At 43.5% G+C, this 72,089-nt stretch overlaps 1 protein-coding gene across 1 annotated transcript; it reads right to left on the reverse strand.

Moving 5' to 3' along the window:
- Positions 1-24,447: 24,447 nt before the first annotated feature.
- Positions 24,448-30,499, reverse strand: LOC118366827 (syntaxin-19-like). The gene is made up of 5 exons (XM_035749568.2): positions 30,216-30,499; positions 26,297-26,681; positions 25,856-26,092; positions 25,452-25,664; positions 24,448-25,259 (listed from the first exon to the last, which is right to left on the reverse strand). The coding sequence occupies exons 2-5, from the start codon at positions 26,525-26,527 to the stop codon at positions 25,026-25,028; spliced, it is 915 nt and encodes a 304-aa protein (XP_035605461.1). The 5' UTR covers positions 26,528-26,681; positions 30,216-30,499; the 3' UTR covers positions 24,448-25,025.
- Positions 30,500-72,089: the final 41,590 nt, after the last annotated feature.

The following is a 72,089-nucleotide window of genomic DNA, read 5'->3' on the forward strand; positions in this document are numbered from 1 at the left end:
AAACAGGTACAGTATACCAGCTGAATTACACTACACCTATCAATTCATGGTTTTATCACCACATGATAAAGAAGTAAGGCTGTAAATGATTCTGTTTCCAGTATAATTTACAAAGAAATGAGGAGATATATGTATATGTAACTGTTACTGTAATAAACATACAGCACCCTGCCCAGATCTCTGTCTCTCTCTCCTCATCTATATATCTCTCTCTCTCTCTGCGTACAGTAGGCTACTAGCCCCAGCCTCCAGACTAGCCTTACGTGACTGAGGAGATATATGTATATGTAACTGTTACTGTAATAAACATACAGCACCCTGCCCAGATATCTGTCTCTCTCTCCTCATCTATATATCTCTCTCTCTCTGCGTACAGTAGGCTACTAGCCCCAGCCTCCAGACTAGCCTTACGTGACTGAAGCTCATATCTCGGAGAATCATTTATGGCCTTTATGAATTAATGATGTTGTGGAGTTAGAAAGATTCAGGTTTGATATGAAACAGTCTGAAATATTTGGACAGTAGAGGAGTGAGTGATCAGTGTTTGCCTGGGAGTTGTTGGCAAACAGATGTCACAGGAGCTGACTGTCAGAGACATCCAAAGGGATGGAGAGAGGGCCCAGGCCCTGAAGGAGAGGAGAGATCAGCCACTTGTGCATGGGAACTATATCTCTATCCCCCTATTTCCTTCGACTCCTTTCTATATCTCTCTCTTGGCATGAATGTCTGATGCAACATCTGTTTGAGGATGGCACAACACCAAACAAACCACACAAAGCAGACCAAAGTGGCATGGAAGCAGACAAAATCCTCATTAAAAAAAATACAAAAAATAAACGGACACAATCCTCTATCCTGACTTTCTCAAGCCCTGTTCTGTTTCACCTGTTCCTGTGATTGTCTCCACCCCCTCCAGGTGTCGTTTATTTCCCCCAATGTATTTATCCCCATGTTTCCTGTCTCTATGTGCCAGTTAGTCTTGTTTGTTTAGTCAACCAGCGTGTTTTTCCTGTATTCCTTTTGTTATTCTCTTTTTGTTAGTCCTCCCGGTTCTGACCCCTGCCTGACTCTGGACTACTTTCCCGCCTGCCTGATCATCCTGACTGCCCTGACCTTGATTCTGCCCTTTTGTACCTTTTAGACTCTGAACTGGTTTTGACCCTTTTGCCTGTCCACGACCCTTCTCTTGCCTTCCCCTATTGGATAAATACATATTTTAAGACTCCAACCATCTGCCTCCTGTGTCTGCATCTGGGACTCGCCTTGTGCCTGTATAGTACGAACTGGCCATGACAGACCCAGCAGACTTGGACCAGCACCGTCATGCTGTCTCCCAGCAGGGAGCCACCATTGGGAGACATCAGGAGTTGCTACTGGGCCTTTTTAACCATGGGTTAAAGGCTATTATGGAGCAAATTAGGGAGTTAGCTCAGAGACTGTCTGCTACCTCTGAAAAACCCCAATTACTCAGTCATTTTTTCCCCCTATCTGTGGTGAGTTTGTACAGCCTATCTTGACTCCACGTGAACCCCGTTTACCTCCTCCAGAGCGATATTCATGGAAGCCTAGTACCTGCTGGGGTTTTCTATCTCAGTGCTCACTTATTTTTGAGCTGCAGCCATCTTCGTTTGTGTCACGTTCTGACATTAGTTCCTTTGTTTTGTCTTTGTTTTAGTATGGTCAGGGCGTGAGTTGAGTTGGGGTGGGCAGTCTATGTTTGTTTTTCTATGTTGTATTTTGTGTTTGGCCTGGTATGGTTCTCAATCAGAGGCAGGTGTCGTTAGTTGTCTCTGATTGAGAATCATACTTAGGTAGCCTTTTCCCACCGGTGTTTGGTTGGTGATTGTTTTCTGTGTCTGTGGGTTCCACACGGAACTGTTTCGGGTTTTCGTTTCTGTCTTTCGATTTGTTATTTTGGATTTTCATGTTCAGTGATTTTGTTCATTAAAACATGACGAACACGTACCACGCTGCATATTGGTCCGATCTCTCATACTCCTCATCAGAGGAGGACGAATCCCGTTACAGTTTTATTCAGACCGATCGAAGATAGCGTATATAATTACGCTAATGTCGGGAAGGGCTCTCTCCTGGGCTACGGCAGTTTGGGAACAACAATCTCCCATTTGCGGTCATTTGGAGGAATTCATGGCAGAGGTGAGAAGTTTTTGAGTGTCCTGTATCCAGGAGAAAGGTGGCCAACAAACTGCTTGACTTATGTCAAAACTCCCATAGTGTGGCAGACTACACGGTGGACTTTTGCACGTTGGCCGCCGAGAGTGCCCGGAATCCGGAGTCTCTTTTCGATACTTTTCTTCACGGATTATCTGAGGTAAGGGATGAGCTAGCTGCTCGGGAACTGCCGGTGGACATTGACTCTCTTATCGCCTTAACCATTTAAAATTGATAGACGCCTAAGGGAACGCAAGAGTGAGAGGAGGTCTGGTCTCGGGCACACTTGTGCACCCGATATGGCACATTGACCTCCTATGGAATCCGGAAGTTTCCGAAGACAGCTCTTCCGAGAGGAGTTGGAGTCACCCAAGCTCTCTCATGAATCTACGACGGGTGAGTTGGATGCTCCTGAGCCTATGCAGTTGGGAAGAACTAGGCTATCAGTTTGGGAGCGCTCACGGAGGATGAATAATAACTGTTGTCTGTACTGTGGAGGGGCAGGACATTTTATAGCTAGCTACCTGTCCTATTAGGAAACCCTTGTCTCTAGTGGGTACCAGCACTATGGTGAGTCAGACTGGGAGTTCCCTGATTCCCATCACCCACACACCCCTTCTTGCACTTGTGCTGTGTGGAGACCAATCCAAGTCTCTCCGAGTGCTCATTGCCTGTGGGCTTATGGATGCCACTATTGCTTCGGAGCTTGGTACTCCCACTCAGCCTCTCTCTGTGCCCAAGGATGCTATGGCACTGGAAGGCCTCTCCATAGGGGAAGTCACCCATAGTACTGTGCTGTGCCCCATGTTGCGGTTGTTTTGGGATTTTCCAGGCTCCAAAAGCACAATCCTGTGATTGACTGGACCACAAGTTCCATCCTGGGTTGGAGTCCTTTTTGCCATTCCCACTGCATTCAAGCAGCACAGCCTTCCCCAAGTCGTACTCCTCAGGATGTTAGCAAGACTGTGGATGTCTCTGCCGTTCCCACTGAGTACCATGACCTCCTGGAAGTGGTCAGAAAGGCACGTGCTACTTCCCTTCCCCCGCACCGCCCTTATGATTGTGCCATTGAACTTCTCCCAGGCACTACACCACCTCGGGGTCGGTTGTATTCTCTGTCCGGACCAGAGACCAAAGCTATGGAGGAGTACATAGAGGAGTCTCTGGCCACTGGGGCTGGCTGTCCTTCTGCATCTCCTACCGGCATAGGGTTTTTCTTTGTGGAGAAGAAGGACAAGACCCTGTGCACGTGCATTGACTACCGGGACTTAACAATATCACTGTCAAAAAATTGTTACCCCCTACCTTTCCTCAGCATTTGAACCTCTCCAGGGGGCTACCATGTATTCCAAGTTGGACCTTCGGAATGCTTACCACCTGGTTCAGTTTTGTGAGGGGGGATGAGTGGAAGACAGCCTTCAACACAGCCAGTGGACATTATGAGTACCAGGTCATGCCATTTGGACTCACCAATGCCCCCTCTGTATTCCAGGCTTTGGTCAATGATATGCTTCGGGACATGCTAAACCGGTTTGTGTTTGTCTATCTGGATCACATCCTGTTTTTTTCCCGATCTGCCCAAGAACATGTACTCCATGTCAGACAGGTCCTTCAGTGTCTCCTGGAGAACCAATTGTTTTTGAAAGCCGAGAAGTGTGAGTTCCACCGCTCTTCTATCACCTTTCTGGGATATGTCATTGCTGAGGGCAATGTTCAGATGGATCCTGGAAAGGTGAAAGCAGTGGTGGATTGGCTTCAACCAACGTCCAGGGTGCAATTGCAACGGTTTCTCTCTTTTTGCAAACTTCTACCGCCGTTTTATTAGGGATTACAGCACCCTGGCAGCCCCCCTCTCGGCACTCACCTCTCACAAGGTACCGTTCAAATGGTCTCCAGCTGTCCACAAAGCCTATATGGACCTGAAACATCGGTTCATTACAGCACCCATCCTCATCCATCTGGACCCCTCGCATCAATTTGTGGTGAAAGTGGATGCTTCGGATGTTGGAGTGGGGGCCACCCTGTCTCAGCGATCCGCCCAGGATCAGAAGCTTCATCCCTGTGCCTTCCTGTCCCATTGTCTCAATCCTGCAGATAGGAACTACTACTACTACTGTCGACGTACCTGGAGAAGAGCCCGGGCAACTATTCTCAAGACCAACTCCATGTATCGTCGACAAGCGGACCATCGCTGGACCCCAGATCCCCGCTACCGCATTGGGCAGAGAGTATGGCTTTCCACTTTGATCTGCCCCGCAAGCTGTCTCCCAGGTTCATTGGTCCTTTTCCCGTCTCCAGAGTCCTGAGTTCCACTGCTGTCCATCTTGTGTTTCCCAATACCCTCTGTATTCACCCTACCTTCCATGTGTCTAGGATTAAGCCTGTGTCTCACTGTCCTATGTCTTCTGTCTCCAGGCCCACCCCTACCTCCTGAGTTATAGGTGGCCAGCCAGCGTTTACAGTGAGACGACCTTCTGAAGGTTCGACCACGGGCCATGGGTTTCCAGTACCTGGTTGAATGAGAGGGTTATGGCCCGGAGGAGAGGTGCTGGGTTCCTGCTAAAGACATCTTGGACCCGGCCCTCATCACCGATTTACTGTCACGCTCTGATCTGTTTCACCTGTTGCTGTTATTGTCTCCACCCCCTCCCGGTGTCGCTTATTGTCCTCAGTGTATTTATCCCTGTGTTTCCTGTCATTCTTTGCCAGTTCGTCTTGTATGTTAGTCAAGTCAACCAGAGTGTTTTTCCCGTACTCCTTTTGCTATTCTCTTGTTGATAGTCTTCCCGGTTCTTTCTGACCCCTGCCTGACTGGACTACTTTCCCACCTGCCTGCCCTGACCTGAATTCTGCCTGCCCTTCGTTCGGTACCTTTGGTTTTGACCCTTTTGCCTGTCCACGACCCTTCTCTTGCCTTACTCTATTGGATTTATAAATATTGTAAGACTCCAACCATCTGCCTCCTGTGTCTGCATCTGGGTCTCACCTTGTGTCATGATAGACTTAGCAATTCATCATTGTTGGCCATTCTAACAGTCTCAGGGGAATATGCCATTATAGTCTACACTGTAAAGGGGTTGCCATGAATTTGACAGTAACTCACAGGCAGCTCGGTGGCAAGTCTTTAATTTTACAGTACACCTACTGTAGTAAAAATACAGTATCAAAGTGGTGTGTAATGACATACAATACCAGTAAAATGTACTGTATTATACTCTAAAAAAGTAAATGCAACCGTAATCAGAATGAATGAAATTCATTGAGGGGAGACATTTCTATTTTACTGTAACTAAAAGGGATTGGTGCAAGCAGGTCGACTGCTAGGTAAAGTGTTTATACTTTTAAGCATATGAATGAATATTTTTGCTTTATATCACTTGCACTAGAGGGCTTAACAAATGCTTTAACACTAGCAGTGACTACAGGGCAAAACAGACCAAAATGACATGGTAAAATATTCAACCATTTAAGGTTTGCTGCTGCCTCAATCTATCCCATTTACATTTTAAATTGATGGGGCATTATAACCACAACAGCTAAATTGGTACAGCATTCTCACACACCGGCGCAAGAATATAGCCTCTTACAAGGCACACATCCAAATATGTTAATAAATCATAAACAACAATAACATGCACCCACTAGTGGTCAACATGTTTTTTGCGCTCTAAAGACAGTACTGAATTCAGTGTGGTGGAATTACAGTACCATTTCAAGTAAAGCAATTTGCCACAACGTACCCTAATTTGACAATATATTTTTTGTTTTTTTACTGTTGATAATACCTAATTACCATGCCTATAACAGTTTTCCATTACAGTGTACTCTGAACTGGTAATGAAAATGGTTAAAACCCTTTACTTACCTCTCAATCAATGATCTGTTACCCCTCTGTCGGTCATTCCCATCTGTCACCTGTGTGTCCCCAGGCCAGGAGTGAGTGTTGAAAGTAGGGGAGCAGGTGTGACTGTGTCCTCACATACCATTTAACAACAGCCAGACAACTCACACCTTAACCCACCCAACAACCCATCCCCCCCAACTGCACAGGTACTGGTTCTACTGTTGAAGGTGGCCAAAACTTCTACTGGTGAAATACTGGGTGTGCAGGTTTTTTCTCCAGCCCTGCTGGAACATGCATGATTCTAGTAATCAGCTGCTCAACAGAATTTAGCTGGTGAGTTAGAACAGCAAAGGAGCAGTAGTCTGTTCTATAAACCTAGCAAACAATTTGAATTCATTTTACATTGTAGATATGAGAGAGGAAATATAATCATATTATTTTAAAGAGCTTTTCATGACCACAAAGAGTACTGCCATACAGACACAATGCTCAGACAGACGCCATGCCTTTTTCCACATTGCAAGTCGCTTATGACACTGAGTGGAATTAGGCCAGTGATGTGCCACCCATCACCATGATATATGCTCAGCGTGAGCTTTCCAGCATCTCTGCTCTCTTCCCCGTTTGTCACCAGTAGTCTTCCTCAGACGGAACAACTAAAGACCCTAAAACCATTAGGTGAAGAATTTCCCTGCATGGGAAAACCAGCTGTCCCAATGTTCTAGTGTCCAGCCAGTATTTATGGCTGCTACTCCAGTACGAAACTTAAGAAGTACAACTGTGGCAGCTGTGACATCAAAATATCACACATTCACGCACATGCACGAATGCAGGCACACGCACATACACACACACACGCACGCACACACACACACACACACACACACACACACACACACACACACACACACACACACACACACACACACACACACACACACACACACACACACACACTGAGACATCAAAATGTCACAGCTCCGGTCATCCTCAGGCCACAGTGGAATCTGATGGTATTAGTTTCAGCCACGGAAGCCAGCTTCCATCAGCCTCCTGAACTTGGGCAGACACGTAGAACAGCACCCCTGTGCCTACTCTCTCTTTCTCTCTCTCTCACACACACACACACACACACACACACACACACACACACACACACACACACACACACACACACACACACACACACACACACACACACACACACACACACACACACACACACACACACACACACACACACACACACACACACACTCTGACATTTGACACATCCAGAAGAAAGAGGAGAACGGACACTTCGCCAGAGGAGGGCACGAGGTCGTCTCCAGGATGAGGAAGAGAATGAGGTGAGGGACAGAATGGACAGGAGGAGAGGAAGATGGAGGATGGATGATAAAACATGGTCTCAGAATAACACATATTCCAGGTCTCCCCCAAGTATCTCCCAACATAATGAACATCTACGGACATCAATGCCATACTTTAATAATCTTCCCCTCTTTGGAATTGTACATTTGCAGAGGATGAAAAGAGAATATCCAGGTCTTGGCATGTCTTTCTGGTGTCAGCCGCCAGCCCCCTCTAGACCCCCATATACTCATACCACAGACCCCTGTAGACTCACAGCCAGGATCCCATTGCCTCCAGCCCCTCAGCCTGTCACTGTTTGATGTACCAGGGCCCCTGGAGCCACCAGTATCCCTCCTGTCTTCTTTCCCTCCATCCTGTCCTCCATCCCGTCTTCGATGCCGTCCGAATCTGAACCTTAGGGGGGATTCTTCACAAAAGTAGAACAAAACAAGATCATGATTTTGTGGATTTTCACAAAATGTAATCCATAGAAGGGTCCTTTGGAGAAAGGATTGTTGACGTATATTTGAGATTTCTATCTTAAAGCATAATTGAGAAATTATTAATAGAAGTTGGAATATTTGTGACATTTTGGCCTTACCCGGGCCTCCTATAAAGGGGCAATCAGCAGCTTCTTAATCAATTGTTGAATTTATAGAGACAAAATAGATTTTTGAGTAGTATAAGTTATATATGCCTCATGAGCTGCCATCAAAACCAAAATACAAGCTTGTTCTAATCAAATGAAATGTATACTAACACTACATACTAGCTTCAAAACATGGTTTAAACCATAATGTTGATTTCATAGTTGGTCATTCCTTGCATCCTTACAGTAGCTCTGTCTATGAATTTGAAAGTGGTTACATTTCTCCAGCCCCATCCCTCAGCTTTTTACCAAAACGCTTTATTATTGTTTCTACTGCTGATTGCTGCTGACTCCATAATGTATCATCTGTAGGTGCTACAGTACAAACTAACATTGGTGTCATATGAAGCTTTACTGCTTTCTCCATAATATGTGTAGTATTTTGAATTCAACAACAAAATTCTTACATTAATATATTTGGCTCATTTGTCAGTATATTGTTTAAAATAATATACTCTATGGACATACCAAAGTTTCAGAGTGGGATCTTTGCTACTTTTAGAGTTATGATCTGATTTGTAATCATTACCAACAGAGTGAATGTGAAAATGGATTCAAAATGGTCACCCTCTGCTGGTAATTTACAGGATGTGCTATGATACAAGTAAGGAGGGCTGTGAGTGGTTACATTGCCTACTATGCCAAAATCTCTGTATAAAATGGCCTTAACTTTAAAACTAGCAGAGATCCCAATCTGGAACTTTAATATGCCCGTAGAGTATATTATGTTCAACAGTATGTACAGTGCCTTGCAAAAGTATTCATCCCCCTTGGCGTGTTTTGCTATTTTGTTGCATTACAACCTGTCATTTAAATATATTTTTATTTGGATTTCATGTAATGGACATACACAAAATAGTCCAAACTGGTGAAGTGAAATGAAAGAAATAACTTTTTTTTTGCACATTTAAATGGAAAAGTGGTGCGTGCATTCACCCCCTTTGCTGTGTAGCCCCTAAATAAGATCTGTGCAACCAATTACCTTCAGAAGTCACATAATTAGTTAAATAAAGTCCAATTGTGTGCAATCTAAGTGTCACATGATCTCAGTATATATGCTCCTGTTCTGAAAGGCCCCAGAGTCTGCAACACCACTAAGCAAGCGGCACCACCAAGCAAGCGGCACCATGAAGCCCAAGGAGCTCTCCAAACAGGTCAAGGACACATTTGTGAAGAAGTACAGATCAGGGTTGGGTTATAAAAAAATATCCGAAACTTTGAACATCCCACGGAGCATCATTAAATCCGTTATTAAAAGATTTAAAGAATATGGCACCATAACAAACCTGCCAAGAGAGGACCGCCCACCAGAACTCACGCACCAGGCAAGGAGGGCATTAATCAGAGAGGCAACAAAGAGACCAAAGATAACCCTGAAGGAGCTGCAAAGCTTGGAGTATCTGTCCATAGAACCACTTTAAGCCATACACTCTGCAGAGCTGGGCTTTACGGAAGAGTGGCGAGAAAAAAGCCATTGCTTAAAGAAAAAAATAAGCAAACTCGTTTGGTGTTCGCCAAGAGGCATGTGGGAGACTACCCAAATATATGGAAGAAGGTACTCTGGTCAGATGAGACTCAAATTGAGCTTTTTGGCCATCAAGAAAACACTATGTCTTGCGCAAACCCAACACCTCTCATCACCCTGAGAAAATCATCCCCACAGTGAAGCATGGTGGTGGCAGCATCATGTTGTGGGGATGTTTTTCATCGGCAGGGACTGGGAAACTGGTCAGAATTGAAGGAATGATGGTTGGCGCTAAATACAGGGAAATTCTTGAGGGAAACCTGCTTTAGTCTTCCAGAGATTCGAGACTGGGACGGAGGATCAACTTCCAGCAGGACAATGACCCAAAGCATACTGCTAAAGCAACACTCGAGTGGTTTAAGGGGAAACATTTAAATGTCTTGGAATGGTCTAGTCAATCCCCATATCTCAATCCAATTGAGAATCTGTGGTATGACTTAAAGATTGCTGTACACCAGCGGAACCCATCCAACTTGAAGGAGCTGGAGCAGTTTTGCTTTGAAGAATGGGCAAAAATCCCAGTGGCTAGATGTGCCAAACTTATAGAGACATACCCCAAGAGACGTGCAGCTGTAATTGCTGCAAAAGGTGGTTCTACAAAGTATTGACTTTGGGGGGGGTGAATAGTTACACATGCTCAAGTTTTCCGTTTTTTTTGTTTGTTTTATTTCTTGTTTGTTTCACAATAAAAAATAGTTTGCATCTTCAAAGTGGCAGGCATGTTTTATGAATCAAATGATACAAACCCCCCCAAAATCTATTTTAATTCCAGGTTGTAAGGCAACAAAATAGGAAAAATGCCAAGGGGGTGAATACTTTCGCAAGCCACTGAATATACAATACCAGTCCAAAGTTCGGACAGTTTTTCATTACTTTTTCAAAAACTATTTTCTACATTATAGAACAATAGTGAAGACATCAACACTATGAAATAACACATACTGTACGGAATCATGTAGTACCAAAAAAAGTGTAAAAAAAAGAACAATTATATTTTATATTTGAGATACTTCAAAGTTGCCACCATTTGCCTTGATGACAGATATGCACACTCTTGACAATCTCTCAACCAGCTTCATGAGGTAGTCACCTGGAATGCATTTCAATTAACAGGTGTGCCTTGTTAAAAGTAAACTTGTGGAATTTCTTTCCTTAATGCATTTCAGCAAGGTAGGGGTGGTATACAGAGGATAGCCCTATTTGGTAAAAGACCAAGTCCATATTATGGCAAGAACAGCTCAAATAAGCAAATAGAAACGACAGTCCATCATTACTTTAAGACATGAAGGTCAGTAAATCTGGACAATTGCAAGAACTTTGAATGTTTCTTCAAGTGCAGTTGCAAAAAACATCAAGTGCTATGATGAAACTGGATCTCATGAGAATCACCACAGGAAAGGAAGACCCAGAGTTACCTCTGCTGCAGAGGATAAGTTCATTATTGTTACCAGCCTCAGAAATTGCAGCCCAAATGTTTAATTTTAATTTTACCTTTATTCTACTAGGCAAGTCAGTTAAGAACAAATTCTTATTTTCAATGACGGCCTAGGAACAGTGGGTAAACTGCCTGTTCGGGGGCAGAACGACAGATTTGTCAGCTCGGGGATTTGAACTTGCAACCTTTCGGTTACTAGTCCAACACTCTAACCACGAGGCTACCATGTAACAGAGACATCATAACATCAACTGTTCAGAGGAGAATGCGTGAATCAGGCCTTCATGGTTGAATTGCTGCAAAAAATCGACTACTAAAGGACAACAATAAGAAGAGACTTGTTTGGTTAAAAAAAACACGACCAATGGACATTAGACCGGTGGAAATCTGTCCTTTGGTCTGATGAGTCCAAATTTGAGATTTTTGATTCGAACCGCCATGTCTTTGTGAGACGCAGACACAGGTCTAGTGCCGACCGTGAAGCATGGAGGAGGTGTGATGGTGTGGGGGTGCTTTGCTGGTGACAGTGTCAGTGATTTATTTAGAATTCAAGGCACACTTAACCAGCATGGCTACCAAAGCATTCTGCAGCGATACACCATCCCATCTGGTTTGTGCTTAGTGGGACTATCATTTGTTTTTCAAGTGCTATTTGATCAAGAAGGAGAGTGCTGCATCAGATGTGGTTTGGGATGAGTCGGACCGCAGAGTGAAGGAAAAGCAGCAAGTGCTCAGCATATGTGGGAACTCCTTCAAGGCTGTTGGAAAAGCATTCCAGGTGAAGCTGGTTGAGAGAATACCAAAACTGTGCAAAGTTGTCATTGAGGCAAATTGTCTACTTTGGCTATTAAGAATCTAATCTAAAATATATTTTGGTTTGTTTAACACTTTTTTGGTTACTACATGATTCCATATGTGAAAATGTCATAGTTCTGATGTGTTCAACATTATTCTACAATGTAGAAAATAGTTTAAACAAATAAACACCCTTGAATGAGTAGGTGTGTGCCAACTTTTGACTGGTATTGTACTGTATATATATTAAAAAAAAGCCAAATCAAAAATATTATTTTTTCTATATTCATGTTCATATTTTTCAGTATTAATAAATGAATGTAAGCAAGGGTGATTCGTCACTAAATTTGAACAAAACAAGATCAGGATTTTTGAGATTTTCACGAAATTTAAACACTAGAAGGGTCCTTTGGAGGAAGGATTGTTTACATATATCTGACATGTATATCAAAAAGCATAATTGAGAAATAATTAATTTAATTTTGAACATTTGTGACATTTTGGCCTTACCCAGGTCTCCTTTAAAACATATTGGTATTCCTTTAGTCCTCTCCGTGCTGGAAGCGTTATCTCACCTCACATCTCACTATATTTCATACCGGCAGAGACCGGTTTGTGTGTGTGTGTTTTCTATTCGACCACAGCAGAGACAATGGGTCTCACTCTTTATGAGAGTCAATGGTGTAAAGTACTTAAGTAAAAATAATTCAAAATAGTACTTAAGAGGTTTTTGGGGGTATCTTTCATTTACTTGACTATTTATATTTTGGACAACTTTTACTTTTACTTCATTACATTTCTAAAGAAATGAATGTACTTTTCACTCCCTGACAACCAAAATGACTACATTTTGAAGGGTTAGCAGGACAGGCAAATTGTCCAATTCATACACTTATCAATTCATGCACTTGCTGCCTCTGCCTCTGATCTGGCGGACTCACTAAACACAAAAGTTTGTAAATTATGTCTGAGTGTTGGAGCGTGCCCCTGGCTATCCATCCCTTAAAAAAAACTAGAACATTTTGCCATCCATTTTTACTTAATATAAGCAATTTGAAATTATTTATATTTTTACATTCACTTCTGATACTTAAGTATATTTTAGCAATTACATTTACTTTTGATACTTAAAGTACATGTTAAACTAAATACTTTTAGAATTGTACTCAAGCAGTATTTTACTGGGTGTTGACACACTTTTTTTTGTTATTTCATGAAATGTTAGGGTGGCAGTTAAGATTATAGCATGTGGTTTTACACAATTGTGTTCAAATCAATTTAATCTGTTTTATTTGCAAATTCTTTAGTAAGTAATACTTAAGCTAAGTCTAGTTGTCTAATTAAAATTATTTAAATAAAATAGAGTGGGGGGTATAGCATAGGTCACCATTAATATCTGCACTATGAGGAGATTTGATGTAAAGTCCCTATTTTTAATTCACCAGCACATACATGTTCTTTGTTCATTCATTGTTGTTCCTTTTCCAGACAATCCATTACAGTATGTACAATTGCACTAAATATGATTTGAATAATACAAGATTTCAAATTCCAGCCGTCTTTAAAATGAGCAAAAGGTTTTAAATAGCTGTTTTTAATTCATTTAAAAAATATATTAATTGGAATACAATATTGGAATGGAATATAACTAATAACATGAAATAACATTGGAATATAGCATTTAATAACAATAACTTAACTAATTAACTCAGTGTAGCATTGATGTGGCAACTCTATTATGCTCTTCTATTGCACCATTCTAATTTGTACATAGGTCACAAACAAAGCTATCCACAGAAAAATTGAAGCACAACTCATAAGCCCACCTCCTGCACTGCTCACACCTGTGACTGGAAACAGGAGGAGAGGCTATCACTTAAAAACGTAGCGATCCAGCAATATGACATAAAATGCCGTGTAAAATAGCTAAAAGTCAATAATGTAAAATGAACTGTAAAGCTATCAGTTACTGGTGGAAAGATTTACAACTGCAACTAAGTTACATGATCTTTTTAATGTATTTTACCTCAGGCGATCTGGTAGAAAGGTTTCTGGCTAGTACTCCTACCAGCTTATGCTAACTAGCTAGCTGGCTTGCATTTACAGCTAGTTAAGTTGCTTGCTAGAAAGTTAGCTTAAACTAGTGCTAACTGGGCTAGTCAATGTCTAAATAACAGGTAGAAACACATTCATAACCATAACGAGGTAACTAGCCCACAGGGGCCAGTTACCCCCTAGTAGGTGGATGAACACACTCATCCAGTATATTGCTACTTTTTTTTTTAAATCCATATTTTTCTTTAAACAAGTGGATTATTTATTTTAAGGCTTTTCTACTTGTATATTTAAAAAACAATTATAGATCTAACTTCATTGAAATATATCTACAACTTTTTCAAAATTTAAAAAATGGTGATACATTTTCACAAAATTGTTTTGTTGAAATATCTCCAGGACATTTTTGTTGAGCAAGAGCAGTGACAGCAGTGACAGCAGTGACAGGGGAAGTGTTGAGAAAACAATTTGGGGACATCTTGTGGTCTTTTATGTGAATTACTGTACCCTACTTTTCCCACCACTGGTGAGAGTATGTACAGGACCCATGTCTCTGTTACTCTTCTCCTTTCAGAACCTCTCACACTCATGCTATATTTCCTCTCTGCTCTCACTCTCTGACTAATTTTCCTAGAAATGGAATGTCTGTCTCTGCCTCCTCACCAAGGACCTGTCTATTATTGCTTCCCCAAAGAACCTTACAATTCAATGAAGCCTTTTTGCCCGTAATAGATATTCTGTCACGAGGAGGAATGTATCAGGCTCAGTCCCAGGCTGAATAGCAATCTAAATGCAGTTCACTTCACATTTATTTGAAATCTCATTAACTGGATAAAAGGCCATAAAATGTGTTGTAAATAGAATATCTTTGCCACATGGATGAAACTGGATTAATTCCTGATTAGTCTTTTCCATATCCATTCTGAGGCTGAGTGAGGGGCATGTGGTGTTGGCAGAGATGTGTCAGGAGTCATTTTCAGAATCCAGTCCAGGCACATCTCTCTCTACTCCACTAAACACTCAACATACTGACTGGCACAAAGAGGATCATCTTCATAGATATTAGATGAGACAAAGAACCCATGCCCTAGAGTCAGTACTAGGCAGGCGTATAGTGATTAAAAAGATAACTTGGCTTTAATAGAAATGTAGACTGGTTGAGTTTGGTCTTCCCCACAACCCTTAATATGTTACCCCTCCATAAAGAGAACTAACACACCAGTTAATTGAATAATACATTCTAATAGTGATGTGTCCCCGAGGCAGGAAGTTCAATGAATGGTCGCATTCCCCTGCTCAGACGTTGTGTTAAAGTGATGCTCCAGAGCTATTGTATACTTCAAGACATATATTTGGAAGTAGTTCTCAGAAGCCTAAACGGATTGTGCACAATTGTTTAATCCAATGCGTATGATATGTGCTTAAGATCCCGGAATGCATCTTTAACTATATAGATAGCCACACTAGCCTCACCCTTGTGTGGGTACTAGCAAGCTAGCTCGCAAACTGGATAGTGCTAGGTGTCAACAACCAATCCAGTAGCTATAGTGAACTTTAATAGATCAAGCACACCACGATATTGTTGAGTATTTACATAGAGATCAGCTCTCCCCAACTTAGGTCCGCGCTGTTTATGCTCCCTCTCGCATCAGCCAACGGTCCCCCAGTCTACTTCTCTTCCCTCCATTGAAAAGGAACGGCTTCATCATTCCTACCGTGTTCAACGTGGATCAGTGGACACTCTCTGTAACACGTGCTAGCAGTTAGCTAGCCAACTAGTACACTGTAGCCAACGCGGCCAAAACAAAAGCTATAGTATGACAAATTAGCTAGCTACTAGTGAAACTGGATGCTCTGGGCAGGTACAGCACGTATTTAACCTCTAAAAGTCTATGTGGGGTAGGGGGGTTCCACTAAACTAACATTTTAAAATGGCCGTACCATTGATCATTTAGCTATTTGATTTGAATTTTAGGATCCCCTTTGGTATAAAATAAAACTTTTTTCAATTTGGTCTTTTCTACTAGAAATGCATTGAATAACACATTCATAAATGGCAAAACAGACTATCAAAAAATACATGATAAGAAATAAGGTTTTCAAGTGTCTTTCCTAAATCTAGGGGATCTAAGAAAGCTCAGGAAATATTTGAGCATTTGGACACACATTTAACCCCCTTTTCTTTGTTGACACAAAACTACCTTCACACTTCCATTCATTTAAAAAAAAAATCGATAACGGTTACCTTCAAACACTTGTGGGTGTCTTAGAGCATTGGATGCTACAGACAGAATTTGTCTGAAGTCGGTACAATGTGCCGAGTCCGATTTTCGGGATGTCTTATTGTCTGACAAATAACTGTAGCTCTGTCGCCTTCCACCGCAGATGCGTAAGGCTGACATAAGTGGATTTATTTAGACGCAGCCCATGCAAAAACTGACAGATTTTGATGGAGATTTTTCTATTATGTTACTTAGATTAACGCACCGGTGCGTCAATAGACTCTTAAGGATTTGAATATACAGTGCCTTTGGAAAGTATTCAGACCACTTGACCTTTTTCACGTTTTCTGACGTTACAGCCTTATTCTAGAATGGATTAAATAAATTAAAAGTCCTCAGCAATCTACTCACAATACCCCAAAATGACTAAGCGAAAGCAGGTTTTATAATTTTTAGAAAATGTATAAAAAATACATTATTTACTTATTTACATAAGTATTCAGACCCTTTGCTATGAGACTCTATATTGAGCTCAGGTGCCTCCTGTTTTCATTGATCGTCCTTGGGATGTTTATACAACTTGATTGGCATCCACCTGTGGTAAATCCAATTCATTGGACATGATTTGGAAAGGCACACGCCTGTCTATATAACGTCCCACTGTTCACAGTGCATGTCAGAACAAAAACCAAGCCATGAGGTTGAAGGAATTGTCCGTAGAGCTCATTGACAGGATTGATTCAAGGCACAAATCTGGGGAAGGGTACCAAAACAATTATTCATCATTTAAGTTCCCTAAGAAAACAGTGACCTCCATCATTCTTAAATGGAAGAAGTTTGGAACCACCAAGACTCTTCCTAGAGCTGGCACCCAGCCAAACTGAACAATCGGAGGAGAAGGACCTTGGTCAGGGAGGTGACAGGAACCCAATGGTCACTCTGACAGAGCCCTAGAGTTCCTCTGTGGAGATGGGAGAACCTTCCAGAAGGACAACCATCTCTGCAGCACTCCACCAATCAGGCCTTTATGAGCATTCTTAGGAAAGGCCCTTCAAAGCCTTATTCTTATCATTTATTTTTTGACTGTCTGTTTGGCCATTTATGAATGTCTTATTCAATGCATTTCTATGGGCTATAGTTAAAAAGGTCAAATTCAATGTTTTTTAAATGTTTTTTTGTATATACCAATGGGGCTCCTAAAATGAAAATCAAATAGCTAAATGATCCATGGTATGGCCATCTTAAAACAGTTGTCAAAGACTCCAACAACCCTAGTCATAGACTGTTCTCTCTGCTACCGCATGGCAAGCGGTACCGGAGCGCCAAGTCTAGGTCCAAGAGGCTTCTTTCTAAACATCTAATCAAATGGCTACCCAGACTATTTTCATTGCTCCTCACCCCCCTTCTACGCTGCTGCTACTCTCTGTTATTATCTATGCATAGTCACTTTAATAACTCTACCTACATGTACTGTACATACTACCTCAATTACCTCGACACTGGTGCCCCCACACATTGACTCTGTACCGGTACCCCCTGTATATAGCACCGCTATTGTTATTTTACTGCTGCTCTTTAATTGTTGCTTATTTTTATCTCTTACTTTATTTAGGTATTTTTCTTAAAACTGCGTTGTTGGTTAAGGGCTTGTTGAGTCAAAGTCAAGGGGTCTGAATACCTTCCGAAGGCACTGTGTACAGCAGAACTATAGCTTAGACTGGTTCAATGCAGTGTAACGTTATACTGTTTGTGAAGTGGTGTCTGGCCGCTTGAGATTTCACTTGCTCGAAGATTGGGGGAAATGATTTCCCCCCTTGTCCTTCATCCTGCCTCCAGCTCTATTGCTCAAATCTGATTAGGACTTTACAAAAATAAATCACCACTGGGTGACATTTACATAAAATAGACACAAACAGAGAAAATATTATAATACATGTTGAATATATTTATTTATAATGTTGATCAATAAAATGTAAAAATTATATAATTCTTTATTTATATTAAATTATACATTCACAGTATTGTTGCAAACATCGTTGGATTTCTCACTATACTCTAAACTGTAAACTATTTAAACAACTAATTGCCCTCTATTTGCACTCTGAGAAACCCTTCTTCATTCTGAGACTGGGGAAATAATCACAAATATGAAAGTAGTGAGTCATATCTCTCTCTCACTCTCACCCTGTCTCTCTTTTTCTCCATGTCTGTCTCAGACACAGACATCCTGTAGTCACACCATATATCCTCTCCTCCTGTCCAGCCCTGAGAGTCGCTCCCCTAATAAGCAGAAATAGGAAATAAATAATTGTGCAGATTCAGATGTAGAACTCCTCCAACCTGCATCGGTTCACAGAGAGGCTGTCATATAGTACTGTAAATCACACATTCACACTGGGACAATCACACCACAGGGCATGTGTGTGTGTTTGTGTGTGTGTGTGTGTGTGTATTTGTGTGTGTGTGTGTGTGTGTGTGTGTTTGCTTGGTTCCTGTGGCTGGAAAAACTTTTGATCCCGTCCAGGTACAACATGCCTCAGTGATGATACACACACACGCACACGCACACACACACACACACACACACACACACACACACACACACACACACACACACACACACACACACACACAGACACAGACACAGACACAGACACAGACACAGACACAGACACAGACACAGACACAGACACAGACACAGACACAGACACACACATTGGCCAGGCGTTCAACCTCTCAGAGAACATTCTCAGTCTAATGAGAGAATGGCAGAGTTTCAGGAGTTTTATTGGATCAGAGGTGACTTTAGGAAGAGGGTGAAGTACTCTACTCCATTATCACATGACAGCTTTGATCGCTAGCCATTTGAACTACTGATAATATTTGAAAATGATGTGAAAATAGTTTCACGGGAATGTAATATTAATGTTTTACTGCTATAATTTGGCCCTAACAGAGGTACATTTCTGCCATTTAATTTCAGTCTCCATTCTATCCACAATCTATTTAATCTAAAATGAGGCTGTAAAATAACATTTCTCAGCATTCCAGACTGATTATATAGAACCATTTGGAATATTTTACATTACAGAAAGCACAGACGGATGAGCAGACGTGTAGACGGACAGGTGGATGGACAGAAAGAGATGAAATGAAAGGACACACACACACAACGATATGAGAGAGGATTACCTTTTTCGACAGTGAGAGTCTTGACCTACATAGTAAACACAATTTACAACGTTTCCATTTTGATTGTGTTAACAGAATGTGTGCTGAAAGCATTGCCCCATCCATATGACTACAGATTGGCCCTGTAGAGTTAGCAGAGGAAATAGCATTATACAGCCAGAGTGCCCAGTAATCACTTTGTGTTGAAATAGATGACAGTGTAGAGAACAGTATATCAGGAGGACTGGATCAGATGATCTGATATTGTTCCTGGATTCGATAACAAGGACAATACAACCATTTTAATGACTTTCAATTGCTTGCAAACTATTTTACAAAGTACCAAAATATCATGCAGAAGGTAAGTGAATTTGGTGTATGACGAATTGCTGTATCGCTGACTCTGAGGTATAGCTGATGGAAATATATGCGTCTGGAATTGATGTCATTATGCTAAATAATACAGTCAATGAATTAGTGATGAAAGTGTGATGGCCGAGCTTTTGTAGAAATGTTTTACATTTCTGTCACACAGTACAGTCAATAGACTCGACCATCACAGTGGGAGGGCTGGATGAATCTCATATTCTGCTGCTGTCAGTGTTGTCTATCAGATCTGATGAAGGCAGAGGCCCAGTGGTGTGTGTGTGGCTTTCTCTCTCATTAACGACAGGATTAACCTGTAGGGGGGCTCCCTGTACCCTCAAACCACCCCAAACCCCGACCAGGTCACTGAAGAAGGCCTCCACAGAGACATGTTTTATTAACAGATGTCGGTGTTAATATGTCTTGTTTTCATGGTGAGTTGTTTCTCAGCCAAGCCATGACAACTCTTCAGGCTGGGTTTATTACAATGTTGTATATCAATCAACATGATCCACATGCAACGCAACACTAAATAATCAAGTAGAAAGCAGCAACATGGAACCGGCTTGTGATCAAAGTTGTCCTGCCTGAAAGCTATTCATCTCATGTGATTTCAGTAGGTAGATTGTCATTCAAACACAAAACACAAAACATTAACAAGAGAGAAATGCTTCTTTGACTACGGTAGTTGCCATTTCTTGCATCACTCCACTTTTCACAATTATTTGACAGCAGCGCCACCTGTTGTTGAATTCTCCCTCTGTACCCTAACACAGCTGAGACAGGGAAAGGGGACTGTGATTAGAGAAGGTAATACAAATACGGGGAAAAGAAAGGACAGAGAGAAGAGACAATAGCAACCTCATTCAGCATCTCTCTGGAACACCACAACAATGGACTCCTCATATTTTTATTATGACCCCCATTACAGTCTATCTGTCTCATTAACTGCAACTTCCCCCAGGTTAACTACAATACCTAGTTGTGAAATATTTAGTCAGGATGCTCTGTTCTAATTGGTGCAGAGAACCTGTAAGGTGAGGAGAGGTGACACGTTGGTCTACCTGTGCTGTCTAGCTGTGCACCATAAACTTCTCTTTCATAGTGTTATTGATCTGTGTTCAGCAGGAAGGTGACTGTGGTCGTGGTGAGTCTGGACAATGCAGGGAAGACTAATATAATCAGAGGTCTACAGGGAGGTGAACTTCTCTCTCATACAGTAACATCAAGTTTACTCTCCCATAGGCATATACTTACAGTTGAGGTACTTCACCCAATAACTAAAGTCTGATAGGTATGAAAAATTCAGTCTTTGATATTGGGGGATCTATCCCTTTGAAAGCTGTGAATAGAGACTGATGTGTTGTCTGCCTCAGTCTACCACAGCTCTTAGGATCTGGGCTAGTACGTCCTGCCCTGCTACCAGTGTGACCTGTGTGATTTAGCACAGGCTGTAACACACAACACGCTGCAGGTCCTGTTACCCCTGGTCTGACGTTGATGGGCTTATAAAACCACACAGTAAAATAATGACAGATCTCTGGACTGACCACAGCTGGTTGTACTCAGACACACTTTGATGTTCCTCAGACCGTTATAAGAGAACCTCTTACAGCTTCACAGACTGACTGATCACTGATACACACAGACAGACAGTAACTTCAAAACAAGTTTGACATGTAACAGTTATATGAGTCATGAATCTTTAATGCACTGTTGTGATCTTAAAGAGTATTACTGAATGTTTGTCTTATCTTTCCCCCAGGAAACCTGTGACCAGGCCCCTGTGGATGGTGTGTCTGTGACTGAGCTGTGTTTGGAGGGGTGCGGTGGGGTAGTGCCATCACTGAGGTCCTACAGCACCCCCACATCGCTCGCAAGCCTGTCCTTCTGTGAGTATTTCAGGCAGGGATAAGCTTATTTTTTACAGTACTATTTGAAACACAACATATAACTTTCCACTGCACTTCTTTCAGTGACCACTCAGTGGCAGGTTGCTACACTGAAACAGTTGAATGTACTCCAGATGGTTATTAGGGGATTGTGATGGAAAGTGGATAAGCAGGCATATGTAGACCTGTGGGTAACCTCTCTTTGGAATTTGAACAGTCAGGAAGCTTATAATTTGTTGAAACCTTTGGAGTCTGTCTGAGTGAGTATATTGTTGAATATGGAACAGCTACCCCAGGCCATATCTCAATTGTATTATAATGTATATTACTGCCTTATTTTTTGCTCCAGGAAGAGTAGCTGCTGCCTTGTCAGCAGCTAATGAGGATCCATAATAAATACAAATACAAATCCCAGTCTGTCTACCTAGCTATATCCTAGTTCCTGTTCAGCTGTGTTAGAGCTGACCTACCTGTGTATAGAGCATAGTATCATCGCTGTGCCCTGTGGCGTATCCATAGACACTTATCCTGTCCTATGATATCAGTTCAACCCGTTACCAATCAGGTCCAGACACACCCTGTCCTCTGTCTTGACTCTGACATCAGACACCTGGGTCCACCTTTAACACACACACACACACACACTTGGCATTTCCCTTGATTGTGCCGTGACACATATATTTGTGGAGCGATGGGTAACGATGCTTTGTGGGTGTCAGTTGTTGATGTGTGCAGAGGGTCCCTGGTTCACGCCCGGGTATGGGCAAGGGGACGGTCTAAAGTTATACTGTTACATACATACACACAAAGTTTGAGTAAATACAAAAACTAGCACTTAAAATAAATAATTGCAATGATTAATGAAAGTAACATTCAATCTGTTTCCACATTGTGAATACTTCTGTGCAGTTACAGTTTTTTCCAACTGCTTACACACAAAATCTTTTCATGTCACACGATTTTTGAAACTCTCACTCAAAGTGCAAAACTACACACCAAATGTCCAAAACCATAAGCTATTTCTCTGCCTTTGACTCAGTTGTCAATTGCATAAAACACTTTTTTCAAAACACTACACACAATTCTCTACCTAATGCGAACAATGGCAGAGAGCAAGAGGAGTAGGAGGGAGAGGAAGAGGAAGAAGAGGACGAGGGCAAAGAAGAGAAGGAAGGAGAGCCATCTCTGATGAGATTAGGGCAACACTTGTTGATCATGTGATCAACCACGGTTTGACCATGAGAGAGGCTGCACTGAGAGTCCAGCCCAACTTGAGTCGATTTACAGTGGCGTCCATAATTCGAACCTTCAGGAATGAGAACAGGTATGCAACTATCTAATGACTATTTTAGCATTACAGTAATGTACTGTAAAATACGTATGACTGCATATAATTGCATAAACATTTGTAACTCTAAGCCATCCATTTACTGCACTGCATTGAATGAATGAGTTTGGTTATCATGCTGTACTACATTTTTTTTTACATTGTTTACAGTTCCTATGCTGAACACATACTGTGTTTGAATTCTGTACAGAGTGGAAAGGCAAAGACATCATGGAGGACGAGGACGCTTGTTTACAGATGTACAAGAGACTGCAATTATAAATATGGTTTTGGCCAACAAAAGCAATTAGGATTTGAGAGATAAGAGAGCATATCTTGAATAATGACACCATATTTAACACCATCAATGCTGTAAGCCTGTCGACCACACAACGCATCCTCCAACGGCACCGAGTGACGATGAAACAACTTTACAAGGTGCCATTTGAGAGAAACTCTGACAGTCAAGAATATGCGACACGACTTTGAAGAGGTATGTATGCAACACTACTTCCTGTACTTCAGACATACCATATTTACTCATCTGTATATCCTTCAGGTTGGCTTCAACCTCACCAAAACCAGGCGCCGCGGAAGAAATGTAATAGGACAGAGGGCAATTACCAATGTCCCTGGACAGCGTGGGGGTAATATAAATATGTGTACTGCCATCACTCAAAACGGGGTCCTCCATCACAATTCCACACTGGGTCCATACAACACCGGCCATATGCTCACTTTTCTGGATGCAATTTACACAATGCTTGTCCCTGATCCAGATCAGGAGCCTGCTAGATTTGTGGTTTTATGGGACAATGTTAGTTTTCACCGGGCTGTTCTGGTCCAAAACTGGTTTGCCACCCATCCACAATTTGTAGTTTTGTACCTACCCCCATATTCACCTTTTCTAAATCCCATAGAGGAATTCTTCTCAGCCTGGCGCTGGAAAGTGTATGATCGCCAACCCTATGCCCGCATGCCGCTTCTCCAGGCAATGGAGGACGCATGTGGGGACATAGAGGTTGCCTCTGTCCAAGGTTGGATACGCCATGCTAGGAGATACTTCCCTCCATGTGGGGACATAGAGGTTGTCTCTGTCCAAGGTTGGATACGCCATGCTAGGAGATACTTCCCTCCATGTGGGGACATAGAGGTTGTCTCTGTCCAAGGTTGGATACGCCATGCTAGGAGATACTTCCCTCCATGTGGGGACATAGAGGTTGCCTCTGTCCAAGGTTGGATACGCCATGCTAGGAGATACTTCCCTCCATGTGGGGACATAGAGGTTGTCTCTGTCCAAGGTTGGATACGCCATGCTAGGAGATACTTCCTCCATGTGGGGACATAGAGGTTGCCTCTGTCCAAGGTTGATACGCCATGCTAGGAGATACTTCCTCCATGTGGGGACATAGAGGTTGCCTCTGTCCAAGGTTGGGCATGCTAGGAGATACTTCACTCCATGTGGGGACATAGAGGTTGCCTCTGTCCAAGGTTGGATACGCCATGCTAGGAGATACTTCCCTCGATGTTTGGCAAGAGAAAACGTATCTTGTGATGTGGACGAAGTATTGTGGCCAGACCCAGGCCGGAGAAGACATAAAGCGTAGCTTAGCACTGGTGACTCCCCCCTACCCCCCTACCAATTCCTGGACTGCCTCCCCCTGGGACCCCACACACACAATAAGCCTATGAAAGACCAGAGAGCTTTAGATTTAGAACAACAGTGTTCACATGGTATATCCAAAAATGTAGTATTATGAAAGCAGTGTTTGCCATTTTATGCAAATGCTTCCTTCTGACATGTGTTTATGGCATTTTGAATGCAGTGTTACATTTTGAAGGAGATGTGAGGCATTTTGCATTTTGTGTGTCCAGTTTTGGGAATTGTGTGTAGAGTTTTGAAAAAATGAGACAGTTTTGAAAACGTAAGCAGTCTTGCTGATTCTCAAAATGCATTATGTCTTGCGTTAAAGTTGTCCCTCATGAGTGGAGACACTGACTCCCACCCTGCTTCAACTGCACAGCCTCTTACAATCCTCATGTTCCTGGATGATTTCTGACCACTGTAATGGGCTTAAATCTTCTCTGAACACTGTTCTGCCATGCCACCCTACAGATTTCCCTCCCATACCTGTAGACACTCCACACCAGAGCTCTTCCTTTCCTTATCTGAAAAACCTCCAGGGCTATCTCCAGTGTTCAGGGGACTTGTCCCTTCTCTATGTGCAGCACCTCCAGGGGCAGCAACAGCAGCACAGTCTCCTTAGAGGGTTCTTCTTCTTGTACCTGGTGGCCATTTTAAATTTCTCGTTAGTGACGGTGACGTAGTCCTGTGTCTTCTCTACGCTGGTCTGGATGTTGTCTATGTAGCCTCCTTGCTCCTCCACCAACATAAAGATATCCATGAACAGTTCTCTCAGCTCCTTCATGTTGCTCTCCAGATTCAGTAGCTCCTATAGCAGTTGCACAAAGGATAAAGACAAAACATTAGTCAAGGATTTGTCTGAACGGACACTGAAACTGGTGTAAATTACATGAGACATTAGTGTTTGTCAGTCACAGACATACATGGCCTACTGAGATTCTGAACTTGACCTTCAATGACATATTCTTGCATTTTCTTACACATCAAAACTTACGCTTACCTTGTGTCTCTGCTCGATCTCGGACAGCTGAGCGCGTGTGATGCGTTCGTCGTTGAGGAGGTTCTGGTTAAACACCTCCCACTTCCCTGTGGCAACCATTTCATCGACTCCCTCCTCGGTGACGTCACGACCAAACACCTCCAGCTGGCGGATGAGGAAGTTTTTACAATGCTCCTGTTTACTGAGGATGGAGTTGTTGTACAGACACATCACCTAGGAGTGGTAAATATGAAAAAGTACTTTAGACCAGAAACAGACATTTCTTTTCACTGTTTGCTTAGCTAGCATATATTAAAAACTAAGAATAACAATATATATTTTTGCTGACGTTCATCAAGTGTTGTCAGAAAAACATCAGAAAACACCATTGAAATAAAAGGTTGTAATAACTCATGGAGAGTGACCTGTTGGAATTGTCTAAGTAGCGCTGCGTGTTGGGAGCGTTGGATGCGTGTAGTGGCTGTAGCCAGTCCCTGCATGTCTTCTAAACTCTGTGCCTTCTTGGAGAGGGCGTCCAGCCGTCTGTGGATGCTCTCTGCCTGCAGCTTGATGTCCGTCGTCACATCACTGTCCTTCTTCATCACACTGAAACGACGCATGGTTGCCACCAGGGTCCTTTGTTGCTGGCTGAACTTCTTCACCTGGGGAGAAGGAGAAGAGGATTCAGTCAAACTTTAAATGAATAACAAGAATTTATAGAGTATCCTTCCACCTCCCGAATTCACAACATTATTATCATGGACAATTGGACATACAGTTGCAGTCCAACCGAGGTGCATGCTTTGCGGGTCGACATGTCTATATAGTTACGGCCACTCATAGGAGGAATATGTGAGCTTACTAACCTCTGTTTCCAGCTCAGTGATGTCACCGCGGATATGCTGAGCCTCGGACAGGAAGTTGTGCAGGACTGGTTCTTGCTCGAACACCACAGCCTGCTGCGTGGTGGCGACCTTAACCCCGAATGGGGCATCTGGGTTAGGATCTTCCTCAGGGAATGGGGTATCATCTGTCTCTCTGCTCACCTCCCGAAAACCCTGGGCCCTCTGACGCAGCTCCTCCAGGCGGTCCTTCATGATCAGAGACCTCTCGGTGGAGATCAAGCAGAAGGATGACAAAAGCCTGTGAGTTGAGGCCCCTTAGTGAAGTTATCCCTTAGTGAAGTTATCTCCAAAGGACAGAGCCTTTTGGTGGACCTCACTCAGGAGGACAGGGTCTGATGTTGTTTCACTGTAATAAGGAACATATGGTCTTGGTTGACAATGTATATGGTGTCTCCAACTATTGTTGGTATACCAAAAGTATACCTAAAGTATACCTAAAGTATACCTAAAGAGTAAACACTGTTTTAAGCAAAGGTGTTTCAGTCAACATTTGAGTTTATTCATCATAATTACAAAGAGGAACTTGAAGTCTTATGAGGTAAATATGTACAGTACCAGTCAAAAGCTTGGCCACACCTACTCATTAATGGGTTTTTATTTATTTTTACTATTTTGGCTCCAACCACCGTGTCTTTGTGAGACACAGTGTAGGTGAACGGATCATCTCTGCATGTGTAGTTCCCACCATGAAACATGGAGGAGGAGGTGTGATGGTGTGGGGGTGCTTTACTCTTGACACTATCTGTGATTCATTTAGAATTCAAGGCACACTTAACCAGCATGGCTAACACAGCATTCTTCAGTGATACACCACCCCATCTGGTTTGTGCTTAGTGGGACTATCATTTGTTTATCAACAGGATAATGACCCAACACACTTCCAGACTGTGTAAGGGCTATTTGACCAAGAAGGAGAGTGATGGAGTGCTGCATTAGATGACCTGGCTTGTGATGAGTTGGACCGCAGAGTGAAGGAAAAGCAGCCAACAGGTGCTCAGCATATGTGGGAACTCCTTCAAGACTGTTGGAAAAGCATTCTAGGTGAAGCTGGTTGAGAGAATGTCAAAAGTGTGCAAAGCTGTCATCAAGGAAAAGCATGGCTACTTTGAAGTATCTAAAATATATATTTTGATTTCATTAGCACTTTTTGGGTTACTACACAATTCCATATGTGTTATTTCATAGTTTTGATGTCTTCCCTATTATTCTACAATGTAGAAAATAGTAAAAATAAAGAAAAACCTTTGAATGAGTAGGTGTGTACAAACATTTGACTGATACTGTACTTTGGTGTGTCCACTTTGAACTGGAAATGAGTCTCTCTTCACTTTGTTTCTTTATAGCACAACAAGACCTTCTATAATGAATCTGGCATCACAAGCTCTTCAATAATATATCCGTAGACAAGGTCAACATTCCTAAGAAATTCCCTAAGCACTTTGGTGCACTGAGCTACAAGTAGTGTTTGTGTCTGGGAATGGCAGGGAGAGATACACGAGCACAATGTTTATGTCCATCACCAGTGAATCTACTTCAGCGTTGCTTCCCATGAGAAGTTATCTTGTTTGTGTTTTTGCAGTGAGGCACTTCCCTTCACCAGTACCTCTGCCTGACATAATGATATGATGATTGCTCTCACAGAAATTAACTTCTAATAGACGCACACAAACACACACATACATGTACAAACACACACACCCACAGAGAGCTTGTCAACATTGCCCTTAAGATTTGGTTAGTCTGACTGTAATCCACACTGTGGTATCTGTGGCGTTCAGCAGACAAATCTGGTTTAGCTCGCAGCAAAACATAATAAGTATTACAACAGTTGCAAGGTTTCATCAGTTTATTCTGAAGTATATTCAGTATATATATACAGTATTTCCCCTGCAGTGTCTGGATCGTTTGGAGGACTTTAACTGTTAGGGAGGGTGGAGTGAACAGAATGTGTATTTTGAATTAAATAGAGCGTTGTAAATGACAGACTATCCAATTACCAGATGGATTACAAACAGGAAAGCCCACAAATAACCTGTGTGTGTGTGTGTGTGTGTGTGTGTGTGTGTGTGTGTGTGTGTGTGTGTGTGTGTGTGTGTGTGTGTGTGTGTGTGTGTGTGTGTGTGTGTGTGTGTGTGTGTGTGTGTGTGTGTGTGTGTGTGTGTGCGTGTGCGTGTGTGTGTGTGTGTATTAGTGTTGCAGGGGTTGAGTCATAACCCACAGTCCCAGTGGTTATATATTGTGTGAATGAAGGGTGGGTGGGTTGAACAAAATTAAAACAATACTTTAAAAAACCTTTCTTGTACAATTTATATCTATAGGCTACATTGAGGTTTTCCTTTCATTATTTTAAGTTATATGGCATTAGGCCCTAAAACGTAGGCTTATGCGCTAACTGTAGGCCAACACACGCCAAATAGCCTACATGCCAATCACCAAATGGTTTTGGGATCAGACAGAAAACATAACTTCGATCCACAGAGGCAAAAAGGACAATGTGGGAATTTAATACAATAAGAGAAAAAGCTGCGAAATGGAGTTGAAAATAAACAGAATGGTGGGCCAGAATGGCAATGTTTGGGAAATATTTGGTGAAGTAGTGAGAGAGGATGATAGCAGTGTGATGATTGTGAGGAGCTATGCAAAATCCACAGTGACACGAGTGGGGCTTCAAATAGACCTATGGGAACTGTAGCCTACTGTTCAGATGGGTTGAATGGAAACTGAAATCTGGACACTGACTGTAGGTCTATAACCTCTCACATAGCCTTAATATTAACTCCTGCAGAATTAAGCATTTCTTGATTCACCAAATGTAGGCAAAATTTTGACTTGGGGAACAAGAGTTGAGAAATATGCTTTCTTTCTTTCAGCATCTTGAGAGAATGCACTGTGCAGTTAGATACCATTTGTGGAGGTGCTGTCTATACCAGCATCATAAAAGCTGATAGTATTTCAACCACATAAAATATTCATCCAAGCTGAACTGAAATCTATCAGAAACATGTTGAGTCGTTTTCTCAGCTTTCTATGTCCTTACAACCGGTCAAACAGGTGCCGTTTGGACATTCTGCACAGAAAACCTTTCACATGTATTATTTTCTATATTAGTGGGTTCGGGACGGGTGCGGACCTCAGATGTTCACTTTATCACATATAGTTGGCCGGTTGCTGGATGGGTTATTAGTAATCGCGGATGGGTGCGAGTGAACAAACAGCTGACCTGCGCACCACTAGTGTGTGTGTGTGTGTGTGTGCAGTATTGAAGTGTGAGACCTCCTGCATGTTCTAACACTACAGACCTCTGACCTTCTCTAGGCTGGAGATCATATTGAAACCAAACCATAGAATTAGAAATACTGGAACACATTCCCATCCATGTCAACTTTCATGGTTGATGGACCACAGTCATTGAGTTTACCTCCCATGGACTAAGCCGGGGCTTTGTCCGTTCTGGTCGTTGTAACTCTATGATTCAGACATTACTCAACCGATTCTAGAGCAATGCGAGATTTAGCCTGAAAACACACTCAGTCCAGCTTGTCTGTGTCTGAATGTTTTGACGGTTTCTTCTGTTCTCTGACTGCTTTCCAACTTTCCATCTGTTCACCTGTCACAGAGTTCATGAGAGAACTGCCTGTTGACATTTGTCACCATAATGCAAGTGTTTTGATGGGGTGGAAGAGAACAAATGCTTTCCTCTTTTACACAGGATATTATTGTAAAGGCAACTCTAACCTTTTTTTATTTTTAATTCAATCCATTTTTGGTCTTAAGAACCTTGAATTTCACATGAGAAAACAATAACATACACTTAAGAAAACATATTCTAACACTTACAACAAGTATCATGAGTCAGGCAGGTGTGAGTTCTGCTATTTACCTTGTTGTAGTAAGTAATCCGTGAGGCTTAGAGCCTGCCATTTATGTTTGACCAGGAATGTAACTGTCAATTTAGCCAAGCCATGGAGAATGGATTATTCGTACTTCACAAAAAGCATTCATGAATTTATCCAAATGTATATCCCATCCTTCTGAACGGTATCCTCAGGGAATCAATTGAGCCCTCCACTCCAAATACTTATTAGCTGTAGGTCACGTGTATGTGTGTGTTCTGTTAGTTTTCCTATATGTTAACAGTTAGTCAGTAAACTGCTATAACAGAGAAACAACACTTCCCAGGAAATGTGGTTCCGCCAGTCTGGCCACACCCCTTCTCTCACAGGGAGAACTCTCTGTGGCCAGTGGGAGAAGGGAGAACAGATGTGGACTATTCTGTCCCAGGGGCTGCTCAAACAGCGTCATAGAACAAATAGAGCTGTGTTGTGTAGAACAGCAATGATGTAGAAGAGTTGTTTTAGCTCTATACATGACATTATGTATGGAGCCTATGGTGCAGCCTGCTAGCTAAGTCACTGGTCTGGCCCTATTGTGTTTCTCAGGCTCCAGTGGCTCTACTGAGCATGGCTGACATTTTTGACCAAACGAAGGCCTACTCTATGTGTTTCATAAAAGCACAGGGTGGAGAACTAAATGTCAACCAACAGTAAGACGAAATACAACTGAGTTATAGTAACCAGCAGATAAAAAACAGGTGTATGATTCATTCCTAATGTGTAGGTGTTATGACAACAAAATAAACCATTTTGGGTTGTGACAGGTGTGTCTGTCCCGTCTCTCTGTCCTAGGCTTGCCAATGAGCCGAACCTGTCCATGGCTCTGAGGTGGAGCTGATACACCGTCTCTCTGTCCTAGGCTTGACAATGAGCCGAACCTGTCCATGGCTCTGAGGTGGAGCTGATACACCGTCTCTCTGTCCTAGGCTTGCCAATGAGCCGAACCTGTCCATGGCTCTGAGGTGGAGCTGATACACCGTCTCTCTGTCCTAGGCTTGCCAATGAGCCGAACCTGTCCATGGCTCTGAGGTGGAGCTGATACACCGTCTCTCTGTCCTAGGCTTGCCAATGAGCCGAACCTGTCCATGGCTCTGAGGTAGAGCTGATACACCGTCTCTCTGTCCTAGGCTTCCCAATGAGCCGAACCTGTCCATGGCTCTGAGGTAGAGCTGATACACCGTCTCTCTGTCCTAGGCTTGCCAATGAGCCGAACCTGTCCATGGCTCTGAGGTAGAGCTGATACACTGTCTCTCTGTCCTAGGCTTGCCAATGAGCCGAACCTGTCCATGGCTCTGAGGTGGAGCTGATACACCGTCTCTCTGTCCTAGGCTTGCCAATGAGCCGAACCTGTCCATGGCTCTGAGGTAGAGCTGATACACCGTCTCTCTGTCCTAGGCTTGCCAATGAGCCGAACCTGTCCATGGCTCTGAGGTGGAGCTGATACACCGTCTCTCTGTCCTAGGCTTGCCAATGAGCCGAACCTGTCCATGGCTCTGAGGTGGAGCTGATACACCGTCTCTCTGTCCTAGGCTTGCCAATGAGCCGAACCTGTCCATGGCTCTGAGGTAGAGCTGATACACCGTCTCTCTGTCCTAGGCTTCCCAATGAGCCGAACCTGTCCATGGCTCTGAGGTGGAGCTGATACACCGTCTCTCTGTCCTAGGCTTCCCAATGAGCCGAACCTGTCCATGGCTCTGAGGTAGAGCTGATACACCGTCTCTCTGTCCTAGGCTTGCCAATGAGCCGAACCTGTCCATGGCTCTGAGGTAGAGCTGATACACTGTCTCTCTGTCCTAGGCTTGCCAATGAGCCGAACCTGTCCATGGCTCTGAGGTGGAGCTGATACACCGTCTCTCTGTCCTAGGCTTCCCAATGAGCCGAACCTGTCCATGGCTCTGAGGTAGAGCTGATACACCGTCTCTCTGTCCTAGGCTTGCCAATGAGCCGAACCTGTCCATGGCTCTGAGGTAGAGCTGATACACTGTCTCTCTGTCCTAGGCTTGCCAATGAGCCGAACCTGTCCATGGCTCTGAGGTGGAGCTGATACACCGTCTCTCTGTCCTAGGCTTGCCAATGAGCCGAACCTGTCCATGGCTCTGAGGTGGAGCTGATACACCGTCTCTCTCTGGAGACACCGGTCAACAGACACCAATGTAGCTTCTTCATAGTAAGTGTCTCATAACATAGCATATTTTGCTTATGCCTAAAGGCATGGGGTGTAATCGTCCAAATAAGAGTTTCTATTGGACAAATTCAGGTACACTCTTGGTAAAAAGGGTTCCAAAAGGGTTCTTCGATTGTTCCTATAGGATACACCTTTTTGGTTACAGGTGGAACTCTTTTGGATTCCATGTAGAACCCTCTGTGGAAATAATTCTACATGGAGCCCAAAAGACTACCGAGAACCAAAAAGGGTTCTTCAAAAGGTTATCATATGCAGACAGACAAATAACTATTTTAGGTTAAAGAGAGCACCTTCTTTACTAAGACTGTAGGTCCCTCACTGCTCCGTTCTGTTTGTTTCCGTTTAAGAAACGTTTTGCAACAGAATTGGCATAATGTGCTATGCTACTGTGAAGAATTTGTGTCCCTGGAACATGCCCTTGTGTTGTTCTTGTAGAAGTTGTGCTCGGCTGTACTTGGATCAGGGAAGACATTTAATAGGTCCATCAGAAAGGGAGTAGAATGGCTACTGGACTACATCTCCAATGATTATAAGGCTCTTAATGAGCGTGTGCAGACGGATACAGCACATAAGAGATAGAAGAGATAGAAGAGATAGAAGAGATAGAAGAGATAGAAGAGATAGCATGGCTTGAGAAAGAGGTAAGAGGGGAGGAGAGAGAGAAAGAAAGAAAGAAAAGGAGGGAGAAAGACAAAGTTGAGGAGCAAAAAGAGGTTCATGGAACACACATAATGCTCTCAAATGAATGGATGTGCAATTCTATATGCTTGGTTTGTTCACAAGCACCATCATGGTCACTGCTGGTGTTCTACACAGTGAGATAAGCTGCTGTGTGCTCTCAGAATGTCTGATCTGATACCACTCACTGTGGAGAATGTCAACAACAGACTGAGTCAAAGTCACATCAATAGTATCTGTTTTGAGGGCCTTGAAAATTGTCTCTTCAAGAACGTTGTCTTGTAGAGAATGTGGTCTCTTTAGCCCTGTGTGGGAGTCAATATACCCGGAGAAAATATTTTGTGTTTAGTTCTGCAGAGGTGAAGCGTGGAGGGAGGAGGAGGAGAGAGGGAAGGGAGAGAATAGAGGCCAGGGTCAAGGCAAGGATGATGAACTTACAGACAGCTTATTTGAGGAAATCAGAGAGCTCAATAGTGAAGTGAGAGAGCTGGTCCGGTGAAATGAGCCAATGAAGAGGGTAATGCTAATGTATCCACTGCAGAGAACAGACTCCCACTCCGGCCCTGCTCAGAAACAACACTTCCTTTCTGAAAATACTTGATTGGTGTAAACAACATGGTAGTTATTTGGTACCCTTTGTACTTGAATAGGCTACGTCTATCAAAATCCATCCAGGTCTCAACAAGTGCACAAGGGTATAGGGGCTAGCAGTTGTTTTTGGACACAGTCCAACACTGCCTAACAGCACATAATTGACTACCTCTCCTGAACCCAGGACCAAAGGCATAAAGGCCAAAGACACGTCAACTCCACCAAGATTCTCCCAACTCTTACACAAACAAACATCGTAACCCTGGGAATACTTGCATCAATCCATTATAGAGAGTCTATTTGTCAGGCTGGGGAGATTTTCCCCTGTCTGGTATTTAAGTCAGAGTTATGGTGTGTTCACTGTCTGTGTAACTCCAATATTTTGCATGTCTGTGTTCAAGTAGGAGGAGAGACTGAAGGAGAAGGAGAAGGAGAGGAAAGAAGTGAAACAGGAAGAAAAAATGAGATCATAACAGAAAGAGATCTAGAGAATTTATCTGAAGAGGAATGCCATTCAACCCACTGTCAACAGAATACCTCCTCTCAAGGCGAGCCCATCACGGCCTAGACCCAGAGCCAACCCCACGGCATAGACCCAGAGCCAACCCCATGGCCTAGACCCAGAGCCAACCCCACGGCCTAGACCCAGAGCCAACCCCACGGCCTAGACCCAGAGCCAACCCCACGGCCTAGACCCAGAGCCAACCCCACGGCCTAGACCCAGAGCCAACCCCACGGCCTAGACCCAGAGCCAACCCCATGGCCTAGACCCAGAGCCAACCCCACGGCATAGACCCAGAGCCAACCCCATGGCCTAGACCCAGAGCCAACCCCACGGCCTAGACCCAGAGCCAACCCCACGGCCTAGACCCAGAGCCAACCCCACGGCCTAGACCCAGAGCCAACCCCACGGCCTAGACCCAGAGCCAACCCCACGGCCTAGATCCAGAGCCAACCCCACGGCCTAGACCCAGAGCCAACCCCACGGCCTAGACCCAGAGCCAACCCCAACTCTCTCCACTTCAACCGCCTGCCCAGGCCCAAACACTGCCCCCTATAAACCCCAAACTCAAGCTCAGATAAGTGGGTCTCCCCTCTTCCACTGGGAGGAGAGCAGATAAAGTACACTAAACACTGTTTATACACACACAGCATGGGTGAGGAAGTGAGCTCCCAGTACTGTCTAATCAGCTGGTGGAAAATGAAAGTGATAAACATCTTTAGGAAATGGCATCAACTGCAGATTTTTATCAAACAAAATAAGGAAGTACCGGAAGTGAACGTGTACCATGTCCGTTTCTCCAGAGAAGGGAGTCATCTGTAAAACAGTGTCCCAGACTGTCAGGCCTATGTAGTGAATTCTATGCTGGACCCAGTCACCTCAGTCACCCCAGTTTCCTTCCAGTCTAAACCATCATCAGGATAGACCAGCCAGCTCACTCACTGCAGGTCCAAACTGGCGATAATGACTCTCCGTCATTTTATTGTTGTGTTTCGTAGATTGTTATAAGCTAAATTGCCTGTGCTAGAGCACTGTTAACTAGAGCACTTGGTTTACAGTAAACCTGGAGCACATCGCCCTCTAGGGACAGATTAAGGAGGTTATTCTTAATGACTAGTTCACCTGAATGTCATAGACACAGCTTGTGGCCGTAATGCCCCTGAGGTACCATTGGCATCTACTGCCTATGGACTACATCAGCGAGTTCTCCCTTTAAGGCTCCTGCAGGGAAGTATTGCTGAATCTCTTCACTGTAACTGTAGAGGCAAAGTTATTTCCTGCTCTAATGAGATAGTTCAGATCAGAGGTGCAAAGCTGCAATCATCAGAGGCTGTAGTCTTGCTGGTTAGCGGTTCTCACTGGCACTTTGCTGAACAGTTAAAGGGACTTTTTTTTTTTAAAGTTACATTTCATGTTCATCATCTCCAGCACCACTCCAACATCGACATATGTGGTAATATAAAAGATAGAGGAAAATAAGTGTTTCCAATGACATCATCAACCAATTAGTAGGCAATTAGTAGTCAATGCCTACTTATAATTGGTTAAAATCACACTAATTTGCAAATAAATTCATTAAAAATCCTACAATGAGATTTTCTGGATTTTTTTTCTCATTTTGTCTGTCATAGTTGAAGTGTACCTATGATGAAAATTACAGGCCTCTCTCATCTTTTTAAGTGGGAGAACTTGCACAATTGGTGGCTGACTAAATACTTTTTTGGCCCCACTGTATGTAAGGTGCATCAGTCGAGCAGTGAATTTCAAATAGAGATTCAACCACAAAGACCAGGGAGGTTTTCCAAAGCCCCTCAAAGTAGGGCATCTCTGGTAGATGGGTAAAAAAACAAAACAGACATTGAATATTCCTTTGAGCATGGTGAAGTTATTCATTACACTTTGGATGATGTATCAATACACCCAGTCACTACAAAGTGGCAGGTGTCCTTCCTAACTTAGTTGGCCGGAGAGGAAGGAAACCGCTCAGGGAATTCACAATGAGGCCAATGGTGACTTTAAAACAGTTACAGAGTTTAATGGCTGTGATGAGAGAAAACTGAGGACGGATCAACAACATTGAAGTTACTCCACAATACTAACCTATTTGACAGAGTGAAAAGACGTGCGTCCTGTTTGCAACAAGGCACTGAAGTGATACTGCAAAGAATGTGGCAAAGCAATGAATTTATTGTCCTGAATCCATTACAACAGATGAATGAGTAGCACTTTTCATATCTTCAAGCATAGTGGTGGCGTCATCATGTTATGGGTATGCTTGTAATAGTTAAGAACTTTTTCAAGATTAGAAGAAACAGACAAAGTCCTAGCAGAAAACCTGGTTCAGTCTGCTTTCCACCAGACACTGGGAGGTGAATTCACCTTTCAGCAGGACAATAACCTAAAACACAAGGCCAAATCTACACAGGACTTGCTTACCAAGAAGACAGTGAATGTTGCGAGTGGCCGAGTTACAGTTTTGAATTAAATGTACTTAAAAATCTATGGCAAGACCTGAAAATGGTTGTCTAGCAATGATCAACAAACAATTTGACAGAGCTTGAAGAATTTTGAAAAGAGTAATGGGCAAATGTTGCACAACCCAGAAGTGGAAAGCTCTTAGAGACTAACCTGGAAAGACTCATATTGTGTGAGGTAAACCCTCTGGCTGGGTGATTTGTGTTCACCTGAGGAGAGAAAGGTGAGAGCAAACACATTTACAGAGTAAACACACACACACACACACACACAGTAAACACACAAAATGCAGCCCCTGCTCCATATGTGTTTGCTCTCCGCAATTTAAAGGGAATGAATAAACAAACAACTGAAAAGGTACATTTCTGTAAACAAACAGGTCTACTTTCTGTTATGCTAATGTAAACACACACCGTACCACTAGGAATACAAACACAGAGAGTCAGAACCTTCTGAATGTTGCCCACAGTGGTCACTGTATCCATGTGTGTGTACGTGCGTGTGTGTGCGTGTTCATGTACCTTCGCATATCCATATAAAACACTAATTTACAAGCCTTTGCGTGCAGCACATGAAATCTCCATCCAGCCACATCCACACATAAACATTACAGCCTCACCACACTACATCACTGAATCAGCTATTAAAAGTGAGAGATGTGACATTGCCTCTGTAAGTGGGTTTCCAGGGCCAGGCTGCAGTAATTGTCATTGTGGAAGTAAGTGCCATTGTCCCTCAGATCTATATTATGGGAATGACTCTGGCTGTGACAGGCGCTGGGGATGGGATAGGGGGAGGGCTGTGTGTGTGTGACAGGCGGGTGTGGCTGTAGTGTGTGATGCCCGGCAGTCCTTCATCCCCCTGGTCTAAACGGTGCTGTCAGGCCCCTAATCGAGATGGAGGAGAAGACTGGTTGGATGGAAGAGCTGACTGCAGGCTGCAGATGAAAAGCACAGATCGACTCCTGTGCCCTTGTCCGTTCCTGTTCCTCCAGTAGCAGTCGTATGGATTCCCCCAGCAGACAGGCAGGCACATTGTTCCGAACACTCAGAAATACTTATAAGCTGTAAAGGGGATGATGTGTCACTGCTAGGAATACAACATCTGTTGGTGATCAATTTTTGCAGGTTTTATTTTTGGGGATCACAAAAAGTTTTGTGCATCTGAGATTGCATCATGTGTGTCTAACATTTTATTGAGCAGGTTTTCCAAGATATTTCGGGGGTTTGTTCTGTCTGTTTTTCTCTTGAATGTGTTGTAAAGTCCAGCAGAAGGTTATGATGATTTCATTATTCATTGTGTTGTGCTTAGCCTGCAGATGGGGCTGCTGGACTGTGAAGCTCTTCTTTGTTGTGGCCCGGTGAGGTGTCTTGTGTGAACTGGAGACAAGCATCGTCCTTTGTATATCTTTAACTGCTGAGCATGCAGGGTCTTTTCTGTACATGTGATTATTGTGACTTTGCCATTGTAATTGTTTGTAAGCTTGTGTAGTCTAAAATTAATTTATGAACATATGCTATCCATTTGTTGTTTGTATGCTGTTCTTTGTATGCCATTTTAATATTTGATAATTAACCAATGATATTAGGCCATTCTTGGCCATGATTACAGACACCTGTGTCTTTTGACACTATATAAACGAGTCATCCCGCAGTGTTTGTGATTATACCCTGATGAAGACAGCTTGGCTGTCGAAACGTTGCTATTACGTTTTTGCATCTGAGCTCCTAGAGTGTGCGGCTCTCTTTTATTTTCAAGTTTTCTACTCCGCTAGCCAGCACCTCGCCTAAATAGCTGTGCGTTTATTTTTCTTCTAGACTTTTCTGTACTTAACAGATCAATGCCCTCTTCTATTATTACTGAAGAATAGCAGTCTGGAGTAACATTCTCTTCAATTGGGTTTTCTCTGAGCTCGAGTGTGATGAGATCAATCACAACACTTTATTTCCCATAGCAGGTTTAATACACGTCACTTCCCTACAATCACCTGTTCCAGAACCCCAAGGAAGAGTAGCCACTGCTTCAGCAATAGCTAATAGGGATCTGAATGAAATGCTAAATACTTCATGTCACAGACTATTTCTTTTTCTATTCCTATAACTGACTGAGTTTATATGTCAAGTATACTGTATAGAGCGTCTGTAGAGGTATTTTCTGTCCCTTTTCACCATTGGAAACAGTTGATTGTAACTGAGGCTGCCCTATTTCCCACAGCAGTTACATAATCCTGTGTTTTGACCTATATTATTTTGTAGTCTGGGTGTATGGAGGCTGATATATTTCCTATAGATAATGTAATTTTACAGGTATTCATGTAATGGCTTATGCTAATAGACAGGTTAATGCTGCCTTCCCTGAGATTATTCTCAGCCCAGTCGCTACCTGACAACATCATCATCCTTATACAGAGAGCCTGCCGAATACGTGCCAGAGAGAGAGATAGACACAGAGAGAGATGGAGAGAGGTATCAGCCTGAAGATGGAAGTGTTTCTGTCTCTCAGAGTTTGTCTTGGATGATGCCCTTCATTCCCCTCCCAAGGTCTGTCCTCGCCCCCTCTTCTCCTTCTCTTCTCTTTTCCTCAACTCCTCTCTCCCCCTCTTCTCCTCCCCTACTCTCTCCCCTCCTCCTCTTCTCCTCTCCTCCTCCCCTCTTTCCCGTCCTCTTTTCCTCCCCTCCTCCTCCCCTCCTCTTTCCCGTCCTCCTCTTCTCCTCTCCTCCTCCCCTACTCTCTCCCCTCCTCCTCTTCTCCTCTCCTCCTCCCCCCCTCTTTCCCGTCCTCCTCTTCTCCTCTCCTCCTCCCCTACTCTCTCCCCTCCTCCTCTTCTCCTCTCCTCCTCCCCTACTCTCTCCCCTCCTCCTCTTCTCCTCTCCTCCTCCCCCTCTTTTCCTCCCCCCTCTTTCCCGTCCTCCTCTTCTCCTCTCCTCCTCCCCTACTCTCTCCCCTCCTCCTCTCCTCCTCCCCCCTCTTTTCCTCCCCTACTCTCTCTCCTCCTCCTCTTCTCCTCTCCTCCTCCCCTCTTTCCCGTCCTCTTTTCCTCCCCTCCTCCTCCCCTCCTCTTTCCCGTCCTCCTCTCCTCCTCCCCTACTCTCTCCCCTCCTCCTCTTCTCCTCTCCTCCTCCCCTCCTCTTTCCCATCCTCCTCTTCTCCTCTCCTCCTCCCCTACTCTCTCCCCTCCCCCTCCTCCTCTTCTCCTCTCCTCCTCCCCTACTCTCTCCCCTCCTCCTCTTCTCCTCTCCTCCTCCCCCTCTTTTCCTCCCCCTCTTTCCCGTCCTCCTCTTCTCTCTCTCCTCCTCCCCTACTCTCTCCCCTCCTCCTCTTCTCCTCTCCTCCTCCTCCTCCTCTTTCCCCCCTCCTCCCCCTCTTTTCCCCCCTCTCTTTCCCGTCCTCCTCTTCTCCTCTCCTCCTCCCCTCCTCCCCTCTCTCCCCTCCTCCTCTCCTCCTCCCCCTCTTTTCCTCCCCTACTCTCTCCCCTCCTCCTCTTCTCCTCTTCTCCTCTCCTCCTCCTCCTCTCCTCTCCTCTCCTCCCCCCCCTCTTTTCCTCCCCCCTCTTTCCCGTCATCCTCTTTTCCTCTCCTCCTCCCCCCCCTCTTTTCCTCCCCTACTCTCTCCCCTCCTCCTCTTCTCCCCTCCTCCTCTTCTCCTCTCCTCCTCCCCCCTCTTTTCCTCCCCCTCTTTCCCGTCCTCCTCTTCTCCTCTCCTCCTCCCCTACTCTCTCCCCTCCTCCTCTTCTCCTCTCCTCCTCCCCCCTCTTCTCCTCCCCTACTCTCTCCCCTCCTCCTCTTCTCCCCTCCTCCTCTTCTCCCCTCCTCCTCTTCTCCTCTCCTCCTCCCCCCTCTTTTCCTCCCCCTCTTTCCCGTCCTCCTCTTCTCCTCTCCTCTTCTCCTCTCCTCCTCCCCCCTCTTCTCCTCCCCTACTCTCTCCCCTCCTCCTCTTCTCCTCTCCTCCTCCCCCCTCTTTTCCTCCCCCTCTTTCCCGTCCTCCTCTTCTCCTCTCCTCCTCCCCTACCCTCTCCCCTCCTCCTCTTCTCCTCTCCTCCTCCCCCTCTTTTCCTCCCCCTCTTTCCCGTCCTCCTCTTCTCCTCTCCTCCTCCCCTACTCTCTCCCCTCCTCCTCTTCTCCTCTCCTCCTCCCTCCTCCTTCTCTCTCCCCCCTCCTCTTCTCTCCCCTCCTCCTCTTCTCCCCCTCTCCTCCTCCCCCTCTTTTTCTCTCCCCCCCTCTTTTCCTCCCCCTCTTTTCCCCCCCTCTTTCCTGTCCTCCTCTTCTTTTCCTCCCCCCTCTTTTCCTCCCCCCTCTTTCCGTCCTCCTCTTCTCCTCTCCTCCTCCCTACTCTCTCCCCTCCTCCTCCTCTTCTCCCCCTCTCCCTCCCCCTCCCCTACTCTCTCCCCTCCTCCTCTTCTCCTCTCCTCCTCCCTCCTCTTCTCCTCTCCTCCTCCCCTCCTCTTTCCCGTCCTCCTCTTCTCCTCTCCTCCTCCCCTACTCTCTCCCCTCCTCCTCTTCTCCTCCCTCCTCCTCCCCCCTCTCTCTCCCCTCCTCCTCTTCTCCTCTCCTCCTCCCCCCTCTTTTCCTCCCCCTCTTTCCCTCCTCCTCTTCTCCTCTCCTCCTCCCCTACTCTCTCCCCTCCTCCTCTTCTCCTCTCCTCCTCCCCCCTCTTTTCCTCCCCCTCTTTCCCGTCCTCCTCTTCTCCTCTCCTCCTCCCCCCCCTACTCTCTCCCCTCCTCCTCTCCTCCCCTCCCCCCTCCTCTTTCCTCCCCCCCCTCCCCCTCTCTCCCCTCCTCCTCTTCTCCTCTTCTCCCCTCCTCCTCTTCTCCTCTCCTCCTCCCCCTCTTTTCCTCCCCCTCTTTCCCGTCCTCCTCTTTTCCTCCTCCTCCTCCCCCTCTTTTCCTCCCCCTCTCTCCCCTCCTCCTCTTCTTCTCCCCTCCTCCTCTTCTCCTCTCCTCCTCCCCCTCTTTTCCTCCCCCTCTTTCCCGTCCTCCTCTTCTCCTCTCCTCCTCCCCTACTCTCTCCCCTCCTCCTCTTCTCCTCTCCTCCTCCCCCTCTTCTCCTCCCCTACTCTCTCCCATCCTCCTCTTCTCCCCTCCTCCTCTTCTCCTCTCCTCCTCCCCCTCTTTCCCGTCCTCCTATTCTCCTCTCCTCTTCTCCTCTCCTCCTCCCCCTCTTCTCCTCCCCTACTCTCTCCCCTCCTCCTCTTCTCCTCTCCTCCTCCCCCCTCTTTTCCTCCCCCTCTTTCCCGTCCTCCTCTTCTCCTCTCCTCCTCCCCTACTCTCTCCCCTCCTCCTCTTCTCCTCTCCTCCCCCCCTCTTTTCCTCCCCCTCTTTCCCGTCCCCCTCTTCTCCTCTCCTCCTCCCCTACTCTCTCCCCTCCTCCTCTTCTCCTCTCCTCCTCCCCCCTCTTCTCCTCCCCTACTCTCTCCCCTCCTCCTCTTCTCCTCTCCTCCTCCCCCCTCTTTTCCTCCCCCCTCTTTCCCATCCTCCTCTTCTCCTCTCCTCCTCCCCTACTCTCTCCCCTCCTCCTCTTCTCCTCTCCTCCTCCCCCTCTTCTCCTCCCCTACTCTCTCCCCTCCTCCTCTTCTCCTCTCCTCCTCCCCCTCTTTTCCTCCCCCCTCTTTTCCTCTCCCCCCTCTTTCCCGTCCTCCTCTTTTCCTCCCCCCTCTTTTCCTCCCCCCTCTTTCCCGTCCTCCTCTTCTCCTCTCCTCCTCCCCTACTCTCTCCCCTCCTCCTCTTCTCCTCTCCTCCTCCCCCTCTTTTCCTCCCCCTCTTTCCCGTCCTCCTCTTCTCCTCTCCTCCTCCCCTACTCTCTCCCCTCCTCCTCTTCTCCTCTCCTCCTCCCCCTCTTCTCCTCCCCTACTCTCTCCCCTCCTCCTCTTCTCCTCTCCTCCTCCCCCCTCTTTTCCTCCCCCTCTTTCCCATCCTCCTCTTTCCCGTCCTCCTCTTCTCCTCTCCTCCTCCCCTACTCTCTCCCCTCCTCCTCTCTTCTCCTCTCCTCCTCCCCCTCTTTTCCTCCCCCTCTTTCCCATCCTCCTCTTTCCCGTCCTCCTCTTCTCCTCTTCTCCTCCCCTACTCTCTCCCCTCCTCCTCTTCTCCTCTCCTCCCCCCTCTCCTCCTCCCCCTCTTTCCCATCCTCCTCTTCTCCTCTTCTCCTCCCCTACTCTCTCCCCTCCTCCTCTTCTCCTCTCCTCCTCCCCTCCTCTTTCCCGTCCTCCTCTTCTCCTCTTCTCCTCCCCTTACTCTCTCCCCTCCTCCTCTTCTCCTCTCCTCCTCCCCCCTCTTTTCCTCCCCCCTCTTTCCCATCCTCCTCTTTTCCTCTCCTCATACCCCGTCTTTTTCTCCTTTCCTCACTCCCCTCTTATACTCCTCCCCCATCTTTCCCTCCCCTCCTCTCTCCCCCTATTTTCCTCCCCTCCTCTCTTCTCATCCTCTTTTCCTCCCCTCCTCTCTTCCCCATCCCCTCTTCCCCCTCTTTTCATCCTCTCATCCTCTTCTCTTCCTCCCCCCTATTTTCCTCCCCTCCGCTCCTCTACATCATAAATGGCTGAATATGGAGACTTGTTTCCAGTCCAATTCACGCAGCTGTGAGCGGCGGCCTTTCAGATCTCCTCGCACCTCGGGAGGCAGTTAGTTGGAAAGTGTTTTTCTCTCTCCGTATCTCTGCACCTCTGTACCTCTGCCTCAGATCTGTCCATGCATCATTCAGGCTCCAGCACAAGGCCAGGCAGTGACATGACCATTTAGTGCCAGGGAGGAGACCACGCATTAATAAATGTCTCCTTCTAAAGATAATATATATCTGTCCTGACAATTTATCCCCTAATGATCCAATGTCCTGGGAGCTACTTTCTCCCTGCACCAAGGGAACTGGTGAGCAACCTCCAAAAAATATGAAATTGTGTTTCTGTACAATTTTCTACATTGTTTGACAATGCATTTCCAAGTAGTGGCCTTGTGCAGTGGGACAGTGGGATGTGTACGGACACAAATGACTGTGTTATTTACTTCTCTTCTGTAGGAGTCAGTTTGGTTGAGTTTCTGTACTGTATGACCTCTGTGTTAGGGGGAGTTCTGTTCAGCTTGTTTCATCGCCATCGCTACAGCTCTCTGATGAACAGTTTCTGCCTCACTGAGTCTGTGTACACAATAAGAGAACACTGTCTCCATCTGACTGCTATGGCAAAACAACTTAAATCCTAATAAATCTGCTCTTCATTTTGACACACACACACACACATATCCTTGGCATATACTTAAGTGGGTGTATAGTAAAATGGGCGTTGGCATTGAGGAGCAAGAAGAACAATGTCAGACAGTTAAGTGGAGCATCTCTCTCTGTGAAGTCACACAGCGCTATCTCTGACATGTAAAGAGTCACTGTGATTGGACCACTCTGTCCTACTCTCTACTACTTATCCAAACAGGAGAGGGAGAGAGAGAGCGAAACAGTCAATAGCAGTTTTACAAAATACTGGGCCCATCTCTCTCTCTCTCTCTCTCTCTCTCTCTCTCTCTCTCTCTCTCTCTCTCTCTCTCTCTCTCTCTCCTGCATGTTCAGTCCGCTACAATCATCAAGGACCTCCGCCACCCAGGCCACGGCATGTTCAGTCCGCTACAATCATCAAGGACCTCCGCCACCCAGGCCACGGCATGTTCAGTCCGCTACAATCATCAAGGACCTCCGCCACCCAGGCCACGGCATGTTCAGTCCGCTACAATCATCAAGGACCTCTGCCACCCAGGCCACGGCATGTTCAGTCCGCTACAATCATCAAGGACCTCCGCCACCCGGGCCACGGCATGTTCAGTCCGCTACAATCATCAAGGACCTCCGCCACCCAGGCCACGGCATGTTCAGTCCGCTACAATCATCAAGTACCTCCGCCACCCAGGCCACGGCATGTTCAGTCCGCTACAATCATCAAGGACCTCCGCCACCCAGGCCACGGCATGTTCAGTCCGCTACAATCATCAAGGTGGAGACAGTACAGGTGCATCAAAGCTGGGAACGAGAGACTGAAATTGCTTCTATCTCCAGGCCATCAGATTGTTAAATAGTCACCACGAGCCGGTCTGTGCCCTGTACTCTGCCCTCATCTTTAGTCACTGTCACTATCGGCTACCACCTGGTATTCTACCCTGCACCGTAGAGACTGCTGCCCTATGTACATAGTCATTAACACTATTTACATACTGTTTAACTAATTTCATATGCATATACTGAATTCTAGTCAAGGCCTATCCAATTTACACTGAACAAAATATAAACGCAATATGTAAAGTGTTGGTCCCATGTTAAATTTCTTGCACAAATTTGTTTACATCCCTGTTAGTGAGCATTTCAAGATAATCCATCCACCTGACAGGTGTGGCATATCAAGAAGCTGATTAAACAGCATGATCATTACACAGGTGCACATTGTGTTGGTGACAATAAAAGGCCACTAATATGTTCAGTTTTGTCACACAACACAATGCCACAGATGTCTCTTTGAGGGTGTGTGCAATTGGCAAGCTGACTGCAGGAATGTCCACCAGATAATTGATTGCTCATTTATCTACCATAACCGACCCTCCGTTGTCTTCCCTGTAACGCACAGAGTTGAGATTGCCTGCAATGACAACAAGCTCAGATGATGCTCAGATGATGCTGTGACACACCGCCCCAGACCATGACGGACCCACCACCTCCAAATCGATCCCGCTCCAGAGAACAGGCCTCGGTGTAACACTCATTCTTTTGACGATAAACGTGAATCCGACCATCACCCCTGGTGAGACAAAACTGTGACTCGTCAGTGAAAAGCACTTTTTGCCAGTCCTGTCTGTCTTGTCCAGTTTATTACTACTGCTGTACACACCTTTTCTATTCACATACTGTACTGTCCATAATGCCAGGAGTGTGCAAAGTAGTCATCAAGTCAAAGGGTGGCTAAGTTGAAGAATCTCAAATGTAAAATATATTTTGATTTGTTGAACACTTTTTTACTTACTACAGGATTCCATATGTGTTATTTCATAGTTTTGATGTCTTCACTATTATTTCTACAATGTACAAATAAAGAAAAATCCTGGAATGTGAAGGTGTGTCCAAACTTTTGACTGGTACTGTATATATCAAATCAAATCAAATCTCAAAGTGCTGTACAGAAACCCAGCCTAAAACCCCAAACAGCAAGCAATGCAGGTGTAGAAGCACAGTGGCTAGGAAGAACCCCCTAGAAAGGCCAAAACCTAGGAAGAAACCTAGAGAGGAACCAGGCTATGAGGGGTGGCCAGTCCTCTTCTGGCTGTGCCGGGTGGAGATTATAACAGAACATGGCCAAGATGTTCAAAGGTTCATAAATAAATAATAATAATCACAGTAGTTGTCGAGGGTGCAGCATGTCTGGTGAACAGGTCAGGATTCCATAGCCGCAGGCAGAACAGTTGAAACTGGAGCAGCAGCACGGCTAGGTGGACTGGGGACAGCAAGGAGTCATCATGCCAGGTAGTCCTGAGGCATGGTCCTAGGGCTCAGGTCCTCCGAGAAAGAGAGAATTAGAGAGAGCATACTTAAATTCACACAGGACACCAGATAAGACAGGAGAAGTACTCCAGATATAACAAACTGACCCTAGCCCCCCGACACCAATTACTGCAGCGTAAATACTGGAGGCTGAGACAGGAGGAGTCAGGAGACACTGTGGCCCCATCCGATGATACCCGGACAGGGCCAAACAGGAAGGATATAACCCCACCCACTTTGCCAAAGCACAGTCCCCAAACAACTAGAGGGATATATTCAACCACCAACTTACCATCCTGAGACAAGGCTGAGTATAGCCCACAAAGATATCCGCCATGGCACAATCCAAGGGGGGGCGCCAACCCAGACAGGAAGGTCACATCAGTGTCTCAACCCACCCCTCCTAGGGACGGTATGAAAGAGCCCCAGTAAGCCAGTGACTCAGCCCCTGTAATAGGGTTAGATGCAGAGAATCCCAGTGGAGAGAGGGGAACTGGCCAGGCAGAGACAGCAAGGGTGGTTCGTTGCTCCAGAGCCTTTCCGTTCACCTTCACACTCCCGGGCCAGACTACACTCAATCATATGACCCACTGAAGAGATGAGTGTTCAGTAAAGACTTAAAGGTTGAGACCTAGTCTGCATCTCTCACATGGGTAGGCAGACCATTCCATAAAAATGGAGCAATATAGGAGATATCCCTGCCTCCAGCAGTTTGCTTAGAAATTCTAGGGACAATTAGGAGACCTGCGTCTTGTGACCGTAGCGTACGTGTAGATATGTATGGCAGGATCAAATCAGAGAGATAGGTAGGAGCAAGCCAATGAAATGCTTTGTAGGTTTGCAGTAAAACCTTGAAATCAGCCCTTCCCTTAACAGGAGGCCAGTGTAGGGAGGCTAGCACTGGAGTAATATGATCAAATGTTTTGGTTCTAGTCAGGATTCTAGCAGCCGTATTTAGCACTAACTGAAGTTTATTTAGTGCTTTATCCGGGTAGCAGGAAAGTAGAGCAATGCAGTAGTCTAACCCAGAAGTAACAAAAGCATGGATTAATTTTTCTGCATCATTTTTGCAATGTTACGTAGATGGAAAAAATCTGTCCTTGAAACAGTCTTAATATGTTCGTCAAAAGAGAGATCAGGGTCCAGAGTAACGCCGAGGTCCTTCACAGTTTTAATTGAGACGACTGTACAACCATTAAGATTAATTGTCAGATTCAACAAAATATCTCTTTGTTTCTTGGGACCTAGAACAAGCATCTCTGTTTTGTCCGAGTTTAAAAGTAGAACGTTTGCAGCCATCCACTTCCTTATGTCTGAAACACAGGCTTCTAGCGAGGGCAATTTTGGGGCTTCACCATGTTTCATTGAAATGTACAGCTGTGTGTCATCCGCATAGCAGTGAAAGTGAACATTATGTTTTCGAAGGACATCCCGAGAGGTAAAATATATAGTGAAAACAATAGTGGTCCTAAAATGGAACCTTGAAGAACACTGAAATGTACAGGACAAACCATTCACAGAGACAAACTGATATCTTTCCAAACGATAAGATCTAAACCAGGCCAGAACTTGCCCGTGTAGACCAATATGTGTTTCCAATCTCTCCAATAGAATGTGGTGATCGATGGTATCAAAAGCAGCACTAAGGTCTAGGAGCATGAGGACAGATGCAGAGCCTCTGTCTGATGCCATTCAAATGTAATTTACCACCTTCACAAGTGCAGTCTCAGTGCTATGATGGGGTCTAAAACCAGACTGAAGCATTCCGTATACATTGTTTGTCTTCAGGAAGGCAGTGAGTTGCTGCGCAACAGCATTTTCGAGCATTTTGTTTTTTATGAGAGGATTGGAAGATTCGATATAGGCCGATAGTTTTTATATTTTCTGGGTCAAGGTTTGGCTTTTTCAAGAGAGGCTTTATTACTGCCACTTTTAGTGAGTTTGGCACACATCCGGTGGATAGAGAGCTTATTATTTTGTTCAACATAGGAGGGCCAAGCACAGGAAGCAGCTCTTTCAGTAGTTTAGTTGGAATAGCGTCCAGTATGCAGCTTGATGGTTTAGAGGCCATGATTATTTTAATCATTGTGTCAAGAGATATAGTACTAAAACACTTGAGTGTCTCTCCTGATCCTATGTCCTGGCAGAGTTGTGCAGACTCAGGACAACTGGGCTTTGAAGGAATACGCAGATTTAAAGAGAAGTCCGTAATTTGCTTTCTAATTGTCATGATCTTTTCCTCAAAGAAGTTCATGAATGTATTACTGCTGAAGTGAAAGCCATCCTCACTTGGGGAATGCTGCTTTTTAGTTAGCATTGCGACACTAAAATAGGATGATCGAGCAGCAGTGAGGGCTCTTCGATACTGCACGGTACTGACTTTCCAAGCTAGTCAGAATACTTCCAGTTTGGTGTGGTGCCATTTCCATTCCAATTTTCTGGAAGCTTGCTTCAGAGCTCAGGTATTTTCCGTATACCAGGGAGCTAGTTTCTTATGAGAAATGTTTTTAGTTTTTAGGGGTGCAGCTGCTTCTAGGGTATTGCTCAAGGTTATATTGAGTTCCTCAGTTAGGTGGTTAACTGATTTTTGTCCTCTGATGTCCTTGGGTAGGCAGAGGGAGTCTGGAAGGGCATCAAGGAATCTTTGTGTTGTCTGAGAATTTATAGCACGACTTTTGATGCACCTTGTTTGGGGTCTGAGCAGATGACTTGTTGCAATTGCAAACATAATAAAATGGTGGTCCGATAGTCCAGGATTATGAGGGAAAACATTAAGAGCCACACCATTTATTCCATGGGACATAACTAGGTCCAGCGTATGACTGTGACAGTGAGTAGGTCCAGAGACATGTTGGACAAAACCCAATGAGTCGATGATGGCTCCGAAATCTTTTTGGAGTGGGTCTGTGGAATTTTCCATGTGAATATTAAACTCACCAAAAATTAGTATATTATCTGCTATGACTACAAGGTCCGATAGGGGGACTGTAAACAGCTATAAAAAGTGATTGGGTAGGCTGCATAGATTTCATGACTAGAAGCTCAAAAAATTTAAATTTGCTATCGTAATTGTTAGCAACACCTCAAATCAAAATCAAATCATAAATCAAATCAAATCACTTCCGCCTTTGTGGGATGCACGGGGGATATGGTCACTAGTGTAACCAGGAGGTGAGGCCTCATTTAACACAGTAAATTCATCAGGCTTAAGCCATGTTTCAGTCAGGCCAATCACATCAAGATTATGATCAGTGATTGCTAAGATTGCTAAGGCGAACACCTCCATGTTTAGTTTTGCACAACCTAGGACGAGGCACAGACATGGCCTCAATGGGGATAGCTGAGCTGACTACACTGACTGTTCTCGTGGCAGACTCCACTAAGCTAACAGCCTGCTGCCTGGCCTGCACCCATATTTCATTGTGGAGCTAGAGGAGTTAGAGCCCTGTCTATATTGGTAGATAAGATGAGAGCACCCCTCCAGCTAGGATGGAGTCCGTCACTCCTCAGCAGGCCAGGCCTGGTCCTGTTTGTGAGTGAGTCCCAGAAAGAGGGCCAATTATCTACAAATTCTATCTTTTGGGAGGGGCAGAAAACAGTTTTCAATATATTTATTTTCCAGACTCTGACATTGCTCGGTGTAATATTTCAATATTTCATAATCCCTTTCTTTTAATTTTTGTTGTTTTGTATTGTTAGCTATTAATGCAGTGTTGGAGCTAGAAAGTAAGCATTTCGCTACACCCACGTCTGCTTATTATTTGTACTCAAACAATAACATTTGATTTGATTTGTCATTTGAATAAATAGCATCTCACTGCTGGCTAGCTGGCTGCTGTTTTTCTATGAGCCATTCTAAGACATCACTGGTCCACTGGACACCTTTGCTAAATCTGCATTTGGTTAATTAGGCACGTACAGACAAACACGTGCACACGCACATGCACACACGTGCAGATTTGTCTGTGTCAAGTGGAACTGTTTGAATTGGCCTTCGCAATGCATCAAAAAGTATTGGCAACCATGCAGTTGCTAACAGGTATATGTTAAACATATTTCAATAATCTTTCTCTAACCCAGGCATTACAAATGAGTAAATCCTCATACCTGATACCTCCAGTGTAGTTATAATACCCTGCTCAGAGCTTATTACACTCATGAACTTTCCCCTTAATTGATTGACTAAACGACAGTGAGTATGTCTCATAGAGGATACAGCAGTGGAACCTGTAATGATGAGACATGAGGTTGAAGCTTCACTTATGGGACTTCTAATATACTTTCTTACAGCCGGTCTTCCCTCCAGACTGCCAGGACTCAGCTCCATGTTACTCTATTTCACAAGTAAATTGATGACAGGCAATTTAAGAATCAAGACATGCATTTTTCACCTGTCTTTTGCCATCGTCACTGCAAGGGCCTGAGTCTAACATTCAGACTCTTTCACTCTGTCTCTATTTCCATCCTACCCACATCACTCTCTTTCTTTCCCTCTCTTCACTTCTTTTCCTGTCTCTATCTCCATCCTACCCACATCACTCTCTTTCTTTCCCTCTCTTCACTTCTTTTCCTGTCTCTATCTCCATCCTACCCACATCACTCTCTTTCTTTCTCTCTTCTATTATTTTCCTGTCTCTATCTCCATCCTACCCACATCACTCTCTTTCTTTCCCTCTCTTCACTTCTTTTCCTGTCTCTATCTCCATCCTACCCACATCACTCTCTTTCTTTCCCTCTCTTCACTTCTTTTCCTGTCTCTATCTCCATCCTACCCACATCACTCTCTTTCTTTCCCTCTCTTCACTTCTTTTCCTGTCTCTATCTCCATCCTACCCACATCACTCTCTTTCTGTCTCTATCTCCATCCTACCCACATCACTCTCTTTCTTTCCCTCTTCTATTATTTTCCTGTCTCTATCTCCATCCTACCCACATCACTCTCTTTCTGTCTCTATCTCCATCCTACCCACATCACTCTCTTTCTTTCCCTCTCTTCACTTCTTTTCCTGTCTCTATCTCCATTCTACCCACATCACTCTCTTTCTGTCTCTATCTCCATCCTACCCACATCACTCTCTTTCTGTCTCTATCTCCATCCTACCCACATCACTCTCTTTCTGTCTCTATCTCCATCCTACCCATCACTCTCTTTCTTTCTCTCTTTCTTTCCTCTCTCTTCTTCACTTCTTTTCCTGTCTCTATCTCCATCCTACCCACATCACTCTCTTTCTGTCTCTATCTCCATCCTACCCACATCACTCTCTTTCTGTCTCTATCTCCATCCTACCCACATCACTCTCTTTCTTTCCCTCTTCTATTATTTTCCTGTCTCTATCTCCATCCTACCCACATCACTCTCTTTCTGTCTCTATCTCCATCCTACCCACATCACTCTCTTTCTTTCCCTCTCTTCTCTTCTTTTCCTGTCTCTATCTCCATCCTACCCACATCACTCTCTTTCTTTCCCTCTCTTCTCTTCTTTTCCTGTCTCTATCTCCATCTACCCACATCACTCTCTTTCTGTCTCTATCTCCATCCTACCCACATCACTCTCTTTCTGTCTCTATCTCCATCCTACCCACATCACTCTCTTTCTTTCCCTCTCTTCTCTTCTTTTCCTGTCTCTATTTCCATCCTACCCACATCACTCTCTTTCTTTCCCTCTCTTCTCTTCTTTTCCTGTCTCTATCTCCATCCTACCCACATCACTCTCTTTCTTTCCCTCTCTTCTCTTCTTTTCCTGTCTCTATCTCCATCCTACCCACATCACTCTCTTTCTGTCTCTATCTCCATCCTACCCACATCACTCTCTTTCTTTCCCTCTCTTCTCTTCTTTTCCTGTCTCTATCTCCATCCTACCCACATCACTCTCTTTCTTTCCCTCTTCTATTATTTTCCTGTCTCTATCTCCATCCTACCCACATCACTCTCTTTCTGTCTCTATCTCCATCCTACCCACATCACTCTCTTTCTTTCCCTCTCTTCTCTTCTTTTCCTGTCTCATGGATATTTTTGTAGGTGTTGATACTATCTCCCTACCCACATCACTCTCTTTCTTTCCCTCTCTTCTCTTATTTTCCTGTCTCTATCTCCATCTACCCACATCACTCTCTTTCTGTCTCTATCTCCATCCTACCCACATCACTCTCTTTCTGTCTCTATCTCCATCCTACCCACATCACTCTCTTTCTTTCCCTCTCTTCTCTTCTTTTCCTGTCTCTATCTCCATCCTACCCACATCACTCTCTTTCTTTCCCTCTCTTCTCTTCTTTTCCTGTCTCTATCTCCATCCTACCCACATCACTCTCTTTCTTTCCCTCTCTTCTCTTCTTTTCCTGTCTCTATCTCCATCCTACCCACATCACTCTCTTTCTGTCTCTATCTCCATCCTACCCACATCACTCTCTTTCTTTCCCTCTCTTCTCTTCTTTTCCTGTTACTTTTATTCCTCTCATCTCTGTGTGTAGACAGGTGTGGTATTTCATCTGGGAGAGCAGCTTTCATAACCCTAGATTTCCGCCCCAGAGGAGCGTGGGTAGAGGTGCTGACACTCAGATTAATAACACTCACTCTCAAGAGAATCTCGCTCGTCCAACCTTGTCCCTCTCTCCCTCCTCTTTCTCCTCTCTCCAATCCACTCTCTTTCTAAATTTCTGTCATTCTGCTTCTCCCTCCCGCTCGAGTTAGTCTCTCCTCTCTTTTCTCCCATTCTCTTTTTCTACCTTTCTCTACCTTTCTCTACCTTTCTCTACCTTTCTCTACCTTTCTCTCTCTCTCTCTCTCTCTCTCTCTCTCTCTCTCTCTCTCTCTCTCTCTCTCTCTCTCTCTCTCTCTCTCGGTTGGATGCATCTCTAAAGCTCCTCTCCTATTTGTCAAACATATGAATAATAATTACATGGTGAGATAATTCATTGTTCCTCTCTCCCAGTATTCTCTGGAGTTCATGCATAGTTAAACTGCTATTATTCTGATACGGGTCATTTCATAACACCAGTGGGATCTGCGTTGTTTTCTGGCGTTTTGCAGTTTCACCCTCAAGTGCTTGACTCTCTTGTGTGATTCTATAAGCCGAGTACACATCGGGGCACAGCACACAACAATCAGGACTGTTCCCAGAAGTGTAGACGATCACATTGTATCTCAGTCAGAAGCATCACAGACATCATAAACAGACAAAGACATGATTGTTTTGTTATGTACAGGAAGCTAAGAGGAGATAAGTACATCAGGGTGCCCTCCTCCGTCTCTAGCTCTCTCTAAAGTGTGACACCACTAACAACAAGCTAACAATAAACTGAAGAGAATGGAGCATTTCCGACACACAAATTGCCACTGGTAATTTCAGCATGTGTTTTAACTACAGCAATTTGCCACCACTGTGGCATCATTGCGTTGAGTTTTAAGACCGGACCACACATTATCCCCAGCACTTAGAGTGTGATAAACAACATTTAGCACTGGGACCGTTCACAGGAAAGTACAGTGACGCTTGGAAGAGAATTCATTTAACAGTCTTTGCACATTGTGAGGTAATGAGGGAGAGAGGAGAGAGAATGTGTTAAAGAGAGAGAGAGAGACGAGAGAAAGAGGGCATTGAAGCTTTTAGATATAAAAGCTGTGTGTGGGTTCTAACACAAGGAGACAGAGATAATGAAAATGGAGACGGAGATCATGAAAACGGAGACAGAGATAAGTAAAACGGAGACAGAGATAATGAAAATGGAGACAGAGGGAAGAGTTCTATCTCTCCCTGAGGATGGGCTATTCTCTCTGCTGTGAACTGTGTTGGAAACACAACATAACTTGACTGGACCATACAGCAAGTGTATTATACACCATGTCAACTAATGAATACTAATGAATTATTCCAAATGAATCTTTAATAATTTGGTAACGTAGAATAATTTTTCAGGTGAGAAAGTTGGATGTGTGGGTGAGTGAGTTCCTAACTCCAAACGCATACTGAGTACTCTGGAGTCTTTACATATCTGGGAACATCTAAAGTCCAGATCAAAAAGTAATGGTAAAAAGAGATAATCTTCCTCTGTAACGATATTCGTAGGTGGAAGAAGGTGAAGAGGACCAAGGTGCAGCGTGGTACGTGTTCATGGTAAATTTAATAAAGAAACTGAACACTAGAACAAAAAAACAACAAAGCGGAACAAATGAAACAGTTCTGTCTGGTGCAGACACACAAAGACAGAAAACAACTACCCACACCCATAGTGGAAAAACAGGCTGCCTAAGTATGGTTCTCAAACAGAGACAACGATAACCAGCTGCCTCTGATTGGGAACCATACCAGGCCTAAACATAGAAACACAACACCTAGACATACAACACAGAATACCCACCCACATCACACCCTGGCCAAACTAAAAATAGAAACATACAAAGCAATCTACGGTCAGGGCGTGACATCCTCCTAATTACAACATCATGTAATTAAAACATCACAGTTAATTAGTGCACAGCATTAACATCACACTGTTACAGATGTAAGATATTAATTTGAGACAGTTTGCTACAGCACAAAAATAATCTTGCCGCATCAGTAAATGTGAATTATTATGTGGATTCTAATTCATGGATATTTTTTGTAGGTGTTGATACGTTTTACACTAAGCCAAATCAAGTCTACAATTTTAAAGTGGACATTACAAACTTTAGAAGCCTTTCTAAACCTTGAATGCACTACAAGTTTGCATTTCCTGCTATGCAGCAAATTTTTCATCAGCAAAATGATGATCAAATTAAGATCCTTCATCTGTAGTTCAATAGGTTCCACATCCATTCTGCCCTCTAGATGAACTCTCTGTATGTTTATCTCAGTAGCTGTAGCTAGCTCCCCTCCCAGTGCTACAGGCCTCCTGGTGACGGTTAACTCTCCCATTCTGCCTCCATTCAAAGGAACCATGAGGAGTCGATTTGCATAATCTGGAGTGCTGGGTGTGTTTTTAGGGAGCGGGGAGATTTATTCTCATTTTTTCCAAATCTAATTATCCCTCTGGCCTGGGGACTGGGACCACTCTATAATGGGGAGTAGAGACACGGTCACAGATGAAAATACAACACAAAACCTGAGAGTAGAGAGAGTAGAGAGAGTAGAGAGAGAGAGAGAGAGAGAGAGAGAGAGAGAGAGAGAGAGAGAGAGAGAGAGAGAGAGAGGAGCTGCAGAGTAGAATATCTAGGTCACTGTCTCCATAGTTTCATTTTAGAATGAAACATGATTTCACAATCAACTGACCCAGACTGTTAAAGAGTGATGTCTCCTATGGCGACATCTGAAGATCCTGTTTAGTCTCTAGATAGCACCTTTTTTCTCATAGTGTAGTGAGAGACAGAGCAGAGCTGAGCTAGAGTCAGATTCACTAGAGAAGCTCTTTAGATGTATATTGGAAGGCATCTAAGGTATGCAGCTCCTGTCTCCTCCCTCCTCTCTCCATGCTCCCCTTCCCCCTCTCCTCCCTCCATCCTCACCTCCTCCTCATTAAAACTCTTAATTGTCTCGTTCACACCTGCTCGTGTGCTGGATCATTTGGGACGGCTTCCTTACCAGAGCAGCTTTTCTCATCAACGCTGAGCTGGGTTCACATCTAGGGCACTGTGTCCTGTGTCCTTCACCTGTTGTGTGTGTGTGTGTGTGTGTGTGTGTGTGTGTGTGTGTGTGTGTGTGTGTGTGTGTGTGTGTGTGTGTGTGTGTGTGTGTGTGTGTGTGTGTGTGTGTGTGTGTGTGTGTGTGTGTGTGTGTGTGTGTGTGTGTGTGTGTGTGTGTGTGTTTATACAACTACTGAATAACCTTGTCAATGATCGACACACATGTCTCTCTAACAGGTTGTGTGAGTACAATTTGGACATCAGTCTCTCCATTTGTCCTGATTTCGTTGCCGTGATATTCTGTTTGTATCAGGAGCCATCTCCCTCTTCTCTCCACTCCATGTTTGTCGGCAGGATTGATAAATGCTCCATCAAAAGCAAATTTCCAAATGTATTTCAGAACCTTTTGTTAAGAAGGAAATTAGTTTCCTAAAATACAATGGACCGCCTGAGTGTCAGGTTGCTTAGTGTCAGAGCTGCCACACACAGACGGACCCCTGCCTCCTACGTTGGCCTGCAAGAGACATAATTCACCTGAAAGAAGAGCCTGGCCTGTCCTCTATCGTGGCCATGGTGTAAGCCTACATTGTATTGTGTTCTGTTGACAGTGATCCAAGAAACGATCTTGCATTTTGTGGCAGTCATAAACATTGAGACATCTTAATGCTCTCCAGTTATTTTTTAAAGAATGTAATTCCTAGTTTATGTGTGTATGTCCCGCTCTAGTCTGTCAGTATTCCGTGAAAGGAATATAGAGCAGTACCATTGAGCATGATGCTTTGAGCCTTCTCTCACTAAGTAGCAATTTGGCATTTTTCAAATAATTGGTCTTTAATAATCAGACTTCTCAGTTACGTTGCTCAATGTATGCTGGTCAAAAGATAATTTGACAAACCAACGCCCGGGCTCGGCCTAGGAAGAGAAATGTGGTCTGAATGTAATAAAGGAAAATCTGGATGCTTAAAAGCTCCTATTAATCACTGGCAGACAGGAGAATTATTGCTGAGCACTGGTAAAGCTGATAAATTAGAGTCATTTGCCAATATGTCTATTGATGGAGTGCTGTGTGGAAAAAAAAGCTTTTCATGTTTTGCATTATTTAGCAAATAGTGCTCTACAATGTTTTTTCTCCACATATCGACTGTGTGTGTGTGTGTGTGTGTGTGTGTGTGTGTGTGTGTGTGTGTGTGTGTGTGTGTGTGTGTGTGTGTGTGTGTGTGTGTGTGTGTGTGTGTGTGTGTGAGAGTGCGTGCCTGCCTGCCTCCCTGCCTGACTGTATGTGTACAGTATGAGTGTTTTCAGCTTTTCCAGACATATTATATTGCATTTTTTTAAACTAACAGACTCAGCATTTAATAAATCATTCATATTGACAGAACCTTATCTAGCCTTTGAGAGCAGCACTAATACTAGATCATCTGAATGAACAGTGTCTATCTAAATAGTCATTTATCCTCTCACTGTGAGATCTGTGAAGAAACCCTCCTCTTCATATCCTCCCTGTCATTTCCCTGCACGACGCCTCTCTCTGCCCCCCCTGCGCCCTGCACTTTACACCACTCTGAGATAAGTTCCCCCTGAGTGGCGCCCGGTCTGGGAAAATAGTCACTTTAACAAGGAGAGACCAATCTGCCTCTGTCTGCCATTAAGCTGCACAAGCCTCTTAATCTGCCCAGCACATGAGGGACATTGGCGGGGTAATGGAAACTCTCCATGCCAAAATGGGCTCTGTTATTATAACATAAAGAATGGTTATTAAAGTGTCTGGGGGACAGAGGTGTCCATCGTAATAAGCCTGAGAGCCCTGTCGCGTGTGCGTGTGTGTGCGTGCGTGCGTGCGTGCGTGCGTGTGTGTGTGTGTGTGTGTGTGTGTGTGTGTGTGTGTCGTACAGGCCGTCTGGACGTGTAAAGCCCTTTTTACGACCTTCCTGCCCTTCCCTCCTTCCCAGAATAAAAGACCTGATAACCTATTTGGTCTATTTGTCCATTCTTCCTCATGTAGAGTCGGACAGGTTCATCTAGGGAGCGCTGTGGATCAGAGAGAGAGGTTGTACTGACTAGAGCTTTTCCATGGGACACATTTATACTGATAGCATATTGTGAAGGGAGGCCATCACGTCTGGAATAGAATTGTCCATGTCTAAATAGTCATGCACTGTAGTCATCCTATTTTCACATACACATATAAAATACATAATGTATCCTTGAAAACAACACAATCACACAGTATGTCTTCAAGATCAATAGCATCGTTTCTATTTCCTCAGGATGGCTAGTTGATCTGCTGGTGGCTCATTTGATCCTCTATACACTCTACAGGGTCATTCTATTGCTTCATTTATCAACATGCCAGTTGCTCGCATACACTGCATAATCACAAGATGATTGATGTTCGGATCACTCAGCCTGTATAAGGAGCAGAACGTGTGACGAGACCATATGAAAGTACAAAGTTGGCTGAGGGTGTTTGTGTTGGGTTGTCAAAAGCGAGTGTGAGGGGAACACAAGCAGCTATTGTTTTTGATCAGAACTTCATGGAGGCTGATCAAACATTTGTTTTTGACCCTGTGGTATGGAACAGAGGCACGGAGAAACTACTGTAATTCATCACACAGCTTCAACCTATGGATACAAGGACTTTCACGACTTTAAATAACACAAAGACTGCAACGTATTGTAACGAAGGTGTGTGTGTGGAGTGTGTATATGTGTGGGATAGGGATTGCAACAAATTACCTTGCAAATCAAAAGGCAAAAATACAAAGTTGCTACACCAAGAGGTCAGAACATTTTGTGGAGTTGTAAAGAGTTGAGTTAACGGTTGAGTATATACAGCACTTACTGCACGTCTGTGATGATGTCTCCTTCTCCATCTCTGATTGGGTTAGAATCTAAATGAGCTTATCTTCCTGAAGAGGTAATACTCTAACTACGTGCCTGTGTTCGTCTGCAGTATCACACACACACACTCACTCACACACAGACAGAGCCCCCTGCTGGAGTCCTGCCATTGATTGACTGGGGCTGAGGTCAGATAAACACACTGTGCCATGAGATTACATCCGGCAGCGCTCTCCAGAGGTGTGTGTTGGTGTGTCTGTGTGCGTGTGTGCATGTTTCTGTTTCTGTCCGTCCGTGTCTGTGTGTGTGTGTGTGTGTGTGTGTGTGTGTGTGTGTGTGTGTGTGTGTGTGTGTGTGTGTGTGTGTGTGTGTGTGTGTGTGTGTGTGTGTGTGTGTGTGTGTGTGTGTGTGTGCATGCTTCTGTTTCTGTCCGTCTGTGTGTGTGTGTGTGTGTGTGTGTGTGTGTGTGTGTGTGTGTGTGTGTGTGTGTGTGTGTGTGTGTGTGTGTGTGTGTGTGTGTGTGTGTGTGTGTGTGTGTGTGTGTGTGTGTGTGTGTGTGCCTGCTCAATTAGGAGAACAAACAACAGTGTGTATTTCTGGCTGTCAGAGGGGACAGGAGCTGATCAATGCCTCCCTTTGCAGGCTGCACTAGCATCACACACACACACACACACACACAGCATGCTGATCAATGTGTCTCTCTGCAGGCCGTACTATTAGCAGACAGCACAGGGCAGTCTAATAACTGACGTCTGACCTTTTACTTAAATGTTTTATTATCCCGCTCTGGGCCTGGCCACTATGCTCCAGCTGTACACAGCCAAGGAGAAAAGGTGAACTTTGTTTTAACGTTCTGTAAGCGTAATAGAGATGGATCATTGTCTTCCACAGAGCACTATGGTTTGTCAGGGCTGAAGGACTAACAGCAGAGGAGGCTGAGGTCCTTTAGAAGACTGATTCATAGACTGTCACCATACTTACATCCATACATGCCATGTGTGTGATCATCACAGTGTTCTTCATGTGAATAAATCCTCCTAGCTGAAAGCAGTTCATCAGAAGACTATCAGGTGGCGTTCTGTACTCTGTCCTGACAGCTCTGTGCCCACAGTTAAACCAACAGGTTGACACATAAAACTCAGTAAAACTCCTGTTCTATCTCTGTTATCACATCCAGTAGTGCTGTGTCATAGAGGTACAGTACTTCACCACCAGTAGTGTCTGTTAGGCTCCAGTCTCTCCTCTCGTCAACTCTGCAGGGAGATGAGAGGAGAGATCTGAGGACAGAGGCCCTGTGTCTCTCATCCTTGGCTGTGTTCACTTCTTCTGTTATTACTCACCCACAGACAACATCATGCTATCATTTCCATCGCTCTGTCTTGAGTGGCTGAGGGGTTGACGTGGGAGCAGGAAAGCACACATTTATCTTGATGATAAATCGACGCGAGTAGGGCGTTCTGACAGCTGTGTGTGTGTGTGTGCGCATGTGTTCATGTTGGGCATGACCTGCATCCAGCGGAATGTTGAAGTATTGTTGGCAGCAGCTGTTTGTCTCCGACAATGTGCAAGCATCACAAACTGCTTTGTCTTGATGTAAAGTTCTTAGCAGCTTCAACTTATTAAAGTGTGTAATGCGAGGAAAGACACAGTGTAGTGAAATGACACCAGTCCAGTCTCTGCTGCTGCAGGTCCTGAGAAACAATACTGAATCATAGCACTGCATACCTGCATACATGTGTTTGTGGGTATCACCTTGGGCTAGCTGAGAGAGCTCTCTAAGTGCTGATTAATGAAGTAAACGAGGTGGAGAGAGAGAGAAAGTGTGTGTGTATGTGCGTGCGTGCGTGCGTGCGTGTGTGTGTGTGTGTGTGCGTGTGTGCGTGTGTGTGTGTGAGTGAGAGAGAGGACTGGGTGTACCCAGCTAAAGGTCAAAGGCCTGGCAACTAATGAGTTAGGAGCAAGCAGCAGTTCAGATCACCTATCACGGACACACTCCCTGGTCCCTACACCCATAGAGGACAGTCACCACACTGACTGATAGAGTTTATTAATATACCTGACCTACCATAGCATTACCTTCAGACGTTTTTGCATGTCTGGATTCTGAAAATACCTCACACTCCCTGAATTTATAGACAACTCCCAAGATGTGAAGACAATTACTAATTTTTCCCAACCAAAATGTATTTGTTCATCAAGTTCTCTTTAAATGATACTGACCAGTCCATGTACAGATTTAGTGTCACCAAAGTGCTAGCTGTCATTTCAGTTGTCCTCAAAAAGAAGTAGAGCCTTTCAGTCCCGAGTACAGAATAGTATTACCAGTACAGAATAGTATTATCTGTATAGAAAATGATTGCCTGTATAGAATAGTATTAGCTGTATAGAATAGTATTACCTATCAAAGCACAAGGCGAGACCCAGATGCAGACACATGGGGCGGATGGTTGGAGTCTTACAATGTTTATTAACCCAAAGGGGTAGGCAAGAGAATGGTCGTGGACAGGCAAAAAGGTCAAAACCAGCTCAGAGTCCAATAGGTACCCAAGGGCAGACAGAATCAAGGTCAGGGCAGGCAAGATGATCAGGCAGGAAAGAAGTCCAGAGTCAGTCAGGGGTCAGAACCGGGAGGACTATAAAAAGAGAATTAGAAAAGGAGTACCGGAAAAAAACGCTGGTTGACTAAACAAACAAGACGAACTGACACAGAGAGACAGGGAACACAGGGAACACTAGCTCTATAGAATAGTGTTACCTGTATAGAATAGTGTTACCTGTATAGAATAGTGTTACCTGTATAGAATAGTGTTACCTGTGTAGAATAGTATTACCTGTATAGAATAGCATTATCTGTATAGAATAGTATTACCTGTATAGAATAGTACTACCTATACAGAATAGAACTACCTCTATAGAATAGTATTATCTGTATAGAATAGTATTACCTGTATAGAATAGTATTACCTGTATAGAATAGTATTATCTGTATAGAATAGTGTTACCTGTATAGAATAGTATTATCTGTATAGAAAAGTGTTACCTGTATAGAATAGTATTACCTGTATAGAATAGTATTACCTGTATAGAATAGTATTACCTGTATAGAATAGTATTATCTGTATAGAATAGGGTTACCTGTACAGAATAGTATTATCTGTATAGAAAAGTATTATCTGTATAGAATAGTGTTAACTGTATAGAATAGTGTTACCTGTATAGGATAGTATTACCTGTATAGAATAGTATTACCTGTATAGAATAGTATTACCTGTATAGAATAGTATTATCTGTATAGAATAGTGTTACCTGTATAGAATAGTATTATCTGTATAGAAAAGTGTTACCTGTATAGAATAGTATTACCTGTATAGAATAGTATTACCTGTATAGAATAGTATTACCTGTATAGAATAGTATTATCTGTATAGAATAGGGTTATCTGTATAGAATAGTGTTACCTGTGTAGAATAGTATTACCTGTATAGAATAGCATTATCTGTATAGAATAGTATTACCTGTATAGAATAGTACTACCTATACAGAATAGAACTACCTCTATAGAATAGTATTATCTGTATAGAATAGTATTACCTGTATAGAATAGTATTACCTGTATAGAATAGTATTATCTGTATAGAATAGTGTTACCTGTATAGAATAGTATTATCTGTATAGAAAAGTGTTACCTGTATAGAATAGTATTACCTGTATAGAATAGTATTACCTGTATAGAATAGTATTACCTGTATAGAATAGTATTATCTGTATAGAATAGGGTTACCTGTACAGAATAGTATTATCTGTATAGAAAAGTATTATCTGTATAGAATAGTGTTAACTGTATAGAATAGTGTTACCTGTATAGGATAGTATTACCTGTATAGAATAGTATTACCTGTATAGAATAGTATTATCTGTATAGAATAGTGTTACCTGTATAGAATAGTATTATCTGTATAGAAAAGTGTTACCTGTATAGAATAGTATTACCTGTATAGAATAGTATTACCTGTATATAATAGTATTACCTGTATAGAATAGTATTATCTGTATAGAATAGGGTTACCTGTACAGAATAGTATTATCTGTATAGAAAAGTATTATCTGTATAGAATAGTGTTAACTGTATAGAATAGTGTTACCTGTATAGGATAGTATTACCTATATAGAATAGTATTACCTGTATAGAATAGTATTACCTGTATGGAATAGTATTACCTGTATGGAATAGTATTACCTGTATAGAATAGTATTACCTGTATGGAATAGTATTACCTGTATAGAATAGTATTACCTGTATAGAATAGTGTTACCTGCATGGAATAGTATTACCTGTATAGAATAGTGTTACCTGTATATAATAATGTTACCTGTATAGAATAGTGTTACCTGCATGGAATAGTATTACCTGTATAGAATAGTATTACCTGTATAGAATAGTATTATTTGTATAGAATAGTGTTACCTGTATAGAATAGTGTTACCTGTATTGAATAGTGTTACCTGTATAGAATAGTATTAACTGTATAGAAAAGTGTTACCTGTATAGAATAGTATTACCTGTATAGAATAGTTTTACCTGTATAGAATAGTGTTACCTGTATAGAATAGTGTTACCTGTATAGAATATTATTACCTGTATGGTATAGTATTACCTGTATAGAAAAGTATTACCTGTATAGAAAAGTGTTACCTGTATAGAATAGTGTTACCTGTATAGAATATTATTACCTGTATAGAATAGTGTTACCTGTATAGAAATGTGTTACCTGTATAGAATATTATTACCTGTATAGAATAGTGTTATCTGTTAGAGCACTTATTATGCTTTTGGTCCCACGGCTATGTGTCTCTAACTGACAATCAATCTGCGACATAAACCAAGTAGAAACTGATAATTGTGCTCGGCTTCAAAATTGAATTTCAATGAACTGAATGATGAAGATGAAGAAGGTGATTGAATTTATTGCACGCTCACACCCTGAAAAAGACACTTATTTTGTTGTTTCCACTCGTCAGTATTACTTACAGTGCCTTGCAAAAGTATTCGGGCCCCTTGAACTTTGCGACCTTTTGCCACATTTCAGGCTTCAAACATAAAGATATAAAACTGTATATTTTTGTGAAGAATCAACAACAAGTGGGACACAATCATAAAGTGGAACAACATTTATTGGATATTTCAAACTTTTTTAACAAATCAAAAACTGAAAAATTGGGCGTGCAAAATTATTCAGCCCCCTTAAGTTAATACTTTGTAGCGCCACCTTTTGCTGTGATTAAACCTGTAAGTCGCTTGGGGTATGTCTCTATCAGTTTTGCACATCGAGAGACTGAAATTTCTTCCCAGTCCTCCTCCTCGAGCTCAGTGAGGTTGGATGGAGAGCATTTGTGAACAGCAGTTTTCAGTCCTTTCCACAGATTCTCGATTGGATTCAGGTCTGGACTTTGATTTGGCCATTCTAACACCTGGATATGTTTCTTTTTAAACCATTCCATTGTAGATTTTGCTTTATGTTTTGTATCATTGTCTTGTTGGAAGACAAATCTCCGTCCCAGTCTCAGGTCTTTTGCAGACTCCATCAGGTTTTCTTCCAGAATGGTCCTGTATTTGGCTCCATCCATCTTCCCATCAATTTTAACCATCTTCCCTGTCCCTGCTCAAGAAAAGCAGGCCCAAACCATGATGCTGCCACCACCATGTTTGACAGTGGGGATGGTGTGTTCAGGGTGATGAGCTGTGTTGCTTTTACGCCAAACATAATGTTTTGCATTGTTGCCAAAAAGTTCAATTTTGGTTTCATCTGACCAGAGCACCTTCTTCCACATGTTTGGTGTGTCTCCCAGGTGGCTTGTGGCAAACTTTAAACGACACTTTTTATGGATATCTTTAAGAAATGGCTTTCTTCTTGCCACTCTTCCGTTAATGCCAGATTTGTGCAACATAAGACTGATTGTTGTCCTATGGACAGAGTCTCCCACCTCAGCTGTAGATCTCTGCAGTTCATCCAGAGTGATCATGGGCCTCTTGGCTGCATCTCTGATCAGTCTTCTCCTTGTATGAGCTGAAAGTTTAGATGGACGGCCAGGTCTTGGTAGATTTGCAGTGGTCTGATACTCCTTCCATTTCAATATTATCGCTTGCACAGTGCTCCTTGGGATGTTTAAAGCTTGGGAAATCTTTTTGTATCCAAATCCGGCTTTAAACTTCTTCACAACAGTATCTCGGACCTGCCTGGTGTGTTCCTTGCTCTTCATGATGCTCTCTGCACTTTTAACGGACCTCTGAGACGATCACAGTGCAGGTGCATTTATACGGAGACTTGATTACACACAGGTGGATTGTATTTATCATCATTAGTTATTTAGGTCAACATTGGATCATTCAGAGATCCTCACTGAACTTCTGGAGTTTGAAATATCCAATAAATGTCGTTCCACTTCATGATTGTGTCCCACTTGTTGTTGAAAATACAGTTTTATATCTTTATGTTTGAAGCCTGAAATGTGGCAAAAGGTTGCAAAGTTCAAGGGGGCCGAATACTTTCGCAAGGCACTGTACTTAAACTGTTGTTACACTAAGGTTCTTATTCTAAGAAAAACGAAAATGTTCAATTATATTCCATGATATTCTTAAGATATGTGTGTTGACTCAATATAAGCAAGTGATGTCTGCTAAACAATCAAGTTGATGGCACAGTCATATAGCCTCGGCACCTACATAAAGCTGAGTGACTCATTCATTCATGGATTTGGATTTTTTTTTAAACAAGTACCAACATTCTTTCTATAGTCTTTAATGAAGAAATGTTTTGGTTATCCTGACCTGGACACCATGTTTTATAATAGTCCATGATGGGTTGTTAGCAGGACAATAGACTCACCATGTATTATAATAGTCCATGATGGGTTGTTAGCAGGACAATAGACTCACCATGTATTATAATAGTCCATGATGGGTTGTTAGCAGGACAATAGACTCACCATGTATTATAATAGTCCATTATGGGTTGTTAGCAGGACAATAGACTCACCATGTATTATAATAGTCCATTATGGGTTGTTAGCAGGACAATAGACTCACCATGTATTATAATAGTCCATTATGGGTTGTTAGCAGGACAATAGACTCACCATGTATTATAATAGTCCATTATGGGTTGTTAGCAGGACACTAGACTCACCATGTATTATAATAGTCCATTATGACCTATTAGCAGGACAATAGACTCACCATGTATTATAAAGTCCATTATGGCCTATGAACAGGTCAATAGATTCACCATGTATTATAATAGGCCATTATGGTTTTGTAAGCAGGACAATAGACTCACCATGTATTATAATAGTCCATTATGTCCTATTAGCAGGACAATAGACTCACCATGTATTTTCATAGGCCATTATGGTTTTGTTAGCAGGACAATAGACTCACCATGTATTATAAAGTCCATTATGGCCTATTAGCAGGACAATAGACTCACCATGTATTATAATGGTCCATTATGTCCTATTAGCAGGACAATAGACTCACCATGTATTATAATAGGCCATTATGGTTTTGTTAGCAGGACAATAGACTCACCATGTATTATAAAGTGCATTATGACCTATTAGCAGGACAATAGACTCACCATGTATTATAAATACCATTATGGCCTATTAGCAGGACAATAGACTCACCATGTATTATAAAGTCCATTATGGCCTATTAGCAGGACAATAGACTCACCATGTATTATAATAGGCCATTATGGTTTTGTTAGCAGGACAATAGACTCACTATGTATTATAATAGACCAGTATGGCCTATTAGCAGGACAATAGACTCACCATGTATTATAATAGTCCATTATGTCCTATTAGCAGGACAATAGACTCACCATGTATTATATTAGGCCATTATGGTTTTGTTAGCATGACAATAGACTCACTATGTATTATAAAGTCCATTATGGCCTATTAGCATGACAATAGACTCACTATGTATTATAAAGTCCATTATGGCCTATTAGCAGGACAATAGACTCACCATGTATTATAAAGTCCATTATGACCAATTAGCAGGACAATAGACTCACCATGTATTATAAAGTCCATTATGGCCTATTAGCAGGACAATAGACTCACCATGTATTATAAAGTCCATTATGGCCTATTAGCAGGACAATAGACCCACTATGTATTATAAAGTCCATTATGGCCTATTAGCAGGACAATAGACTCACCATGTATTATAAAGTCCATTATGGCCTATTAGCAGGACAATAGACCCACTATGTATTATAAAGTCCATTATGGCCTATTAGCAGGACAATAGACTCTTGCCAACACCTCTCTGTATTTTGATACTTTGTGCAAGACAATTGATCAGCATTAAAACCCTTGTGAATGAGGCCTCTCGAGTGGGGCACCGGTCTTCGACTCTGCATCGCAGTGCAAACTGTGTTGCTGGTTCGATACCCGTGCCAGCCATGACTGGGAGACCTGTGAGGCGACAGTGGGTTTTTGGTTTCTCTCCCTCTAAAAATAGAAATAAATCATTCTAAATAACAAACTGTCTTTATTTACAAATTAGTAAGAATTTCTAACCCCATGTTCAAGAATGGGCTTTTTCTCGCTCATTTTAGGTTAGTTGAAAACTAAATCATCTCCAAAATATTCTTATTTTTTAAACAAGCCATAGAAAGTTGGTTGCAATTTCAGTTTATTCCACTAGAAAATACAGAATAAATACTACAACAAATATTGAGGTTAACTCAAATATACTAATTGATTAAAAAAAACTTTGTTGGCTGTACTAGATTTTCTGTTCCTCCTGAAAGCCCTAATCTGCTCACTTAAATGAACAGAGATCCTGGTCATGGTGCTACAGTATGTTGTTATAGCATCAAAGTGAGGACAATCGGCAATCTGCTGTATACTTATGGCTTATTGTAAGTGAAAGTCACACCTTTCCAGTACTCTTCAGCCTGCTTCAAACTCCACCGTTAACACAGTTACCATTCAAAAATGAGCTGTTTATCTAAAAAAAAAAATTGTGACCAGAGAGAACAGACGAAATGGACATGGTTTTCATCAAGCCAGCTTCTTTCTATGGTGCTACCCATTCCAGGGTTAGGACCGTAACCATCAGAAGACATGAAAATGAGCCAGAGTTGAGAGGATCACCAAAACTAAAGGTATTTTGGTTTCAGTGCATTTTCTTTAAAAAAAATACACAGCATGCCCATCAATGTGTAGGCATACTGTGTAATAAAATGGATAATTAAATAAAGGTGAACAAATATATCGTAAACAATCAATTTTACTAAAAATGTAAATGTGTTTTTGCAGAGCATACAACCTTGCCAACAACCATACGTGGAGATCAGTGGACAAAGATTGGACAACGGGCAGCACCGAATAAATGCATGGTTGCCAAGAAAGCGGTTTGGCTAGATTCTTAAAATGTGCATTTGTGTGTTGGAGTCACTTTTAATTCTTAATTGGTCTACCGTTGATCTACCGGCCACTGTAATCGATGTGGGCTCAGGGCGGAACCATTCTGTTCATCTGATGAAGGTGTACATGGATCAGATTCAAACTTTTGAAGACCGAGATCGAGTCATTGAAGGCAGACCAGCAGAAAGAGAAACATTATCTGAGGGCAGAGACACGGGCGGCAGCGGTATTGGCAGAGAGTCACTTGTCATTGGCAGAGAGTCACTTGTCATTGGCAGAGAGTAAGGCGGTATTGGCAGAGAGTCACTTGTCATTGGCAGAGAGTCACTTGTCATTGGCAGAGAGTCACTTGTCATTGGCAGAGAGTAAGGCGGTATTGGCAGAGAGTCACTTGTCATTGGCAGAGAGTAAGGCGGTATTGGCAGAGAGTCACTTGTCATTGGCAGAGAGTCACTTGTCATTGGCAAAGAGTAAGGCGGTATTGGCAGAGAATCACTTGTCATTGTCAGAGAGTCACTTGTCATTGTCAGAGAGTCACTTGTCATTGGCAGAGAGTAAGGCGGTATTGGCAGAAAGTCACTTGTCATTGGCAGAGAGTAAGGCGGTATTGGCAGAGAGTCACTTGTCATTGGCAGAGAGTAAGGCGGTATTGGCAGAAAGTCACTTTTCATTGGCAGAGAGTAAGGAGGTATTGGCAGAAAGTCACTTTTCATTGGCAGAGAGTAAGGAGGTATTGGCAGAAAGTCACTTGTCATTGGCAGAGAGTAAGGCGGTATTGGCAGAAAGTCACTTTTCATTGGCAGAGAGTAAGGCGGTATTGGCAGAAAGTCACTTTTCATTGGCAGAGAGTAAGGAGGTATTGGCAGAAAGTCACTTTTCATTGGCAGAGAGTAAGGAGGTATTGGCAGAAAGTCACTTTTCATTGGCAGAGAGTAAGGCGGTATTGGCAAAGAGTCACTTTTCATTGGCAGAGAGTAAGGAGGTATTGGCAGAGAGTCACTTGTCACTGGCAGAGAGTAAGGAGGTATTGGCAGAGAGTCACTTGTCATTGGCAGAGAGTAAGGAGGTATTGGCAGAGAGTCACTTGTCACTGGCAGAGAGTAAGGAGGTATTGGCAGAGAGTCACTTGTCACTGGCAGAGAGTAAGGCGGTATTGGCAGAAAGTCACTTTTCATTGGCAGAGAGTAAGGAGGTATTGGCAGAGAGTCACTTGTCACTGGCAGAGAGTAAGGCGGTATTGGCAGAGAGTCACTTGTCATTGGCAGAGAGTAAGGAGGTATTGGCAGAGAGTCACTTGTCACTGGCAGAGAGTAAGGAGGTATTGGCAGAGAGTCACTTGTCATTGGCAGAGAGTAAGGAGGTATTGGCAGAGAGTCACTTGTCACTGGCAGAGAGTAAGGAGGTATTGGCAGAGAGTCACTTGTCACTGGCAGAGAGTAAGGCGGTATTGGCAGAAAGTCACTTTTCATTGGCAGAGAGTCACTTGTCACTGGCAGAGAGTTACGCGGCATTGGTGGAGAGTCAGGCAGAGAACGACGCATTGAAGAGGGCGAGGAACGAGATGGAGTCACACCTGTGAGCTCTGGAACTCCACCTCCGACAGGCAGAGTCAACATACGTGGCGGGTTCGTCAGGTCGTCGGTTCACCCTGACATTTCCATTCCTCTTCTGACAACAGAACTTGACCACCTGCTCACCAGGCACAGCAAGGACCGTCCGGACCATTATGCTGTTCTGCTATTCCAAGGATGTGTAACCGAAGAGAGATACTACGAGTTGACACAGAGTACCAACTGGGATGGATCCCGAGGCAATTGAACCTCCGGGTGTTCATCATTAATACTGTTTCTCAGAAGTTTCTGTCCATGACTGATGCACCCGAAAAAGCATTAAAGACAGAGTTAATGAGTACTTTAGGTCACCAAGAAAGTCTGGACATGGCCTGCTCTCCCTTATGTAAGGAATTTAACCATGTTTATTACGATATGTACTGTAGGCTATGTTTACTTGTCAGACTGCACAGTAGCCTAATAAACATATGTGGGCGGCTTCTATCTTCAAAATGCTTTAAATGCTTTATTATCCAAATGTTTAACGTGAGTGTGGGCGACCTCATGCAACTGCAAAATGACGGAAAAAGCCTATACTGTACAGTACTGTATTTCTTCATCAGCATCTTTATGCTTTCGTTAATAAAATGCTTTCGATAAAAATAGTATTTCAAAACGCAGATGTTTATTTTGTTATGGATCCATTACGAATTACTATGGGAATAAATATCACTGAATGACAGAAATATTGGAACAAAGTATGCTCATCATCAAAGCTTTCCTTTACTCATATAAACACATTATTGATTCTCGGAAGGCAACTAGAGTTCCACATTGTGAATCATTGACTGGGGCTGCTCTTTGTGTGACAGCATTAAGGGAAACAGATGAGTGTGTCTGAGCTCTTATGATAGATCACCTCTGGCTGGGCTTTAATTGTGTGTTGATGAGGACAATATTAGTGGACTGTGTGTGTGTGTGTGTGTACCTCTATGTACATCTATGAAAATAATACTCACCATTTGACATGAAATAAGGAGAAGAGGAGAAGTCTTAGTAAGACAGAACATAGACTGTAGAAAGATTAAATAGATGTTTGCCTGATTTGCCTGATTTTAACTATTGTTATAATTGTGAGAGTTGGGTTAGTGGTCTATGCTTGGTCAGGGGATAAATGGAGTGTTATATGAGCTGCTGAAAGGAGGCATCACACACCTTCATATCCACACTCAGTAATTACAAAGAATGATACATTACCAGCATGGACCACACATAATGAGCTTATGATTGATATGATGGTACGCTACCAGCACCTGGGTTAGAGTGAGGGAGCATACTGACTGATATAGCTACCTGGACAATCAGTGTGTGTGTGTGTGTGTGTGTGTGTGTGTGTGTGTGTGTGTGTGTGTGTGTGTGTGTGTGTGTGTGTGTGTGTGTGTGTGTGTGTGTGTGTGTGTGTGTGTGTGTGTGTGTGTGTGTGTGTGTGTGTGCCAACCCAATCAGGAATCAGTAGAGCCAAGAGTTGACTAAATTGATCAATGTTCCTGGATTATAGCAGTCGATCATGTAAAAGCTAATAGATTTATTTTTAATTAAGTAATCTGGGTGAAATGAGTTCACTAGCGGTAGAAGAGGCTTTTCATAACACCTAGTCTTCCATCGTTATGCCCTCTATCGGTCCACAAATAGTACCAAAACACCACTTCAAAAAATAATCACAATTTCTGAAAACTACTAGGGGGGAAAATGTCCTTCTATTGCATGTACAGTATATATTGACTTCAATAGTCCCATATCAGATGTTGTTTAAAGCCCTGATAGGTCTGTACATACATACATTATAGACACGTCACCATATGTTGTGTTGTTTGAGTGTGATTTCCACAGCATCTTAAAGATACCACCACAGAGGCTGGCAAGCTGCCGCAGCGTTGCTGTATAATCACTTCAACTTCAGCTGAACCCTGCATTTGAATTCTTTTGAAATCTTCCCAGCCCCGTCATGCAATTTTCAACATGTATACAATAGTCACAGTCTTTCATGTCCATTACTGTATACTTGTTCCACTCTCTGTGACAGCATATTTCATAAATAGATGTGCTGCATATTTTTTCCTTTCCTTCTTTATTTTTTAAAGCAATTTAAATAACATAAACGTTTAATGTCTTATAAACTGTCTCATCCTCTCTCTCTCTCTCTCTCTCTCTCTCTCTCTCTCTCTCTCTCTCTCTCTCTCTCTCTCTCTTTCTCTTTGAGTTAATGAGGATATGTGGCAGCTCCTGCGGAGATGTTGAGCTCCTGGTCATCTCTCTCTCTCTCTCTCTCTCTCTCTCTCTCTCTCTCTCTCTCTCTCTCTCTCTCTCTCTCTCTCTCTCTCTCTCTCTCCCTCTCTCTTGGCTGTTTATCTCCCTCTTTGGCTGTCTCTCTATGGCTGTCTATGGCTGTCTCTCTATGGCTGTCTCTCTATGGCTGTCTCTCGCTCTCTCTAGCTGCCCCCCGT

The sequence above is a fragment of the Oncorhynchus keta genome, chromosome 34, assembly GCF_023373465.1.
Source record: "Oncorhynchus keta strain PuntledgeMale-10-30-2019 chromosome 34, Oket_V2, whole genome shotgun sequence".
NCBI lineage: Eukaryota > Metazoa > Chordata > Actinopteri > Salmoniformes > Salmonidae > Oncorhynchus > Oncorhynchus keta.

Excerpts from the sequence above, each read along its gene's own strand:
- LOC118366827 (XM_035749568.2), bottom strand. The coding sequence starts at position 26,527 with ATGAAGGACCGCCTGGAGGAGCTGCGTCAGAGGGCCCAGGGTTTTCGG. Across the intron at positions 25,665-25,855 it reads TACTTAGACAATTCCAACAG|GTGATGTGTCTGTACAACAA; the intron begins GTCACTCTCCAT and ends TACCACTCCTAG. Across the intron at positions 25,260-25,451 it reads AGATCGAGCAGAGACACAAG|GAGCTACTGAATCTGGAGAG; the intron begins GTAAGCGTAAGT and ends CAACTGCTATAG.